This window comes from Falco rusticolus, chromosome 1, assembly GCF_015220075.1.
Source record: "Falco rusticolus isolate bFalRus1 chromosome 1, bFalRus1.pri, whole genome shotgun sequence".
NCBI classification, from domain to species: domain Eukaryota; kingdom Metazoa; phylum Chordata; class Aves; order Falconiformes; family Falconidae; genus Falco; species Falco rusticolus.
In genome coordinates, this window is record NC_051187.1 from 14,009,348 (window position 1) to 14,072,037 (window position 62,690).

Sequence of the window (62,690 nt, forward strand, 5' to 3'; positions counted from 1 at the left end):
CATGTATTCTGCCCACTGCATGGGAAACTTAGCTGGCAGCTCCTGCTCACAGCCACAGTTCTCAGTACCTCTAAGGACAAGACCAAAAAAGTCCCATCAGTGGTTCTGTGGAGTCACTGTTATGTTCCTCTGGCTGACCAGCTTAGAAACACGAATTCTTTTTTTCCCCGGGCAGATCACAGCCTTGTGCAAACCCACAGCACCTCTGGCAAGCAGGGAGATGAAGCACAAGGAGGAAGGAATGGGTGCACAGGGTACTTAAACGACCGTGTTACACAACCAATCACTGCAGCAGTCAGCACAAAGCCACCAACTTGAAAGACAAATGCAAGAGAAAAAGAACAAGTCTATAGGTGGTTCACAGATGAAGGAGAGTGAAATACTCATGTTTGGTCATGACCTCTGCTGTGAACTCAGCAAGGCAAGTCACCTGCAGCAGGATTTCTTCAACAGTAGCTACTGCTGATACATAGCTGATCAGACAGACAGACTGTGGCTCAAGCCTGTGATCTGGTTTCCCCAAATTGAAACACAGGTGCTACAGCCACATGACTTTGGTCTAGTGTAACTCCATAATACAAGTTCCCATCTGTCAAAAACATTCTGGACGGTTAACTTTGGTACCAGACAGCTTCACGACAAATCAAGCATTCCCTGCCTGCAATCAGAACAGAAACATAAAGCTAGCATAAGCACTGTGTCATGTGCTTCAGCTGTTTTGATGGAAATGTGATGGTGTACCCCCACCTGATCTGAACAGATGCTATGCTGCAGGGTGACAACACAGAAATTCATAATGTCCATGACTGGACAGCAGATGCAGCACTTCTGAAAACTGGTTATCTTTGCGGTCCTCAGCAATGAGACAAGGAAAAGGCTTGCTCATGTCTCCACTTGTCATTATTACTGGTCTTTCCCCCTGAAGACTCAACATGGTCTAGTGGGTGCCCAGATCTATCAGAATTGGATCCCAATCTCCTTTGCAACCTCTGCAGAGTACACTAGTATCAGTACACTAGAAAAAATGTACTGCAATTTACTAACAGAGCCCTTGTTTGTTTGGTTTTTTTTAAAATATGGAATTTAGCTGCAGTAAAATTGTTATTTTAAAATTAAAATATAAATCTAATAGTGTATTTCTGTTCAAGGAGAAGTTATATGCTTACTTTTTTTTTTTCCAGTTCCACTTACGTTAAGACTCAGTTTCTGGTGTTTACTCCCTCCAACTTGAAGGTTCGTATCTGCATCCTGAAATACCTAGGTTACCAGTCTGCAAGGAATTCATACTTGGTAAGGCCTCTCCTTAAGGACAATGTGTCAAGACTACCAGGCCTACTACAAAGACACTTGGAAGTAGTGCATTAAAGCAAATTAAACAAATTAAAGTAGTGCATTAAAGAACATCCTTTCCTGGCTACAGGATTGGACTTCAACCTCACAATCACCACTGATCCACTGGATGACATTGGGCATATTTTTGCTTTCCCCTGTCCTTTACCTGTCCCATTCACTAAGTTCTGACTGAAGGGTTTCCTACAGAGTTGAGTCCAGTAGCCCCAAGGGTTAGTTGAATCCTGTCAATGTTGGAGTTAAAAAAAAAAAAAAAAAAAGTTACTTAGTCTTGTGCAGAATGACTGCTACCCACAGCCACCCCATTACTGCATTCCCATTCTTGGTTCAGCTTGGAAGGGTTGAGAAGGTGCATCACAGGGAGGCCCTGGTAACACTGAGACAAGAGAAATATGGTGATCTACTGACCCCACCTGGCATCAAAGTCATACATTTCAGTGGGAGGTAACAAAACTACTTTCTCAATGTTCACAAAGATAATGTGTCACCTGCAGGCTGCTCCTTTTAATGGAATTCACTCTCTCAGTAGCTGTGATGCTATAACCTTGGCAGAGGAGGAAAGGAATTAGCTGAGGAAGCTCACCAGCTATATGCAGAAAAGGCAACATGCAGAAGAGCTAGAGAAGCTGACTACAGACAGCTGGGCAATAGCAAGCTTGCCACCCACTGTCACAAAACAAGCCTGCAATTCTTCGAGCAGGCCTGCTGGTCTTAGAAAACTTCTGTGCCAGCAGCAATCACAGAACAGTTAGGCAAAAGCACGGCTGGGCAATGTTAACTCCCTTGACATGCCATTCCCCAAACTGATTTGAGTCAAGTTGGCCTTTGCCTTAATGATACACAAGGTAGAAAACAGAGCAAAACCTCACCAACAGATATTCTCCATTGTGCAGGTGAAGAAGGTCAAGAAGCAAGCTAAAACCCTCATAACCTTCTGGGAAGAGCCAACTGTACAAGCTGGTCCCATCAGACAGCTCTTGGAAAAGGTCTTTTTCCTATCTCAAAGCAAAATCTCATTTTCATGCCCTTCTACTGTCAAGGGATGTCAAGTATCATGCATGTGCCAGAAAAGGCAAAATGCCTTCCTTTTAATGAGTCATGCTGAGAGAAGTTTCCAAAGTCATCACCACATGCCTGAAAAAGCACGAAAGGAAGATAAAATACTTTGAACTCTTGTTTCTTACTCATTAGAATGGCAATGAAAAGAAAAATCAAACAGAAAACCAAACAATCAACCTCAACACATTCATAGTCATTGGCCAGTACAGTTTCTAACACAATGCTTATAAAAATGCTGTCTCCATAAAATGGAAAAGAATTACCTTGAAACAGCATGAAAACAAAAACATGAGCACCAGGAAATTAAAAGGGAAGACGTTCCAGGGAGCGTTTTTTTTCCTGTAACACTAACAGCAGCTTACAGCAGACTATTCCCCAGAAAATAAAACTGCTTTCCATGTTTTAAAACATGCAAAAAAGCACAAAGTATGGAGCAACTCCAGTTTTACTGTAACATCAAAGGCCTAATTCTCACAGAGAAAACGCCTCACTGCACCAAGAGTCATGAAATGAGTATAAAGATGTATCTGCAACAATCCTAAAGCCTTTTTTTTTTTTTTTTTTTTTGAGTAGCTTAATGTTCTCACTCTTGGTAACACAAGCATCCTGCCAGCTTCTGCTCTATAAAAAAGTGTGCTTATGCAGAGTAATTCGAGTGACAAATTTATTCCCGTATCTCTAGACAAGCAGATATCACTTCACATATGACAATGCTTTCTGCCTGTATAGTCCCTCTGGTTCATTAGTACTGTTACCAGGGCTCCTGGGCCAGGGTTTGCGTTAAGCCGACATTTTCATATCCAAGTTAAAGAAGCTTAAGCACTTGACCTATCTCGGTAATTAGGTCTAAGTTACCTTGACAAGACCATAAGATCTGAGCTGGAAGGCTCTCCTCAGCTTCCCTCAGTTCAGGTTGCCATCACACAGACATCAAAAGCAGGACTAGAACTTTGAAAGACAAAATCAAACTCAGGTAAAAACTGGAACTCAAAACACACACTGAACCTACTGTTCTGCTGCAACTAATTAATTCTTGATTCTCCACTCAGCTGGCACTGCTCAGCAAACGGGCTCTGGGGAGGAAAGAGGAGCAAATGAACTACAAAACTTACTGATTCTTTAAAAGGGAGCTCATGTTCCTGTCTTTTAGGGAAGGAAAAAGAATCCTAAAGAATTTAATTCCCTCTGAAGAGCATTTCCATAAGAGGTATTTGCCTAATATGTTTGTGACGTACTTTGGAGGCAGTCATCCAGCACACAAGATGTAATAAATACAAAAACGCATGAAAACAAGAAAACAAGAGCTAGGTGTTCTTGTTATCCTTTTCTTTCTTCGATACACAAAATTATTGGAAAATCTTGAGTGACAGCTGAGAACTCAAGGTGCAAGCAAAGCGGACTCTGTCAAGTCAATACATACACAATCAGCTACAGTGCCACCCAGAAAAGCCCACTGATATGGCACAAATTCACTGCCTTGGCTTAAAATTGATCCATACCTACAAATGATAAGCAATGTATGATGCCTGTGCAGCACCTGCTCATATTAATAACTGTTCTTTCCCATACATTTTTTACCACAACCTATCCAATTTACTTCAATTTTGCTCTCTTCTCCTGACCCCCAAGTTCTTTTTTTTCCTCTTTTGTTTTTCTCTTTTCCTTATGCTTTGGCAGTAGGGGAGAATATATTCCAATGTGTTCATTTTTATGCTTTTAGAGAGGTGGCTTTAGTTTTTCAAGGCAGGGAGAGACAACGAACAACTGCCTCCAAGCATGGCAATGTAAATTTTTTTTCTACAAAACAGTCTTGTTTCTTAGTAATAACCTTAAAATAAACCCAGCCAGCCAGCAAGAATGTGAATCTGAGGTACAGCAATGCACTGCAGCAACAAGCACATGCAGATTTCACATAATCTGTACAAGCCCCAAGTATAAAGACAAGTGAAAAAATGTACCTCAGTCCCTAATCAAAGCCCTTATAAAGATGCCTAAGCACTTAAGTACCCTTGAAGTCCTAACAAAGATCACTACTTAGATCATCAGCAGAGTCGCACAGCTCAGCCAGATTTCATGGTTAGCAACATGATGGGATGCAGAAGATAGCACAGTTATGCAGAGTTTGTCAGAATCAAAAGCTGTTCTCTACAGTTTTTTCTACTCTGCTGACGGTAGTAACTGTGCTAGGGACTCCTGCCCTTTATGCTCAACTGTCTAAGCTCTGATCCCAATGTCAAAGAGTTTATCTACATTTACACTAGAGAAAGCTATGAACTTGTATTGGGTTTATGTGCCAAGGTTTTGGTAGCTGAGGGTCTACTGGGGTGGCTTCTGTAAGAAGGGGCTGGAAGCTTCCTCAGTATCCAACAGAGCCAGCTCTAGCCCACTCCAAGGTGGACACAACGCTCCAAAATGCAATGTGCTAGGCAGAATATTCTCTTCAGCACTCTTCATTCTTATTCCTTCATTAAAGAACAACAAAAAAGGCAGACTTTGTTCAACTATCAGCTGGGACAGTTTCTACCTTTAGGCCCACTGACAGAGTGGGTGGGGACGGGAAAAAAAAAAAAAAAAAAAGTAATTTCCCCTGCTTGATGTACTGGAGATGAACTGTTATACCATCAGCCAAGGTGTGCTGAACACAACAGTTGTAGGAACATAAGGCTGAAATGCACCTTCTATCAAGCATGCTCACATGGTACCACAATAGAAAATTTGTTTAACTTGCACAAGTTCTCTCATAAAAAGACACGAGGGACAGGATTGCCTCATCATTCTGATTGGAAGGCTCTTACAGCATGTTGTTACTCTGCCAATCCAGAACGTTTTCCTTATTTTCTGTCTTGATGCATTCCTGGCTGCTCTACAAACACTTGGTTTACAGTCAACATCAGTTTCAGTACCTTTTCTTTAGCACCCTGGCCACTCACCAACCTAATCCACAGCAATGAAATCAGGCTTTGATTTTGCTAGACAAAGCAAGCCATCTTCTTCCAATTTCCTCACAAAGGAGGACTCTTCCATGCCCTGTTCTACTGTGCCATCCCTTCCTGCACCCTTTCATGCTTTCTTTTAGGCCAGCAACTATCAGAGAATGGTCAAGCACCAGGCTAGAAAGGAGGACTATGCAGAGCTGAAAAAACAAAAGATGATGATGTCACAGTTCCCCATCTCGGATGCAGAAGCTGGAAGCTGAATGGAGAAGCTGCTCTGAAACTGTAGAAACCCTTGTAAGAGAACCTGATGTTTTTTTGGAAAGAACTCTGGATTGTTACAAGACTAAAAGAACTTACCTGAGGGACTGCTGGAAAACAATGCTTGACAGATGCAACTACTGTGGTAAGTATCTCACTGTACCTACTGTCAAGCCATATGCAAAAAATCAGCATCTGCAACTCAAGGAAAGCGACTGAAGATACTTTAGGAAAAAGAAGAAAATGCTCTGCTGGGAAGAGCACAGCAACAGTTTGCACCGACCATTATTAAAGATGCAGTAGATGCAATGCTGCCAATCCACATCCTGTTGGTCACACACTATCAAGCTCCCAAGTTTTAAGGGAACTAGCGTCTGCATGGCAAAGGCATCGAAGTCTTGACACCTGCCTACCGAGATTTTCATTAAAGACACAGTACAGATTTGAAAAAAAAAAAAAAAAGTTAAAAAGTTGTAGAATTCTAAAATCACTAAAACATGGGAAGAAACAAAGGTAGCAGTATTGAATCTCAGTGCCAGCACCACAGTGCTGCAAGGCACACGACCCACAGGTAAACAGCTATAAGGAGTTTCAGGACATTTGCTGCACCTATTGATTGTTCCCATTCTGGGCCGTTACAATATTCAAAGCTTCTCTTCAAATCTGTTAACTTTTAAATTTCACTAGTAATTTATGCTTACAAGCAGTAGTAAAACATGGAAAGCTGTTCACTTCCCAGATTTGCTCTTCCCTGGTGTTGGATGCAGTGGCTTCCAGGAACATTTCATACATCTAAGTAGGCCTCTGTCCAGAAGCAGAAATTGCCTTTTCTCTCAGCCATGGAGCCAATGCTGGCATGACAGCTTTAAGGCGTTCGCCTCAACCACAGCATGTTGCCCATGGAGAATGGAAGTAAATGCAAATGCATCTCTGACCAGGGAAAAGAATGCCAGTGGTTGCACTACCACTTCCAGTTGAAAACTCAAAAAACCATGAGTACTTCCCTAACCAATACCATCCAGTGTTACTTAATCTGGCCTGGCTGGAAATCAGAAAAGCACTGGCCCCACAAAGAAAGCTCATGCTTCCAGTGGCATTGGAGTTTGATGCACAATGCAAAGGGAGGGCAGGAAGAAGTGTCACAAATCTCCAGGCATAAATTCTGGCTGTAAGAAAAGCCCTTAGGAGCATCAGTTTTATTACATTGCACTAGAAATACTTCTAGATTTAGAAGAAGCTTAAACAAAGCCACAGTTAGCAGCACAAGTCTGCATAAACCCACTGCAGCAGTTCTTCACATCTACATCTATCTGCTGGTTGGACTGCACTGCATTGCCCTAATACATTATAATGTCTTACCGAGTCTGCTTCCTCCTGTGCCAACAGATTAGCATTAGCCACCTTAATAGGACTCTATTAACATTTCTTGATTGCATTAGACACTGGCATTGCCTGGCCTCACTGATTTGATTTACAGTGTAAACTGCTGTGTATTTTCATTTACTATTTTGTTTCAGAGAATGAAAGGACCAGCCCTACTTCAAAATACAGGCTAACTCTTTGGTAATGACACTTGATGCTTCTGTGTCAGCAAACTTTATTGTATTTGTTGACCGGTTCTTAGCCGGATTTCAGCATTTTTTTGCAAGCAGGGCAGTAACTTACATTTCATTTCAGTTATTCAGCATCACAATCTCTGAGGACAGAAAGGGAAACCAAGCAGAAATGCAACGCCTTTAACAGAAACCCACTACATCACTAATTTGCCAGTCACAATAGTTGAACTAGAAGCAAATGTAGTAGTTTCCATGGGCTGCTGAGGCAGCACGACAGACTGACAGTGGGATACAAGGGGAACAACTCCAAGTGGCAGGAGAGTTAACAGAAATGCATGGGTGCTTTTCTTCCAGAAGCAGAAGCAAGTTTTCCTACCTAAACTGTTCTCTTTTGTGTAGTACTGCAGGTTGCAACACTCACTTGTAACAGAGCAGGTGACTCAGGGCTTACCCTGAGCACACAGCCACAGCAACATCAAGGGGGAAGGCAAAAGCAGAGCCATCTTGCAGCACCATGCACAGAAGATGAATTCTCTAGTTAGGCTAGTACTAACTGTAATCAATTGTAATTAAGATCAATCATACAATCAGTGACTTTCTTCTGTAAAAAAGTCTTGCTTTTTTTGTTCAACAAAGAACAGCTAGAATTCCATTAGTACTTTGCTGCATCTGTGACCTGGTGACATGAGATGAGGTGATGTGATGCATGAGTAAAATGCAACATTGAAAAGCACTCTCTTGATTTTCCCTGCATTAAATCATTCCGCATTTCAATTTTCCTGTGGCTGATGCTATCACTTACCTGCATGAACACAAATCTCGCAAGACCTACAGAAAACCATTTTCCACATCATGGATATACTAGACCTGGGTTTGTGATTCACCATATTTCACAATACACATCAATGTCACAGTAGCTCTCACTATATAAATTGCTAATTAAAAGCAAAGTTACTTCTGAATGTTGTTGAAAAAGATTCAGTTGAAGAAAGATTTTTAGATGTATAATATGCTCATTAGCCAATTTACCCATGTAAGATATTAATTTCATTAGCACTAAGACATATAAATAAGAACGAAAAATGAAACTATATTCTGTACAGCAGTAGTTTCCATAAGGGTGAGAGAAGCAGATACCATCAGTTGCATCCTCTTGTGATATACAGTAAAATAGCTAACTGACCCCCCCTACTTAAATAAGTGCCTAAACTCATCCCTGAAGAACATTCAGCCACTCAGACCCCCATTTGCAAATTAAAAGGAAAAAAAAGAAAATCCTTTTCCCAAGAACATACAGGTTCTTGAATAAGAACAGCTACACAAATAGTTTCATGCCCTATTATGTGACACTATTACTTCTGTGTGAGGGCAAGTCAGACTGTACCTCTGCAGATGTCATCCAAATTTAGATGTGAGGCAAATTTCATCCTTGTTGTTTAGTGACTGTACATAGTTCCAGCAAACTGCAGAAGAAATGGTTCCCACTCTATCAGCAGCTTCTAATGCTATCCATTCAAAGAAGAAAAAAACTAGTATGATCATGCAGTCTCTGATATGATCCACATACAGACCAAAGATGCAGAACAGCCACGGGAAAGGCCAATTCCGCTTTCACCCACAAACACCAGTAAAGTGTATATAAGAGACAGACCGGGTCTAGTTTCTCCTGGTCAGGAGGCATAAACCCAAATTCTTTCCAAAGGTGCCTTTTTTTTTTTTTTTTTTTTTTTTAAGAAATGTGACAAACTGGCAGCGATATAACAATTAAGCAATGCATGGGTACACTTCATTCCATGTGACCTGAGGGGTGTTTCTAATGGGGGGAAGACAGAAAACACAAGACAAATTGAAGTGACCTTGCTGGTCTGTAGCCAACATTCTCAGAACTAAGGAAACGGAAGCAGAAAAGCAGACAAGTGAAGGAAGGCCTAAGAGGCTCTGAAAAGCACTTGAAAAAACAAAGGTCTTCCTCTGAAAATTGAATAGCTGATGCTGATTTCTGACTTAAATTTAACCACTTCCCTATACAATTTTAAAAAGGTCTGGCATCCAAAACCCACTCATCCTGTAAATCTCAAGCATCGCAAGACAGAAGAAGGGGTCACCACTGTCACTCAGTAATTCCGCATGCTCTGCTACCAGTACCAAAAACGCTATTTCAGTATTACTTATTATGCAAAGCTCCTATTTAAAATGCCCATCAAGTCAGGAGAAAGAAAAGGCATCTAACTGTTCCACTGCAGTAACTGGCGTTACCTCTACTTAGAATAAACCAACACCACACACAGTAGGCCCCCGATCTTCAGGTGCAATCCATGTGGAGATGAGATGTGTGCAGAGCACAGTAACACCTTCTGTAAAATAGAAGGAACTTTTTGCCTGCGGAAATTATGTCCTCTGGTGGACAGCACTTTTGCCAAGACACCATTGGATCTAATGAGTTGAAAAATAATTTTACAAATGCACCAACAAGAAAACCCAGCCCTGCTGTGAAACCACAGCCATGCTACCTTTCTTCACTGGTTCTGCCTTCTCCTCAGCTTGAATTAGCTTTTACAAACACTGACTGCAGCTGAAAAAGAAAACCACAACTCAAGTCATCACTGTTTACAGCGGAACTTCACCAGCAGGATCAGCGCAAATGCTCTGGGAATGAAACAGCAATTATTTTTATACCTGAAACATATTTGTGAGAGGGCAGAGTAGCAGAACGGTAGGCACAGAAGCATCAGTTTAAGAACCACTCCAGCATCTCATAAAGGCCCTCTTCTCCTTAACAATGCACAAATCAATGGTTACACACTCAGGCAAACAGGACAGACGGAAAGAATGCAGGTTGATCTGAACACCTGTCAACACCAGCCCCTTGTGCACTGGCAGTATCACTCATGCAACAGGCTAGTCCAACAGACCATCCAGACTATGCTTGTGCCCGACCCTCCAGGAAGATGCAGTCAAGCAGCCTGGGATAAGAACAGTGGTTTTCATTGGATGTGATTACAGCAGTGGGCTTTCCTGCAAAACTAATTCAGTAAGGTTCATGTCACTGTCATAGTATTAGAGATCTCAAGCTTTGCAGCAGGCCCAGCAGTTCACTACATCTTCTACTTGGTTAATAAACGTTCGCCAATCAAGCCTAGACACGAGCACATGCCACAGACAAGCAACCACATAAAAAGCACTCCTGAATACTACTACCACACCAACCTAGTTTGCAGAGACAAAATAGCACCCACTGTCCTCACAGCTACTGAAAACCCAAGTCTTTTACACAGCAAAGTATCGAAGATTGAATTAATCTCAATTAAAAAAATAATAAAAAAATACTCTGTTGCACAGATTAGAACAATTCCACTTGTCAAAACTTGTTTTAGAACTGTGACCATTTTGAATTCAGGGGTGATTTTCCTAATAAAATTAAACAGCACAAGTCATTTTTCCATTTGGAAAGAGATGCTGCGTAGAAGGAATGACCTTTGCTGTTGCCATTGACTGCTGCTGCATAATACTACTTCGTTCTGTTCTGCTGGTTTCAGATGCTTCCTGCCTACCCATTAAGTGATTGAACTGAGCTACCCACACAGTGTTACCTAGTGACTCCACAGTTAAGACTTAGTGGAGGCCAAAATTACCCACCATTATTTTCCAGTTATGTTTTAGTTCTTCTTTGGCACATGTAAAACTGAAGATGTACTTTAAAAAGATGTTAATTTAACTACTGGAGGCACTCCTTCAGACTCAGGAGCTCAGGCAAGACAGAGACAGATGCTGATCCTCCACTCGGTTATTCCAGAGCAAAACCTGAAGTACATTCAAAGTACGCCCTCACCTGTGCACAGGCCACCAGAAAAAAACAACCATATATGCCATCATTGCCAGCAGGGCCACACAGAACCCATCCAAAGTCACACAATGAATTTGTAGAAGTGACTGGAACAGAAATCAGCTGAAATCAAAACAAAACCCGCTGCAACGGAGTGGAAGGCCTACACAAGTGTGAAACCAAAGGGGCAGAGAGAGAAAAAATAAAGAGGGAGGCAAGAGGGAAGTCACAGAGAGAGAGAGAGCGCACAAGGCCAAGGGGGATAGGGAAGAAAAGGGGAAAGGGTCAAGAGTTCTCTTTATTCTCATTGTGGCTGCATCAGCCACTAAAGAAATATCAAAAGGAGAGCAAAGACATAGTTAAATGCGGAAGAAAGTCCACACAAAATGCAGGTTCCCTTGTCAAGAAGCCAAGTAAAAAAAGCTAACCCAAGGAACAGTCCAGACACCACTCTGGTCAGAAGTACCCAATATTACCAACTCCTCTCTCCCATTCCTTACTCAGTCTTTCATCTCATAGCAATTCAGCAGTGACATGACCCTGGTTACCTACTTCATACATCCTTCAGCTGGCAGTTCTGCAGCAGATGTTAAGGAGAGGCATATATTTACTTAAAGTACAGGAAACAAATCAAGAAACTAAGCCATGCAGACATTTAAGCCCCTGTTTTAAGGTCCAGTGACATTTCCAGTCTTGCACTTTATGGGATTACCGGTGAGTTGGAGGAAGAGAGAGAGGAGATTCAACAAGGCTGTTCAGGCTCCAAATCCTAGATCAAGCTTTCCTGTAAATGTGGTGTATCTCTGAAGAGCTGTTTCTTGATGCCTCAGATGCCATTGTAATCAGATGCCAGCTTTCCCACACAGAAACTAACTTAACCCTCCCTCTTAGCAGTATCATCACCTCCTCCAAACTCACTCCCCAAAACCAGAGAAGATATGAATATTCTCTAACCTTTTCCCGCAACGACTGTAGGTGGACTGCCTGCATCACATCTGAAAGAGTCTACTTTCACAGCGCAGAAATCTTGGCTTTCTGAGGAGGATCTGGCATTTTTAAGTCACTGCTGTCTGTTAAAAAATGAAGTAGGAGATGAAGAACAGATCCCACACCACCGCCACAGGGACGTGTCGGGCAGTGATTTGCAGTTGCTGCTATGTGGGTTTGCAACCTACAATCCTGCAAACATCCAAGCATTTCTGTGCAGGGACTGTTCCAAGTGCTTAAGATCTGGACTCCACTAGGTGAGATCTGGCTCAAAGGAGTGGAGTCGACCACCTCTAAAGGCCCTTTGAAAGCACGTGCCATTGTATTTCCCTTTGTATTTGTGATAAGGCTACAGTGCTGACAGGGGCTGCAAGGCAGGGTACACACAAGCAAAAGAGCCACAACATTTCCATATTTGTGCCTATTCCAGCTCACACGGATAAACTCAGTAGGCTCAATTTACAAAAGCAGCACATTTCCCCGGCTCCTAACCCAGCTGTGTTCTGCCAGAGCTCCTTTGTGAACAGTCAATTCTTGCTTTTCTTTACAATAAAGAGTAGTGACAGCATCACAAAGCTCACATCAAGCCATATTTTGTCTACCAAAGTGAGTGGAATCACATCCAAGAGAAGCACCATCCTTCAAAATTCCTGTGCAAAGCTGTGTTTGAACCAGCAAGCTATACATGCAGGCTACATTACTCACATATTACTGAAAGTGAAAGAGACGCTCCCCTATTTTCCTATCAAAGTTAAAAGAACTGCACACCAACACCAATGAAAAATCAGTAAGACTTTTTGCCCATTTGATTATGTCTTCATCTTCCAAAGATGGAAAACAACCATTTAGTTCAGTGCTATATTTGCATCTACTGAAATTATTGATGCTCTGGCGTTCCTGAGTGCTACGCCTCTGGGCTGCCTATTTTGGGGGAATAATGAAAAAAATAAACACTGCTGGGCAAAATCTTTACGTTTAGCTTTAACATTACCATGCTGTTATAAAGCTGTGCCAAGAACTGGCACCAGACACCAGGCAAGTTTCATGTACAGACCAGCAGCCATCCAGCCACAGCAGAGTTAGGCCTTTCACCTTCAAAAGCAATAGGCTCTGCATGCAACCTAGAAGAAAACCACTTCTGCAACAGCAAGAGATTTCTCGTGTTCTGCCAGCTGGCACTGGCCATTTATGCACCAAGTACGTGCCACCTGGTGCAGGGCTGCTGCTGCCACCTGGCACCGGGGCACCAGGGCTTTGCTGCCGAGCTCCCCAAGCCCTCCGGCCCCAGTCCCAGCCCACCCCTCCAAATTGCTCCGACCTCAGAGGAAGCATGAGTGAAAACGCATGAGCCCTCAGGAGAGACCACGTATCTGCCTTTTCCTTTCAGCAAGTCCTTCCCCGCCCGCACATCCTTATGATTTCAGCGGAGCCCTGGGCCGCTGCGTCCCAGCCTGCTTCTTCCGAGCAGGCGGCAGCGAGCACCGGCTCCGCAAGGCGGCAGCCACAGAGACCCTTCCCGGCCCAGCACCGAGGAGCAGAGCAGGGAGGCGGACGCCCGCGATGCCCCTGCGGCCCCGCACGGCACTCCCGCCACCACCGGAGGCAGAGCAGACCCCGTTCAGAAAAGATGAGGAGGGCAAACGCACCTATGCCTCACTCGCAGAAGTTTGCCCTCGCTGCCCGGTGGGACGACGGCGGGCACCCAGCCGGCGCTCCCCTCACGGCCGCCCCGCGGCGCAGGCTCGGCTCTCACCTGGGCGCGGAGCTTTCGCCATGTCAGGGCTGCCCGCTCGCAGCCGAGCCGTCGCCAGCCGTGTCAGGTGCTCGTCCGCGGGGTCCTCCCGGCGCGACGGCACCCCGCACTCCGCCACCCCATCTGCTCCCGGCAGAGGCCCCGCACCGCCCACTCGCCTGCGGCGCGGAAAGACGCGGCCGGGAGACGACGCCGCCGCGCCGCTCGGTGCCGCCGCGCAGCCCGCCCGCCGCGGCGCAGCCGCCGTCGTTACAAGCGCAGCGAGCGGCTCCGCAGGCAGCGGGGGCCGGCCCGGGCCAACGCGGGGCCGTGGCTGCTCATAAACGACCTGGAGAGAGCGGCTGCCGGCGCTCGAGCGGCCCCCCCCCCTTCTTTCACCGCTGCCGGCAGCGACCCGCGCCAGGCCGAGACCGCCCGCGCCCGCCCGCGCTGCCCCCGCCGGGGCGGTGCTCCTCAGAGCCGCGGGCGCGGGGTGCTCAGGGGGGACCAGGGAAGGGGGCTGCTGCCCCCTCCTGCCCTGCCCCGGGGCGCCAGGGGGCACCCGGTTCTGTCACTGCTGCAGCGCCACCCGCGCCAGCCGCTCCTGCAAGTGGCTGCTCTGGATTTCAACAGCAAAAATCCTTTGGCCCTTGCTACGTCCCGTGTCAATGCAGTGGTTGAACTGCTGCAATGCACTGCCTTTTAAGTCAGCCGTAGGCAAGCAGCTCACAGTCTGCTGAAAGCACTGAAGCAGGGAACTTTGAGGGGAAGACTTGGTTTCTCCCACCTCAAGAGCCTCGCTAGCAGCATTTCTCTAACACGATCAAGGAAAAATGTAGTCAGCTGGCCTGGATCTCCCAAGAATTGGGAGAAACTCACCTCAAGAAAGGCTTTAAGTGGCAGCCCACCTTGCGGGCTCAATGCGAGGAGGCAGAGAGCCTATGAGGGCATGTATTTTATTTACAGCATGTCAGAGCACCACCAAGCGCAGTAAACAAAAGGTTTGCCCAAAGCGGCATACAATTAAAGAGCCCGGCAAACACAATGCAACCAAGTCCTAAAGCAACTTACAGGCTCTGTGCCAACACCAACTTGGTACGTATAAAAATAAATACGCGATTTGCTCTGGGTGTTGCTAAGCAGTTCGTTCAAGGAGCCACAACAAACACCCCTGAGAAGAGAGTGAATTAAGTGGTTTTGTTTGAGGCTTAAGTGGAGTAGCCACAATTCCCAGCAATTCTCACCCCCAGAGCCAGCTGCAAGTGAACCAACTCCAGTTCACCATCCCCCGGCTACAGGTGACAGTGCTAGATGATGGAAGGTTTGGCCTTAAGCCACACTGCTTCTGCTGTTTCACTTGCAAGTTCCATATAAAAACTTCGACCACATGACTGTTTTCCCAAAGATGCCACAGTGTCACCAAGCCACCAAACAAAGTAATCCTAGAGAAAGGCTGTGGATATCGTCACAGGCTTGGTGGCACGGGAAAATATCTGAAAGGCAGAGATACATTCCGGCAAGAGCAGTGAGTTCCATACTCTGCTGCTTCCTACTATGAAAGCTGTAATACTTTCCAAACAGCTTCTGTCTTGGAGAGATGTGACCTGCCACCATCACTTCTGGGAAGGAGCAGGTCAGTATCTATGCAATAAACCCACCTATTTTCATTGGATGTTAACTCAATTGGAGTAGGAAACAGAACAAAAGGCAGAGCAGACTGAAACATACTTTTAAACAGGTAGTTGGAAATGCATGACTACCCACAGCTATCAAATGCACAATAAACCCATTTGCAGTTTATCATAAAGGCTATCATGACAACAGCATGCAAGGAAGTGATGGACAAACAGCAGTTGTCTTCTCCCTGCTATTCACCAAGGGCAAATGTGCATTACATGTTGCTTTCTGTTATGTGAGTGCAGTATCTCTGAAATCTACAAAGTTGGCATAAACAAAGGTGTAATTTAATCTATTTCCAAAGCTGATGCTATCACCTATGCAGAAGCCCAACATAAGACTTATGCCTCACAGCAGCATTACTGTAAGAAATCTACCTCTACTGAAGGCACATGCTAGCATGAGTCTGTCACTGATGTACATCCAAGAAAATAACCATTACAGACCAGACAATGATCTACTTGCACTGTAGCTTTTTGAAAAGTCTTTGTCCTTCCCATATTTGCATTCAGTCTGGGCATACAAAAGCGTAAGCAGCGAGAAGCTGTTCCTAGGCAGAATTCACCCAATCCTCACGACTGCTAAGCAGTTTCATAAAGGCAACTGAGGTGAAACACAGTAACTTTTGAAAGTGTCAGGCTAACAGTCTCCATGTCAACTACCATGTAGAAGACACACCAAAAAGAGATTCTTATAATCATCTGAACAGAACTTTGAATGAGAACAGAAGTTGTTCTAGGCCTTGGAAGAACTTTGTTTCCAGGTAGGAAACAACCAGGGAGACTCCCATGAGACATTTACCTGTCTTATTATCTCTGTTCTTCATTAACTGCACTAAATTTCACAGCCAGACCAAGATTAAAATGAAAGTGATTTTTCCATGCTCCCCAAACCTTCATTGGGAGAGAAAGAGAGGAGAGAATTTGCCCATTTTGAGATGGGAAGCAGTTCACATGGACACAGAACAATGCAGCCATTTCCATAAAACATCTGCACAATGCCACAGGTGCAACATCCATTGTTCAACAATGTTTTGTGGAAATCATACCAGGAAATTGTACTTTTTCCATTTTCCCTGCCCCAGGTTCTATCATCTACGAGTCACTGCAGATGTGCTGCCTCCCCACCCACTATCCTCCCCCAAGGAGATAGAAAGAAATTAGACCTTTGCACAATAGCTCTGGATGTAAGAAAGCATAAGCTTTGTTGTTGTTCACATAAAACACTGCAATTACTCCAACACATATTCATCCTCAACAGCTCTTCCGCACTGCGCTAGATGCAGTGACTGAAAAAAACCCAAAAGGCTTTCCATTGGAGTGGCTGCCTGTGCAGGCAGTTAGCTGCAGCCTTTGAAGGCAGTAAGAACCACAATGCCTCCCTCGAGGGGAAAGGATTAATTTACATTGTCCTGAATACTGAAAGGAGACAACTGCCAGCCCCTGACAACATAAACCTCCAGAAATCTTTTCTTTCTCCTGAAGACTTGCAAAAGCTTCAGAGATTCCAACTAAATCCTTTTGGTACATAAAGGCACACAGTTTTTTTCATGTGTTACAGAGGACACATAGAACCTCTACAAGAGTCCTAGCCAAATAATAATGTAAGAAAAATATACTAAGCCAGGCAATGGCCTGAGCTGGAATGCCTTTAAAGGTACTGATACATTCAAGTGCCTGTTGAGAAAAGAATCTAATTCCAAATGCATTTACTCTTAATTACAAACACATTCTGTTTTACTGGTGACCCAAGTTCTTTTCCTTACAATACAGCAGAGAAGCTCCTCTCAAGACAAAGCCTCTGTCAGAGGATGCTGCCCACCATTACTAGGTTTTCCAGTGTTGCAAGGTGTCTAATTATAGAAATCAAACCTTGTACAAAACATGGTTTGCTGCTAATTCATGCAGAAAAAGACCAACACAATAAGCAGTGCCATGTGTTAGAGGCAATGCAGAGCCACTTGAGGATAGGAGCACAGAGAAGAATGCTACCAACTGATGCTATTGCCCCCTTGAAAATATCTGCCCACCCAACGACCCAAACGGCTCAAACTGGGCAGGGAAGGTTGCTCTAGCTGTACATGTAAGGATCTAGGCAGCAAAGCTGAAGGTTGATTGGTTGGTTAATATCTCCATTACTGAATTCAAGCCTGGCTTCTATAGAGTTGTGCCTGCTGACACTAGGTTCATCCTGACTTAAGCAGCCTTCAGAGACAAAAAAGCAGACTGCTGAGCAAGTAAGGGAAATGTCCCCTAGAGCCCACACTGTTTGTCCAAGGAGGAGCAATGCTGAGTGCAGTTTCATCAGCAGTTGGGGGACTTCAGCGATACAGAAGTGTGGGACTCAAAGAAAGCAGCTGATGAGGAGGGTGCAATGAAGGTCAGGAGAAGCCTTTAAGCTCAGTTCCTGTATCCTCCTTGAAGTCATCATAGAATTTGAGAGGCAGCCCTAAGGAGCAGACACCACACTGAGTCAGAAAAAACAGCAGGCATTAGAGCAGCTCACAGCCAACTGTTGCATGTCAGCCACCCACTAGCAATGGGTTGCACTGCGTTGTTTTACTTGGAAGGACTACGAAATTCTCTGGCAGCCGATATACCTGCTTTGTGGCTGCTCATGCCAGTGAAACAGCCAAAGAAGCTGTCCAGGATCCAAGAACAAGCCTTGAGATGGCAACTCTTGGCCACATAACTTCAAATAGTTTGAGAAGCCTCTCTGCACTGTTTACATGTCACCCACAGCCAAAATAAAAAAGAGACAAGATACATCAGAGTCCAGCACTTTAGAGGAGAGCAGCATTCTGCTGAAAACCAAAGGGAACACAATCATAAACCAGAGAGGCATTACAGACGACTGCAATGGATGGGCAGCTGGTCCCAACAAAGACGTTATGGTACAAACAGGTACAGGGAATTGTCTAGCAGGAAGGTACATGGCTTGGTGAGAAAGCTGTGATGTTTCCAGGCTGCTAGCTGTAGCTATTCCCAGATACCAGAAAGGCCTCATGCAGCCCTTATTACTAAGGTTGCACTGACTGACACCAGGATTACTCAGCTTTGCAGCTGAAGCTGGATGCATGGCTGTAAGAAGTCCACAACAGACGTGAGGCAGACAGACAAGTACCTGGCCGTAGCAATGAGAATTTTCCCAACAATATCCCAGGTCTTGCTCTGCAGAGAAGCAGGGTCTAAATAATGGCCAAGACAGCTGTCAACAGCTGCAGAAGCAAGAGCTGAGGGGGGCTCAGTCCTGAACCAGTCTGCCCCCTCATCTGTTACTTCTGCATTGGCTCTGAACTGGAAGATGCTTTCTCCTGCCTCAAGCCTTGTCAACAGCCAGAGCCTATCCAATTAAAGGTCTACCAAGAGCAGGAGCATACTTGTACTAATCAATAATGTCAGGGCCGAGGCCTTCTTAAATGCAGGCAAGGAAAAATGGTACTTGCTGTTATGACTCCAGTAGTCTCCAGTATTGGTAGCTACATGAGGAAAAAAGCACAAGGGATAAAAACAGATGGAAAGGTGATAAGAGTTAAGATCACAAGATTTAAGCAAAATTTCACAAGTAATTTGTATCTAGTATTTGTTACCACACTGCAGGATCACTACTTTCACCAAGATTATCTACTTTCTCTGCACTGTTTACAATTCTTTAATAAAAAAGGGAGAGATTTGCCGAGCACAAGGCAAACAGCTTATAGTTCAGATGGGAGACAGAAACACCGCTCACAAAAACTCCTTGGGTACAAATGAAAGCACATGGAAGATGTGCTACAAGACCCTACAGGAAAGCTCCCACATTCAAATATGCCCATACAGTCATGACTTTTCATACCTGATAGTGCTGCAGAAAGAATTACTTAGAAGAAGCAATCCTCCCTGTCCACTCTAAATAGCATACCAAGGAAAGCCATCTTAGCAATTTTCAGAAGACCAGTTCCACAGATTAAAAAACCCCAAGTGTTCAGAAACTCATGAATCAAAACTTAAAGGAACAGTATGAAATTGCAGCAGCTGTAGATTTTTATGCTGTTACTTTAGGGCAATTTGGGTAGCTTTTTTGTCAGGTTTTGACATGGGGAGAGGAGGAAGCTGGAGAAGGGGGGCAATGTCTTAATTTTCAAAATGTTAGAATACAAGTTGCATTTGTCAGCCTTTCCACTCTCAAAAATCAGGACAGGGCAGTGACAGAACACCACATCAAGCAGGAAAGGAGGAAGAAGCAAGCAAACCTAAAAATACAATTTTTATCTAGATTGCTACAGACACATATAAAAAGCCTAAGTTAATCAATACCTACTAATTAAAAACAAAAGCTAAAGCCTGCCAAGCCTACACACTGGTTTGCTCACACTATAATCTTTCTGGTTAGATATTTCATTCTTTCAATATGGCATAGCTCAGATTTTGTCCTCTCTTGCCTCCCCAGTCTAACCAATCATTAAAGAATAAGGCAGACTCTCCAATCCCCAACATTACTAATATTTGTTCTGCTTCATTAAGCTCTTTCTGATTTTTCCATTTAAAAACAAAACAAAACAAAAAAAGGAACAGTGATAAAATTGGAGTATCTCCCCATTTCAGTGGGTAAGCACGGGGCATCTGTTCTTTCCATGTGGAAAAGTCTATCAGTTTCCCAATGCTGTTTTCCATAAAGGCAGCCTGGTTTTTGTAAAACATTGTTATAGTGGCTTAATGCGTTGCTAGGAAGCCTTCTTCCCAGAGCCTGACTGCTGGTCCATAGCAGAGCAAAATGTTAGGAAAGATCAGCAGGAGGAAGCACTATGATAAATGCAAGATGTTGATGAGTATCAGTTTGATCCTAAATCTGTATTTTTTTATAAATGAGGGACTGGGTATTTGAAATAAATCCTGGATACATTCAGGAGAACAAACATTAAATGCTAAAGGTGTAATCAGACAGCATAGCTCCCTGGGTGCTTTAGACAGTAGACTATTTTTAGTCATCTGTTTCCTAACTGAAATGCTGAGGGGAGAGACCGTGATGCCAGGATTTTTAGAAGCATCTGTGGAGCATTCCTATTCTGCAGTGCAGCAGCTGTTTGCACAGACATACCCAACCTCAATTTCCCCTGGCTTTCTCAGGCACAGACCAATCTCAGCTAAGGCAAGCCGTCCATTCTGCTTCTGGGAGTGACACTGCAAAGTGGCTGAACTCTGCCACAGGTCCACAGCTCATGGCACCCAGCCAGGCTTATGGATAGCTACATGAGATAATTATGTGACTGTCACAGCTGAGAAACTCACAGCTAGACTGGCATTAAATTGTCACTGTCAGATACCAATAGCCATACAGCGGTGGTATCAAACAGTTCATCTGAAGCTCCAAAGCATCTGCAGGAAGCAAGAGAGTTACTTGTATAATTAACCCCTCTGAGTTCTCCACTACTATAGGCATATTGCAGTCAATAACCAAGTAAAACTGTCAGCTATAAAAAAAAAATTCTAGCTTGACAATAGCATACATGTTTCTTTATATGATGTTTAGAGAGTTAACAGTTTGGAAAACCCCATCGTAGATGAACTGGAAATGCACAATGCTCCTAAAAAAAAGCATTCCCCTCCTGATTTGCACCTTGGCTTCTGCTGGTACACAAGTTATTCAGAACCAGCTCTCACAAACATTTGCAGGTGAAGACACGCAGATTTTTTTTATTATTTGCTGTGTATTCAGAAAGTGCAAATATTCCTAGTTCACTCAGGGCTGGTTCCTCCCCCAAATTCAGCTAATAATTTGGTAAAAAGATGTCGGGGGGGGGGGGAGGGGGGCAGGGGGAAGCCCCCCATCTGGTATTTTTCTATTCATCAACCCCCCAAAGGCCCAGACTGAGTCAAGAGACTGACTCCACAGCCTGCTGTGCATATGCTTGGTGCGTCCATTGCACATCACTTTGTATCCCTGAGCCCCATTTCCTTCTGTCTGTAAAGAGAGGCAGGTGATGCATCTCCTTACCTGTAATACAATTCTAGTTCTATTAAGGTATCTAGTAATGGTTTCTCTTGAAGCAAGCAAGACTAACCTACCTTAACTCCTGAACTCTAGCCTCTTCTGTCTTTAGAAGGTATCCAATCTTCACATTACATTGTGAGGAAACAGCCTGCTAAGGTAGTCACACCTTCCCACCAACAGACAATTATCACTGGCCTGCTGATACACATAGAGCGAGACCGCATACTAGGAACTGGCTATTTCAAGACCCACTTTCTCTCTAGTAAAGAGGACTACAAAAAAAGAAGAAAAGTCTCTACCTGTAGGCAAAGTCACAGAATGCTGTGCAAAGGAGAAGGAAAAATCTCAACATTAATTAGATACTTCCCTAGAGGTTGCAGACTGGGGGGGGATTGGGCAAAGCTCCAGTGACAGAACTCTGGCTAAGGGTGCTCTAATTTGTAAAATAGATTGTCTCAAGGGTCTATTTAAACAAATTTATGCAATAATGCAGCTGAGATACACAATGACTCAACTTCCTCTGGAGATACTACTAGCAATAGCTCTACTAAGTAGCAGCAGTGATATGATTTAGCTTCTTCAACACTGTAAGGAGGTGTGGATTGAAGAAGTGATGTGCACCCTTCACTCCTGCTAAGATGGATCAGATCCAGTTAAGTTACTGTCTCAGCAAAAGCTACTATAGTGCTATTAAGAAGATTTAAAAAAACATTTTCCATTGTTAGAATGATTCCAAATAAAGCAAGAAGGCACGCACCTTGGGCATTCCAACCTATCCACTTTCCTAAATATCTGTCAAAATGGAAAAGTAAAAACATTTATTATCCAAATCAAAACACATGGACACAGTGCACTGGAAAGACAATGCTAGTTGGTGCTCTGGAGACCTGAAACTGATCAGTGGGCATCTGGCAGACTTCAGCAAGCTCTCCTCCGATGCACGTATGTGCAGCTCTGTTCAGCTCACACAATTTTTACTCAACAGATAAATCTTCCCCTGGCTCAGCTTTGCTAAGACACTGCCTAGAACCACAAATGCAGCTGATGCAGCTGGATTGCTCAGCTGCAAAATCAGGCCTCCATATAAGCCAAGGCAATGCCATCAGTGAAATGCAAAAGAGCAAATTAGTAATCCACGAGTGAAGACACTCCGAAGAGGCCAGTGCATTCAAGAGTGAAATTCTGGACACACACACACACTGCTATTAATAGCCTCTCATTAGGGAAGTCTTTGTGCTGATGTTAAATGCCACTCTACACACCCTCTGCCTCAAACTAATGATTTACTTACAGAACATCTTTTCTTGATAGCACCCACAGTCCCCTCTTATTTACCAGTACCATGTAAGAGAAGGCTGTGGAACCACCTGTGTAATGCATAGGGAGAAATGTCAAGCATGTAGAATCTATGCTTCCAAGGCTGATACTTTCAAACTCCTTCACGATACTTCAAGCTCAGCTACTGCAGGCTACAGTCAGCCTTTCCCTTGCTCTGACAAGGGGATTTTGCTAAATTTTTGATATTGAGTCTTCATCCTGGAGCCACAATACCTGGTGAAATACACAAGGTGAAATAAATCACCATTTTACATGGTGCTGACACTCACTGATCCAGAGCCCTGCCCTACCCTGGGACAGAGTGGCAGACTTCTCCTGGTCTTACACTGGTAATGATGCTGGACCACTTCTTCATAAGGCCCACAAGGCAGAACAGGCCACTTTCACCCCAGCCCCAGCAATTTCTGGCTGTACCTGCAGGTAAAATCCAAGCCTGCATATATTTCCAGGCTGTTCTTCAGTTTCTGGGAACGGACTGAAATCTGGATTAGGAGAGTAGTTTATTGGGTCTTAGATTCAGAGACAAAATTGCCATCAACTGCTTTGTCACAAAGCAGAAGGGCAAAGTTCCTGGACCTCAAGAGTATATAGCACCGCCCACCCCAAAATCCAAGGTTAATGAGGGCTGCTGTGGAAGCAAAGGGTGGTGTTTCAGAAAGGGAACAAATGTGTTAGTTGCTGACTTTTCTTTGATGGGCTGTATTATTCTCAGGCCAGCCTTCATCTTACAAAGTTGATTCTATTTTGGACAGATTTCAGGACACTAGAAAAGCCAGCTTAAGGAGCCGCCTGTATGAAATAGCCCAGCTCGATCTGCCTTGAGCATCTCAGTTTGGGTCCATCTGAACAATGCTATTTATGTTTCATTAATACTGTGGACTTTTTGTTCTGTGCCAGCTCAAAAAGGGACAGAAATTGCTACAGTGAGTTAAAGAAAGGAAGAGGAAGAAAAAATAAAAGAAGAGAGTCAGGATGTGCACTTTAAGAGGTTTATTAATAACTGACACCGATGGTGCCACCTCCTGCTGATATAATCATTGTTAAGCATGTGCTCCAAGGTGGTCAGAAATCCACACTGGAAGTCTTGACAACAGAAGAAACCACTCTTTCTTTCTTCCCCTTTTAAAGAAGTTTACTTGTTCTCTGTCTCCTTCCTGCTCACCCACTTCTGTTTGGCTGTTTTTTACTCAGCCTAAATATTCAGACTGCAGAAGCAGGAGAGAAGACAGAGGGATGGGGGCTAGGACTGGGAGGGAAGGCAGCAGCAGCAGCTTTACCTTTACTTTAATTGATGCTGCATATTTTCATATTCAGAGCAAGCTCCTTTTCCCAACTGAAAGACAACAGACAATTATAGAGCATAACCATTCGAGTATCAGCCACATTTACAAACCTCAGAGACTAATGAAAGCTCCAGTGAAAACACCTTGACAGTTTACTAGCTTTCATTCAGGTGCCTGCACTGGCATAGCCTGCAGAATTTACAATATGAAAAACAGGTTCTTTGCAGATTGCCCCAAACTGAAGGCCAAATCCTGACAATTGCTGAGCACTAAATTCCAACTGAAATTGCAGGAGCTTGTCCCTATCAAGAATTCACTGAAACAACAATTCAATGAACCATCTCCCCAGACATGAACCTTCATAACATTGCTATTCTCATGTTTGACTCTCACATGGAAAGGAATAGCCAAACATAAAAAACTAAATCAGTGCATTAAATAAATGAGACTCAGATTCCCAAGAGGTTAAAGCCTGCAGAAATTTGGGATTACTTAATTTCTGTCAGGCAGATGCAAGTAACATGTCTCAAGCTTTCGTTCTGCTCATTAGAAGGCTGAGCAAAACTTCCCTGAAGATAAAAAGGGGTGGCAGCAGAAAAAGAATTACAATTTAATTTCAAAAAAACCAGCATTTTCTGCCCATGACTTCATCAGCACTGATTGTTTTCTTGCTCTGCATTTGGTTTGATCAACATAATTTCACTGACTACCACTTGCTCAGAGACAAGTGCATTACAGAATAAGAATTAAGACTGCTATAACTAAGTGATAACTGATTAGCCCTGCTTTCATTTCACTGAGGGACTAAACTTCAAAGGCATCTTGAATAGCTTAAGGTAAATCTTTTCTACCAATATAAATCAAGATCTAATGAACAACAATATGAGAAAGAAATCAGTCTAACAGAGTTAGGACATGTTACCAGAAACAACTAGTTTTCCTTTCAGCCGTCAGCAGGCAGGACAGACTAATGAGACACTGGTTTTCCTTGTCAAGCTCACTACAATTTCCAACCCGCATCCTTTTTCATTGCCCTTCATCTATTTTAAAATAATTTGCCCACATAGAGAAGAAACATGACATGGTACATCTAGTATAGACAGCCAAGACAACATCTGCCCTGAGAGTGAACTGAGCAGAACACAAGACCGCAGTCCGTTCTAGGCACCCTTCACAGGGTTTACTGTACAAAGGGTAGCTGGTGCCAGACTGGCAGTGCCAAGTTGTTGATGGCCTCACAGCAGTTTTCATTTTGCTACGTTAGCCCACAGACCTGCTAAGTCCAGAGCTGTGGCTGCTGAGGCACAGAGGGCAGGGGACGCAGCAGGCAGCTTTACTCCCAGCCACCACACCTGGGAGCAAAACAGCAGTGCTCTGTTGCTGTGGCTTGATTTCCAGTTCAAACACAGCCTGCAGACAGACTCTGTAAAGTCACTAATCCACACAGGCCCCTGCTGAAGGACTTTTACAACTACAGGGATAATGATGGGCTGTTAGACTGGTAGAATCGGGAACCAAGAGCATATACTTTTAGAGCCAGCACCCCCCCACCCCAAAACCCAAAGCTAATGAGAACTGTTGGAGAAGAAAAGGGAACAAATGTGCTAGTTGCTGACTTTTCTGTGATGCGCTGTATTATACATGATGGGCTGTGTAACAAACAACCATTTCACTCATAAAATGATTTAAGTTATAATTTCCTTGCCTCCAAGCCTATTCAATCTTATTGTTTCCTAACCTTTGACACATGAACAAACAGGAAGCCAAAACCTCTAAAAAGAGGCAACAACAAAGGAATTCTAGGCAGTTAACACAGACCAGAGTAAGTCTTTCTACAGAGAATCTTCTTTATAGAACACCCACTCTTTCCCCCTCTTCCAGCTCATCTAAATCTTCCACAAGTAATAAGCCAAATTTACACTATACAATGACCAGGCTGAGCTAAACCAAAGGGCTTAGCAGGCTAGAGCATCCCTCAGCTTTCAGTCCTGCAGGTTTACTACTTTACGACAGGGTGCTGTTAGACACCAATCCAGCCTTTTTGGATCAGGACTGCATCCACTCCCAACCATCTAGGTTGGCTCAAGGTCAGGTTTAAGTAATGAGGTTACAAGAAAAAACACTGCATTGACACAGGTCATTAAGGGAACTAGATCAAGACACCAGTGACATTCAGTCTCTACTGATTTTAGTGGGAGTCCAAAGGACTAGCAAGCAGCTTCAAAAATCACCACAGTGAGCCAGGTTCTGGCTCCACAGAGCTTTCAGGTACCAGAGGATGAAGGATGGGTGCTTAATGCATAAGGAAAGGTTACAATTCTCAGTATATACAAAGTACCATTAAAAATAAACCTGTATTATCTAAGTCCTGAGACCTCCCTATATGAAACTGCTGAGCATGCCTGAGAGCTACTCAGAAATAATTCCTTCTTTGTTCCTCCCCCAGTCCTCACACTAATCTAACAGTCTGATGCACCATGTATTCCCCATAGCGAGCCTACCTACATTAACCTCCAGAGAGCTGGCCTGCTCCAGAAACCTGAGCTCAGAGCACAGACCAGTCTTGCCCCTCTAGCTGGGACTCAGGCAGCTGTCACAGCCCCAGAAGGAAACACAAAGTATTCCAGCGACGCCTTCTACAGAGCGAGGTGATAGCAGCAAGCACATAGTCCCACAGAGTCCAAATTACTTTCACCTGATTACCTTCTCATGCAGGCTAAGACCAGTAACACCAGAGCCATTTCGGCTGTGGCCAGTCTAACCCACCTGGCTCCTGTGCTCCTGCACAGAACCATGGGCTCTGGCCACCTTGTTGCCGCTACAAGATTTCCCTTGGCCCCTTGAGACAGTAGCCACAGCAACAGCACGCTCGCAGGTATCGCCAGTGGCATGTATCCCGGTTTGTCAGGGTGACCTCATCTTTTCTGTGTGCGTGCCTTTGCCACAGCTAGACTGAAAATACAAATCTCAGCTGAGGCAAAATGGGGCGAAAGGAAAGCACTGACTACAACATTGATGCTGTGGGACCATATTCTGTGTTTTGTTAAAGCTAGATGTGGTACAGCAGGAATCTGATTGAAGGAAAAAATGTAGCTCGTGCATTAGCTCTGATTTCAGCAATTTTTAAACCCATGCCTATATAATTGCTTTAAAAGTTATGCACGTCCAAAGCATCTTGGCAAATTAGAAGACTGCTTAAAAGAACATTTAAAACCAAGAAGTACATATGATAAAAATCAGTCCCTGAAAATAGACATCTTCCTACAGCAAAAAGCATACAGAAAACAACCCGTAAGGAAAGATGCTGTCTCCACAAAACAAGTGGAAGGAGTGAACTCTGAACACTGGGTTACATTTCCTTCTGTGCAGGGTAATACTTGCAATTTAAAATGAAATCCTGTTTTGCCTTTATCTGCGTAGTTCTCAATGAGGAATTTCAGAAGGCAGGTTCTGCCAGCCAGATCTCTGTTCCACTTTGATATTGTCATAGCGGTTAGGAGCTCCAGTGGTCTGGCACTTCCCACCATGTGCTGGGAGCTGCATGAACCAAGGCAGCCCTTTTACCGACACATTGCAGCCTCTGTTATACAAGGAACAACAGGCAGACACACACACACAGGTGAAGCACAAGAAAACAGGTATCTGACAAATGGCCAGTTGGGCCCACTGTCCTTTAAGCTTTCTTTTCCCTCAGACCAGACTACCATCCTAAAAGGAAAGTGCAACCTAGTACTTCAAGCACGCTGCAAGAGAGAATGTGGGGTCTTCTAAGGAAAAATACACCTGAAAACGATTATGTTCTTCCAGGACATACCTTGAGCAGATATACTGAAGCAGATCTTCTATTTGGCTGATAACTGACTGACATGTACATCATGATCAGAGCTCCTTTTCCTATTGCTGGTGAACCACTTGCCAAAAAAGACCCAAACAAAAAACACCCCACCTCTTTTTCCTGGAAGGAAAGTAGTCCACAGAGAAGAGCAGGATGTGAAGAAAGTCACCTCCAGGAGCAACTCAGAGAAAAGACAAGCCAAAGAGAAGAAAGGAGTTCATTTATGTTCTCACACTGACATTAATAGAAGTTGAATCAGGTCCAGCACTAGTAGAAAAAAAAAAAAGTACCTCTCTAAGGCGCTGGTAAAGCAAACACTGTTTCCCTAACTACCTCACTCCCAGAAGCATGCAGATTTAATTTCTGCAGCTAAATATTTACCGATTAGATTGCATGTTTTCAGGAGTTGCAGGAGCTGCTTGTAGAATGCAAATGTGCAGTCCTGTCATCAAGGTCCCCACAGAGGATTTCCAGACTCACCCCTTGCTTCATTGCTCCCTACACACCTAGTTATCTACCAGGAAGGAGGAGCACAGCTGCCCCAGGAGGGAGGGCAAGCCAGGAGCTGAGGGTACCCATGGCACAGGCTGGGAAGTGACTGCACCCCCAGAACACGGTCCCACAGCACCTAAGCAAGGCAGGATGGTGACAGTCACAGGTCCCACTGACAGCCCGGGCATCACCAGACCACACAAGGCAATGAGTCGGAGCCAGGTCAGTGAGTCTGGATGAGCAGGGGGCGGGGGGCACACGGCTGTACCTGTGGCACAGCTTTGGCGAGGACCAGGGGCTGGCCTCACTACAAGGGGGGCTCCTGGCCATGGGCACAGGTCCCAGGCAGGCTAGTCAGGGCAATTAATGCTTGTTGGTGCACGCAGGATACTGCACTGCCCTTGCACCAAACCACTCTGATATGCTTCTACCAGCCATCACCTAAATCACACTGAACCACTGTGTAAACTTTAATTCTACTTCATCTATACATGCCTTCAGCAACTGGTATTTGTTGGAGTCATCCACATGCCTACAGAACCACTGAATTCTTTCATCCTGTTTTTGCTTCAGCCCTCTCAGAGCTCTGACATTGATGAAACTTGCAGATAAAGAATCAAGAAAAAAACAGGCCTGCAAAGGTCTTACAATGAAGTCTAGTCCACATCCATGGAAGTGGATCCTCTACAACACCAAGCAGAATAGTACCGTTTGCATATCTAACATGTTCGCAAAGGCTTTCAGCCATGAGAAACAGTGCAGACTGCAAGAAAATACATTCTTTGCTATCTATAACATTAAAATGCTTTTTAAAACTGAAACTGCTTCTGGTACTCACCGATGACTTAGCTTTAAAGACGTATGTTCTCAGATGCATGACAGTGCTTTAAATAAGCACATGGCCAATTAACATGGCTCATTAGATGCATAGTTAGCAACTGCAGTGGTATTATGGTTGCACATCTCAGCCCCATATACAGCCTCTATCAACATCCTGTGACAAGAATTATGCACATGTATGTTTGTCCAGCTTGATGCCAATCTGTCCCTTAGGAACAATGACATGCAGAGTCACTTTAAGATAAAGGCCTACAATTATGAAATTTTTCAGGGTAAACCTTCAGCACTGTCTAGCTTGCACGAGTAAATAATGCATTACAAAATCTTTTCATTAAGTTCCTTAGGAAGGACTGAAGAGTGTGAAGTCAGGGATCCTACCTAAAGCCTTCACTCCCCACACATTTCTGCTCCAAGAAGGCATCCAAATGCCAGAAAATTATCATCCGGAATAGAAGTTCACTTTGGCATCATCAGTCATCACAGGATACCACCCATGGCACCATGGGATTTAAGAGAGAAAGTATGTTTACCTTGACAGATGACCATGCTACTTCAAGGCACATGGTAGTCTGACTCTTGTAATGTTACCAGGTACTCCCTCCCTTGCATCTTGGGTGCTGACTATTCCAAATGGGTTCAGATGGAAGTTATCTTAAATTAAAACTATGTTCACTCCTAAGAAACAAGTGTTTTTAAAAAATGTCTTGAAAATACTTTCACAAGCATATATAAGCATACACAGACACTATGGATTTAATCTTTTGGACTTAAAACCAGGCTTATCTGTATAATCTTGGAAATTAAAAAGATAAGTGCTTTAAATAGTGTTTTAAATTACAGAAATCACACATCAGCAAAGTCACACATCAGCAATAACACTTACATCGTTACATTTGGTGTAAATTTCAAGACAAAACAGTAAACCATCCTTCAATAAAATAATTATTTTAAAATGTATGTTTCTAATAAGAGAAAATAAAAATAATCTTAGAAGGTTAAAAATTATTCTGTTATAGGACAAACACTATTGGGAAAAAAGAAATAAGGTTAAAGGAAACAGACTGTTACATGGGATTTTGGGTTACCTCAAGGGTTGGATTTGCATTTCCCTAGAATACTACCATAATACTTCTTACTCATTGCTGGCTCCAGGCATAGCTGAAACTTAGTACACTGATTACTTGAAACAAGAAGTCAACATCGCAGAATTCCCAGTTGTTCATTTATTTTATTGTTCTTTATTTCAATGAGATTCTTAAGAGGAAGGAACGTGGGGTTGGACCACTAAATGCGGATAAAATCATAATATTTTAGAGCACTTTAAAAAGAAAGGAAATCTCCATGATGCGTTTATATTGAAAAGTCTCCTTTGTCCATGCATGATGTACTAGTGATATTCAGAATCGAACAGAAGAGGTGCTACATTCAGACTTGGGGATGTCGCTACCCAAAGGAAGGATTCTCATGGCACAGACATTGGCTGTACTCATAGGTCAACAGCCTGCTTGAACTGTTCGTGACAGTGCTCGAACCCAGTCCCCCTCCCAGTCTAGTAAGATGATCACACATAAAAATGGATGAAGTAATGCAGGTATACAAATGGATTGGTACTCCTATCAAATACATAAAACTTTACCTGTAACAGTTTATTTCATTCTATTGAAACACTGGCTAAAAAAAGTCTGGATGAATGCAGTATAATAAAGTCTGAAAAGGAAAACGTTATGATAATGGCTTTACAAAAATCTGAGATGAATCCTTGATGGACTTAATTCACTTGGTGGACAGAATCTCACAGACTTTAAAAAAAAAAACGCATGGAAAATTATATAATCAGATAAGACAGTTAAGGCTGAGGCTGACATCGCATTTGCTAATGGGGCAGATTTGAAAGCATTTATTGCACAGGCTGCAAAAACTCGGACGTGAACACAGCTTCTGCATAATCCTCACAAACATCCTGCAGCTCTGCTGCCACATCACATAGGGCTTCTTCTGTTAGTTGCTCTGCAAGACTTGAGGGAGAGGGAGGGAAGGAAAAGGAAAAGGTTCTGAAAGTCAGATTTAAAATTCCAGTCATTTGTGCCATTGATATCAATGTTCTGATTTTAAAAGGTAATGCTTGTATTTTTTCATTCTTTCTACTGCTTAGCCCAAGGAAAGATCTAGTATGTGTTGTGTAAGATACCAGAAATTATTTCCTCAGTCCGATTCATAGCAAAGGACATACTTCAGGCTTAAAAGTGTTGAGAGATCTCCGTTGCTTTCTTTTTTCAAACTCTTAGATACTAATCCTGCTTTAGGAATAAGAGTTAACAAATTATGGTGCTCACCCAAAAGCCACTGAAGCAAATGGGAAGCTTTTTACTGATTTTAGCTATCACTTAATCAGGACTTAGTGAGAAAAACAAAGTTTAAGGAAAAGCGAGATGAGAAATTTCAATTTTCAGTGATCTCTGGACCACAGCAGATGTTACAGAATGGAAAACTATTTTAATGTAAGAACACAATTGTCTACTAGCCTTTTGAAAACTTCCCTTCAGTTCTGTGTATATTCTAAAAATATCATAACGTTAGTCTTCCCAAGACCTTTGAGCATGGCATAGGAGTGGTTCTTTTGAACACTGTGGGATACGTTCTACGGAAAAGATCTGTAATGCCCTTCCGGTGGTATGACCACGCCCAGTGACGCATGCTGGGCATCGGACTGCGGCTTGTAGCTTGATTCAGTAACATCAGGCAAATGGCCGCAGTGGAACCCAGCTGTCAGGAGACATTCACTGCCATGTCATCCACCTGCCAACCCCAAGAAGGTTCCAGTCCTCGCACTACCCAGCCTCACGCTAGTTACTAAAAGGTCGAAGGCAGAATGCCAGCACTGAGAACTGACAAAGGCATATTTCATTGGTTTAGTTCAGTAGATCAAAACACAGCGGTCTAACTATAGTTATTAAAAATTTGCCTCTGCTTATTCAGTGGGCAAACCATCAATGCACGTAATTAACTTCACATGTGCAAGTCATCTCAAATATTGCAGAACCTGGTCCCGCGGAAAGGAAACACTGATGCAGATGTCAAATGTTGTTCAAATGAGCTATACCACTTATTTCCAATGCCACTACATTAAAAAATGTGTGCAGAACTTTAAAAACTGTTGGCAATTAAGCCTGATGCCCAAACTGCCAGTACAGCAAATTATGGCAAATCATTTCATCTACAACCACTGACGTTAGATTTTTTAAAAATTCTTTCTTAATACTCCAGAATTTTCTGGTTTCATTTCTCTCCTCCATTGTTAGAAGTCTTCTGATTTCCACTGTTACAGTCGTGCGCCAGATTCTTCAGTTCTGAAAGAACAGGACTAGCAAGCTTTCAAGTTCAGCCTATATTTCCGTGCATTTTTTGGGCTGGGACTTTACAAGACCAATAGGGATTCAGAAATGTATCATACATACTGAAAACGATTTGTAGGCAGTTGTAGGCTATCACTCATATGATATCGTAACCAGTGATATAATGTAGCTGCTCTACCTGTTACTGAGCACTTATTGAAGCTTCAGTGCAAGGGTGGGTATTTCAGCTTACATTGTACCCTGCCTGCTTTAGCAGACATTCAGTGTAACAAGTTTTCCTTGCCAGGATGTGAACAGCAGAGAGACTGTTAACTGCTTCTTCACCTCTTCTATTTGTACTAAGGGTTAGTAAGCCACCTATGTCACACTTCCCACAGTGAACTCCATGAAACATGAAGACTTGTGGAAGAGAAAGCAGTGAAATCTGTGCTAAATCCAGTTGACTCCTTTTAAAGAATATCTACTGTTGTTCCATGAAACATCAACTTCAAAATCCCTCAGCACAAAGATTAAAATTTGCTCAGTTATTTACAGCACTTTATTTCTTTTCCACTCAGAAAAAAAAGTTAATGTTGTTTTCCTTTCCTTCAATTTACCTGTTGATGACAGCCTTCTGAAAATAACGTTACCCTAAATTTCACAGTTGTTTTTGTGGTAACACCATAGAAAACCGTGAAAAATAATCACTCCTCCAGGACATTCTGCTCACATATCTTGTTTTATCCAACTACCTTAAAAATGAACACCAAGTACCAGTAGAGAAACAGTGCAATAGCCTACTGCTTCTGGCTTTCAATTTGGAATTTAAAGGGTCCCCTCCCCAGTCCTTACCTGAATAGGGACAGAAAAACCTTTTCATCAGCCCATACATTCACTTCAAAAACACAAAAGATAGTTCACATACCTCTCAGCAATCTGCCATGGATTGAAACTGCCTACTGCCTCATGGGAAATAAGCTTTAAGTGATGCTTGTATCTGCTGTTATAATCCAAGACGCTCTGGAGCATATGCTTTGGCACAGAGAGAGATACATAGCACTCTTTCTGTAGAGAATTCCGAGTCAATTGCTGCAGAATGTAATTTCTAGTCTGCAGCTTCTCCTCTGCTTCTTTGTTTTCATCAATATCACTGGAAATACACAATAGCCATTAAGCCAGAACTGGATTTTCAAGTACCTTTTTGATGGATCAGAAAACCTCTTCAAATAGTGACCATAATTTTCTATTATGAAAACACTATAATTAAGACACACAGCTCATATGCATCATAGTTTAGTGTAGGGATGAACAGTTCACTTACTTGCCATCAAAACGTTTTTCAAATAAAAAGTCCATTTCCGGCTCTGCGTGTCCAATTAATTTGGTTATCTGAATTGGATGAGGAGATGTAGGTATTGTAGCTACTGATGCAATTTGTTGTTCTAGAAGGAAGAAAATAACATTTAAAATTGTTCTTTAGAAGAGAAAAATTACATTTACTGCAGGTAAATCTTCACAAAGATTTTTGCTTCTTTTAAGTGTAAGTCCTTCAGATAAGTAGAGTATTGATGGTGACAAGCCCCTAAAATCTAAATTCAATACAAGATTTCCAAGACCTCAGAGTGTGTTAAAAGCTGAGCATTTTAGAAATCCTACCTTTATGATAAATAGTTTGTTGTGTCAGCGGATACTTCTAGAGGAGAGATAGAAAACACTACTCTAAAACTAGTGTAGTCTATTAAGCTTGGTAGTAAATCCAAGATGGGAAAAAAATCCAACAAGATTTGGGATAAGTCTTCACAAGTCTTATTTTGAGATTTTCCAACTAGTGTAAAACAGTACATTAAAGTGATCAGATACTCAGCTTGGAAAAATCAATGCAGCTTCACTGTTGTACTCATTCAAATAGTAGGATAAAGAAGAGAGCAGGGGGATGGGAAAAACAAGACGCTTAAGTCACCCTTATTAGCATGCCACCATGGCAAGCAGCATTAAGGTATCTATGCTTATGTATGGGAAACATCAAACTATTGTTTGGAATGTTACCTTTCATTAATGAACAGTTTCATACAGGTATTATTTAGGTCCCTCAATTAAAAATTTAGTCTGATGTGAAAAGTTAGTTACATCTTTCATCTGAAGGACTTTACATGCTTTCTTTTATTTTCTATTCAATAAAAACAGGCAGGAAAAATGTGATTAAGATGAATGGAAGCAACCAAACTGTGTTTTTTTTTTCAAGGATTGAATACTTTTTGCTGAGGCACACTGGACAATGAATTCTGTACACAAAAATCCAGATTTTCTGAGGCTATAAAAATTAAACTTGAGTGTATGCTGCAAGATCTAAAAACAATTATCACCACCACTTGAAAGGAACAAAGTAAATTACTCAGAAGATTTTTCTCTTTCCATCATCTCCTGTGTACTGCCAGAAAAACCCTAAACTGCAATGGATTCACTGCTACAGCAGTACTTATGTAACATTTACTCTTAAACTCTAAGCCATATAAACTGAAAGTTTATTAAAATAAAGGAAAGAAAATGGGAGAAGCAAACTAGAAGATACCTATCTGTTTGCTCCTGCCTAAAGTAAATCAACAGCAGGAACAAACAAGGCTGTCTCACTGTACCTTACCTCAGCCTGTGCACTTTTAAGAATAGTTTTGAATTCATCAGCATGAAAATTATTACTGCTAGGTGTTTCAAAGCAATCCAAGTCAAATGAGAACACACTACTGTTTTCAAGATTTAAGATTACAGAATTTACCCAGTTCTTTTCCTCAAAACTGAAGACAGGCAAGTCATGAAGAGCTTAACATGAAACCGATGTTAAGTGGACATGGCTTTTGGATTACCTCCGAAAGTAAATAGCTGTCTTCTGCAGTAAATCCAAGTAGCTTACGTGTGAAGTGGAGTGTATGTACTTATGGAATATCATCTTCACCTGCCTAAAAATCATTACTCACATTTGGCAGAAAACTATTTAAGCTAAGGAATGACAAAATGCCTAGAAAAGGACCATATTCAAACTTAACATTTGATGATTGGAAGTATGTATAATGATTCCTATCCTCAGCTAAGTTGCATAGCAGTGATTTCCATCCAAATGCAGCACCCAACAAAGGCAAGGTAAAAATGCCCAGCCTGTTTCAGGAAGAAATCCTTCCACTTTAAAATACTGACTTTTAAACTCTATTTCAGAAAACTGTCCTCTGGAAGAAAGACCTGTAGTATAAAGTGTGTCTGGTTAGTGCTATTTGATCAACACCTATTCGAATGATTTTATCTCAAACCCATGTGGATTTAAAGATACAAATTACAGGAAAAAAACCAAGTTGCATTAAAAGACACTTACCCAGTTTTGTCTTCTGGGTTCCAGAACTCTGAATCACTGTATGCATATAAGTTGTGAATCTCCTGCGTACAGCCTCCTGGTATCTATGGTTTTGAACACACAAAATTAATCAATCAACACTAGTAGCAGTCTCAGCTGTGATAGTTATCACCCAATAGGAAAGCAGGGATGATCCTCCTTGGTCAAAGTAGGCTTATCTTGCCCTATTTAAGTAACACAGAAAAAGGGTTGTTTTTTGAAATCACAGATAATCGTCTTGTTCAAAATGCCATACATTGGTGACTCAACTACGTTGCCAGTACCATGGCAGCTCCTCCATTTCACATCAACAGCAGTAAGCCAAACGACTAAGGGTCCTCAAGCTGTTCCTCTCTTACCAATAGAGAATTCAAATGTATGCTTAAGTGCCTCATATAGATAAGGACACTCCACAATGTATAAACTTCATGCTTCCCACTTATGAATGGATCTCTAGAAGTAAATGGTACTGAAGTCAGTAATTCTAAGTTATGATAAATTTCACTGAACAGAAAGGTTGAAATGTGATGTGAACCAAAAAATGGAAAAGCTGACCAAAGCAAATTTTTTAAGAAAGCCATATATGAGAAAATTCAAGGCAAGTAAATGATAACTTCGTGAATATTTACATAGAAAGATGTATACATAAGGGCATAAACAACCATATACATCTGATTTCCCCATGTCACCCTGTAAAATATTGTGGATTGACAGAGTGTATTTCCTTGAGATGCTCATGCTACTAAATACTAGGATCTATTATCACAAAAATATGGGGGGTGGGGGGGTGGGGTGTAAAAAAAAAATCATAAATATTCAAATACTTGCCAATTTGTGAGACAATCAACATAATTGTCATACTGATTTTCCCATTCACATATGATGATCTAAGTCACAAAGTCTTCAGGTGGGAAGCAAACTCAGATCTACCAACTCTAAAGCTAGCGATAAAACCATTAGAGCAAATATTAATCTATTCTTACACAACGTTTTGCTGGAAGCTCAAACTCCTTCCAAGTGTTTCATTTCATACACTGATCCAGTCAGACCTTCCTTCATTTAAGAATGTAGATACTGACAGATACTGCAACTTATGGACAGTAAACAAGAAACTGGCACCAATGAGGACCAACCAAGAGAGAAAATCTTACTTCAATTTCTTCCATTCTTTGTAACATTGACTCCAGACTATGAGTGTCAGCCACAGGCAGAGCCTCAGTCTGGAGCCTGCCACGCTGCTCCATACCCCACAGCTCCTGAGCAGTATCTTCCAAAAGATCATCCAATAGCTTATCACTCAGAATATCTGCATTTTCTGCAACCTGCTATTTAAAAAAAAAAAAAAAAAAAAGCAACACAAAAAAATCACACAGCCAGTGCAAGAAATAAACAAAAAAACCCAAAACAACTGTAAGAAAGAATGCTTACAAATCAAACATTCCTTACAGCAGCTTATGGAAATAATACAGTTGCCATTTCAACTTTTCCCTTCAATGAAAATCCAAATAAATTCTTGCTTTCCTTCCACTCATACAGTAAGCCAAATATATAAAAACAGGTTAGCATGTTCCTACCAATAAAATCAATGGATATGGAACAAGGTTGCTACGCAACTATGTTCCCAAATGGGAAGACAATACTGTCACAGGTTCAGAGATCACCCAGGAATTCAAGAAAGTCAAGTGAAGGCCTCACTCTTCCCAAAACACTACACACACATTTAGCTTACCATATAGGAACAGTCTCACAGCAGCTCCAGGTGGTAATGAGTAAATATATAGGATACAGGCCACAGCCATAGGTTTCAGTTTTAGCAATTAGCCAAGGTATGACATCGCTATTCGTTTACTTGTATTATTTTATATGAAAATATTTTTCCTCCCAAACAACTTTACGCATTCAAGGCTGCATCAAGCAAAACATGTACAAGAGATGATGTTAGAAAGAGCTTTCTCATTGTTTCATATTGGACATGGCTACAAACCAATACTTTATAAGGCACACATGCCCACACAATGACAGTTTTAAAGATGTGGCTTCCGTGAGTTGAAATTGCTAAGTTTGGGAAATCAGTACTATTTTTCCAGATGCATTCTGCTATACAGCAAAGTTAAAAATTCATCTCAAATGTCAAACGACTTTAATCTAAGACAGATAGAATATACCTTCTCAGTTGCATGAGTTGAAAGGTGGGTTAAAAATGAAGAATCCTTCACATGACAGTTCGTTTCCAAGGAAAGATTGACCTTCTAAATAAAACACAAATCCTCTCATGATAATCAAGCTTTTTGTATTATTAGTCATTAGTACTACTAGTACAAATTTATTTAAGTCATTAAATACAATATTTTAAGAATTATTAAAATAATCTTATCAAGTCTAGTCATGTTCAGCGTGGAACTGTTATGACCGTTCAAAAACAACTTAAAAATGCATCTACTTGACAAGAAGCTAACCAAAAAAGATTAATGCAGCTTTGCCGAACTTCATCACAATAATTCAAGACCCACATACTGAAATGGAGATATACTTGCCAAACGTCCAAAACTGTGTTACTACATAAATATGACTTGAACTAAGTTGAAAAGAAACTGTGTTGCCCCTCTGTAAATGTTTAGCAAGTATAAACATCCTTCAAACAGAGCCATGAGTTTGACTGTACTACCTGTGTCCTGTCTAACAGAGGTTCTGAACACTCCCATACTGCCTTCTCATCTTTGTCTGCGTACTGGGTTGGAGAAGTACTTTGTGACCTACACAAAAAAGAACAAATGACAATGCCATTCTGAAACTTGGTATGACAACAATAATTTAAACCCCCAAACACATAAATGTACTTTTTGGGGGACTGGTGGGAGTGGGGAGAAGACCATATCAGGTTTGACACCATTTAATAGCTCTTCAAAGTAACTCATTACCTTAATTTTTGTATTTCTTTAATTTCTCCTCTGCTAAGGTCAGCTAAAACCTTCACTCTTTTTGAAGTTTCTGCTTCAAGCCATGGAAGTCTTCAAAATAAAACAGTAACATAGAGGGTTAAAAAATGCACATCCTAACATCTGAATTTCCGAAATAATGTGATTCTGAGTATTACTTCAGAAAACTTGCAAAAAACTTTAGAGGGAAAACGAATACTGACTTCAAGATCATATAGAGCCAGGAAATTTTCTTGAGAACCAGGGATCTTCAATTATGTTTCTGCTACTGGCAAACAGGCAACACCATGGCTATCTACAAATACTACACAGCGAGACAAGCTTCTTATCTTACCATGCATGCTGCCTAGTACAGATCTAGCAGCTGGATCTCCTGCTTCAACTGCCATAAGCAGCAGTCCCAAAGTAAACTAAATTTGGGGAGCCCTGGTCTACAGGATGCTCAGCATAGTTTAAAATAAATAAACCCATGCTCCATTAGTGGCTAGGACAAAGACATACATATTGTTCTTCTGGAACAGGGAGTTAATACTTACATTCTTAATGCAGTGCCGAATGGCCATTCTGCATACTGTGTGTTTTGTCAAAGCCATGCCTAGCATTTTTTGGCCTGTGAGTCACAGACAATACTTGGACCTGATCCAGGAAAAAGCATAAAGCAATGGCTCTTCCCAGGCTGTATGGATGAGGCCACTTCGTGCCAAGTAAAAGAATACAACTATCTGGAAGTAAGCTGTGCTGTGCCACTTGCCTTCGCAATCTGACAGCCAGGCCAAATCCACCCTATTTACTAGCACAAGTACAGCAGCATTTCCACAGGAAAGCAGGGCTAAAAGAGGTTCCACTAGATTGTGAACATACCGCCTAGGTGAAACATGTGGAGAGGTAGTGTTTGGAGGCACGCAGGGTATTCTGCTCTCCTTAACAGGTTGTTTGTTCTCCTTTAGCTGGAAAGCTATAGTTGTCTCTTGAAATCGGGCATGCTTTCCTTGAGGCTGTACCCGTCTTGATTTTAAAGATTTTGGCATTCCCTTAAAATGAACACAATCACATTTATAACATACATTCCAGTTGCTGAGTTTTTAAAGTATTTTGCATGCTGCTTCAGAATTTGTCTTGAAGACATGCCTACTGGCTTTGTTGCACAGTTAATGTACGTGGAGGTTTTACAACTGATTCAAAGGGAAGTACAACTGTGCCTGAACAGAACGTATGCATAATCCTGCAACTATTTTTTTTGTAAACAGTCCCAATTTTTCCAGTGATGTTCTTCATGGGGAAAAGATTCCTTTGAAATTACCAGAATCAGACTCTACATTAACTCTTAACAAATCCAAATAGAAGGTTTCCACGGTAACATTTTATTCAGCCCTGAGACTATACTATTGCCATATTTGTATTTTCTACAAGGACACTTAGACTAGTCCCCTCAGTATGAATTTCTGAAATGCTTAACTTTCCTGCTCACAGCCCTCACTTTTAAGATAGATAGGGGAAGCAATGAAAGTTACATCTATGTTACTGTATCAGATCTGCCTTTTCAAGCTTAAAGTGATACTCTGAGGAAGGGGGGGAAAAAAAGTGTTTTATAAGAACCCCCAACTATTTGCAAAATGTAGCACTTTGAAATATTCTTTAAAGAACTCATTTGTTTGCATTACAGAAGCCTTTTGATGGTTGCAAGGAGGACTCACCAGGAACCAGAATTTGTATTGTGAAGTTTTTATCATTTCTGTAACCAACAAAGTCAATCTGCCTAACTTATATCCTCCTACCAGCATTAGCACAACATTACTGCTGAGCGCATTTTTCATAACAGGATGACCAATAAGAGAAAAATATTTCAGCTTTAATTTCAAGTTGAAAAATAACCATGCTAATTTCAAACATGAAATGAGTTTCAGCAAAAGTTTTCCTTGCTAATTCTGTTATTAGTTCTAGTTGCACAGTGTGTTTCCAAGGAACAGCAACACTACTTTCAAAAAACATTTAATAAAATTGTCATAACCACTAAAAATAATGTGGGTAGATAACGTACTTTATGCCTCCTAGCTCAGAATAAAAAAATTGTGAGGAAGTGCAAAGTGTGACAGTGTCTTACAACATGGAACAAAACTCAGAGAACAACTAGAAGAAAGCATAAATTTTTTTATCACTTCCATACCTGTGATTTTGCAGGTAATAACATGCTTTTCTTCTTCAAAGGGCCACTTTCAAGGATGGGATCTTTTTTTACAGCTCTAGGTTGCACCAATGCATCTACGCTTTCTTGTAAAGTGGCATTTCTCTCTGGAGTAGGTGGGTCATTTTCTTCTCCGAATTTATTGTGCTGTGTATAAGTACAACTGTTTGCCTTCTGAACTGCTGAAACATTTGCAACATGTCAATGTTTATCTGTACCAAAAATAAAACTTTCAACTGTAAGTTGAAAGGGGCAAGAATCATCTTTATTTCTACACTTGATACTTCTGTTATGCTAGGTATACCTAATCATGAACTTTTAAGCTCTACCATAATTTTAAAAAAGTCAAATAAAAAACGAAAAAACCCAAACTCTTTTACTTCCATCAAGTATTAAATAAATTGTCTTTCTTACACTGTTTCAATGGACAGGAGATTTTGGGGTTTTGTGTGCATACACATATTTACACATATATAGGTATTTGAATACACATAAGTATGAAAACCATGGGAAAGCCATATGAAGTCTAGGCAATGGTAACAAAACATGCTTTTTTAAGCAGCAAGACACATGGAAATAATTAGATGCTTGTCAATATACTGTCTCTCTGGACTGCCAAAGATTAATACATCTCATGGAATTCTTCTCACCCTTACCTAGGCATAGAAAGGAATACTTACCTTATCTAGGGGTAAAAAGGAATACTTACCACTCTAGTAAAAAACAGTAGGAGATATGAGAAAGACACCCCCAAGAAGAAAAACAATTAATACAGATTATGTAATAATGTAATAAGCTATAATGGCTTTCATGAGGTGTCAAAATACTTCAGGTGGTAAACAGTAAATTACATCACATCAACCTGAGAAAGAATAAAGCCCATTTCTTCCATATATCAAGTAAAAGAATAATAAACTAAACCAACTCCCAATAGTTGCATGGCAAACCAGTAGTGAAAAAAACAAGCCTTCAAAAAAACCAGCTTAACTATCAGTTAATGTGTCTCTAAGTACTGCAACTCTGATTACTGTGCAGAAGACATTAACATTAACGAGCTGGCAAGAACAAAACATAGCCAGCCCCCTTAAAAGCTGAGAAATTGCATAAACCAAGGAAATTCTGAGCCAAGGCTTCAGTGTATCTTTTCACTGTAAACCGTTCATCAATAGCTTTGTTGGAAATTTGCAAAATGTCAGCAACTTTGCATTCCAAAATAGTACATTTATGCAGTATTATCTACATAGATACTTGGAAATATTCCGTATGCACCATTAATGTCAACTCATAAACTGCCATTTAGCTGTACACTGCAGAAAAACAATCCAAATATAGCCCACAGTACAAGAAATGGACAAAAATAGGAAGAACATGATCATAATAATATGAACAGGCATATAAACCTGCAGCAGGTCTATCATCTCAGGGAAACAGTTGAAAAAAATGCACGGCAAGGCTATGTGAATCTGACAACTACATATGGGCTGTTACACACTTCTGACCAACAATACGTAACATACTGCAAAACTGAACTGCAGATGATAAGTTAACTGTTAAAAATGTATTTAATAAATTAAAATACAAACCAGTCAGGAGACTCCTGGCAGCTGGAGGTTTTCTAGGTTCTTGCCCATGCTGTCCCTTTAAAATGAGAAGTTTGTTTTCTCCTTTTGGAGATATAATCTGTTTTCTGGCTGGAAACATCTTAGTGTTCCTTGGAGATTTGCTGTCAGATGCTGTAATACATTTCTTCACTTTTTGGGGTGTTCGTTTCTTTTCCAGCAGTGCATCCAGATCCTGCACCATATATTTACAATTTTAATTACTCTCTCAATAAACCTGATGTAGTAATAAGCAGCAAATTCAAGCTTCTAAGTAGCTGGAACTTTTTTGGTGTGGGTTTTTTTTTGTTTGTTTTGTTTTTTGTAGTAGTGATTATTCCTGATAGCTTATTCATGCAGAAGCTTCTTCATATTATCAACTTAAATCTTAAAGAGAAAAAACTTGCATTTTTGTATTTACAATTGAATCTAGCAAATTAATTGCTTACAGCATGTTCAAAAAGAAACAGACACAAAGGCCACAGACAAAAAAAAATAAAATGCTCACATGACTATGGTAAGACAGACAGGCACTTCTTCCAATGCTAAGCCCAAATTTAAACAACTCTACCTCTTTTCCAGTTCCCAGGCAATTAGCACTGTTACTGTTCTCATAAGTACTTCAGAAGAGTAAAAATAAAACCACAGCTCTTAAAACTAGAACAATATTTTAAGGAAAATAAAACACCTTACAGCTGTTTTATCAGTTGCTTTTATTCAAATTAATTAAATACTATTTTTGTAATAGTTCAGGTTTACACAGGTTCTTACTTAAAAAAATAATCTTGTAGGTAGGAAATGCAGCAGGAAACGTGAATCAGAACTTTTCTATTATACCAACAACACATTTTAAGATAACAGATATCACTAACAAAAGCCATTTGAAGGACACAGAGCTTAAGTAACTCTTGTAGCTACAACTTTATCTTCTGCCTGGACAATTCTGAACCCACCACCATGTGTGAGGCTCAGATGCTCACCACTAATCCTGATGACTAAAGCATGCATCGCAAAAGAATAAACACATGACTTACACCAATGTATAAAATCCAATTCTTTCAGTGCTGAAAATGGCAAATTAATCAGAGCAACCAGTGCTTTGTTGTCACTGTCACTACCAGTCCTTATTCTACCAGGAGAGCCAATAAAGACAGGGAACAGCATCAACAAGAACCGCAGCAGGTGGCTCCCATGTTTAGGACGCAACTCTATTTTACACCACCATTATTTAGGAACATAAGAAACACATTTATACATTAGAAATGTGGCCTTTAAAAAAAACAACAACAAACCCAAAACAAACAAAAAAAACCCAACAGGAAGATATTCTGGCATTTTGTGAACACACAATATAGTTTGCAGTCTCATATTTCACAACATCTTTTCTGCTTTGGCAAAAACAAAATTATTTTTCCTACCTCAACTTGCAATAAAACATCTATGATAATGTCAGAAATGGAAGAATCCACTTCTAGCTTGGCAGAACAGAGAGACAGTTGTCGAATGAGACTGCCCAGTTCCTTGTAGTGGGTAGGAATCTGCTGCTCTGTTTGATCTGTAAACTGATTGGCAAATGCCTGCAAGGCTCGTACAGCTCCTCTGTGTGCTGCTGCCAATCTGGATACAGCTCGAGACTGGAAGTATGGAAAATAAATGCTTTAATAGCTATAGTTTCTACAAATACTGATAGTATTCAAAGAATTGTTGTCAAGATTTCAGGGAGAAACACGCAGGCTTGGGATAATTCTGATGGGTATGAGGCCACTTGTGAGACACAACAAAACTGGCATTTAAGTAATCTACTAAAGGTGCTACGCAACAGTACTCATATCAAGTATCATGCTAGCCTCAGATAAAATAGCCTGGTTATAACATATTCTGATGTTTCTACTACCTATGCCAACAGAGTACTGTAGTCATGGGCTTGACCCTAACATACAAGAACTGCACAAACATAAAGCATTCTCCATCCTCCAGTTTTTGTTACAAAAGAAAATACTAGTGATGGAAAAGTACAAGAGAACACAAGGACAGTATCAGCCAAACAGTAGGCACAATCTCAGTACTGCCTTTCTGAAAGATGCTGGGCCAAGAAGAAAACCAGGAAGGGGGCTGGTAAGACTGAGTGGCATCAACAGGAAATCAAAAAAAGGAGTCAAATGTAGCACACAGTGTTAATCAGAAAAGGAAGTGGAATGAAGAAGGAATTAAAAGTCACATAAGAGCAGAAGACCAACAGCCTTCCTCTCCAATTTACTGCAGACAGGTAAGATCTGAGAAGAGGGAAGCAGCAAAGGCAGTATCAGACCAAGCAAGACATACTTCTTGTGAAAATGAGTTGAAAGGTCAAGATACAAAGAAAATCTCCCTTCTGGAGAGGGCTCAGGTGTACCCTATGCAGTCAAACTCAATTAGCTAGAAAACTTTATATCAATATAAGTTACTCACAGCCTGAAGGATAATTACATCTTACCTTTTTAGTATGTTTGATTTTATGAGGACTCAGTTTCTCTAAATCATCCTGAATTTCTTTTACCTGTTTATCAAGGAAGGAGGGGGAGGAGAGGTGAGTCAGTCAGAATTAGCTCCATGCCTATAAACAAATAATTAATGCCCGAGTGAAAGTCCAAATTTTCCAATGGTGACGCTCCCCTCTCCAATCACACCATTCAAATCTAAATCAAGTTCAGAGATAACCTGATTGAATTTCTCTCGTTTCAGTTCATTTCTGTCAAATTCATCACAGTCAACTAGCTACTATACACACCAATTTAAAACACTGGTTCCTACCTGTTGCTGGAGTGCATACAGCATCCGAGCTGACCGTGCAGCTTGCTTCTGTCTCCTAATACAAACTCGTTGCTCTTCATCAGGATCTAAAATTTTTCTCTCTTTCCCTAAAAAACATGAGGTTTAAAGTTTCATGTCTTAATTTAACCTGTGAAAATCCTGATTAAGCCACGATAAATAATTCAGCAGCAAGACTCTTTTGTGCAGAACTAATACACAATGCATCACGTATTTTGCAGGGATCCCTTGAGCAGTAATGCAAGCTAGTAATTTCAATTCTACATCATGTCTCTATGTAGAATTTGACTAAAAATGCTTATCAATACAGCTTATTAGTTATAGTTTACAAAATCACGTGACCCCTTAGTTTTATTATAAAGTTATAGGTAAAGCACTCAAAGTGAGGAATGGTTAAACTCTGGCTAATTATTACAAAAGAACCAACATAGTGTATACTGGGGTTGGCTGGGATGGAGTTAGTTGTCTTCAGAGTCACCAATATGGTGCTGTTTTGGATTTATGACTGCAACAGTGCTCATGACGCACCAGTATTTTGGCTATTGCTGAGCAGTGCTTTGCACAGCACTAAGGATTCTCATTTTTCAACTATGCCTTGCCAACACATAGGCTGACCCCAACTGATCAAATGGATACTCCATGCCATGCACAGCAATAAAAACTGGAAGGTTCTTTGGGGAAGGTTGCCATGGCCCACAGATTGGCTGGGCATTGGATCTGCTTGTGGGAGGTAGTGAGCGATTACCTTTGCATCACTTGTTTTGGGTTTTTCTTTCTTCTTCATCTTTCCTTCCCTCACTAAACTATCCTTATCTCAACCCCTAAGTTTTCTTGCTTTTAATCTTCCTATTCTCTCCCCCATCCCACTGAGGGGGATATAAGCACAAGCATGTGGTACTTCACTGCAGACCGGGATTAGCCCACAACACTGTGACAGAAAGCACATTAATCATGCTACTTACTGTACATCCATAAATTAGGTGAGTCAGACTTGTGAAATTAAATCTTACCAGCTGTTGCCCCCTTTCTTGTCACCGATAAGAATGTGGTTAATTATGATACTGTTTTTTCCAGCCTGAATATCTAGCCAATAGGTCTACAGACACCAGTATTTTTTCACCCACATTATTAAATAGCCTACCACTAATTTACTATCATTGCAGGTTGGACTGGAACTCACCATACTCAAGAGATATTAAACCCTACTATTGCTTAAACTGGTTAGCCATTCTAGTTTTCATCCCCATTTGAAAAAAGTTAATGGTTCTCAAAAATCCAGAACTAAATATGGGTTTTAATCCAAGCCAAAAAAAAAAAGAAAGAAAAACAAATCAACAAACTACTGTATATTTATATAACATAATTATTGTTCAGTCTTACACCTTTTTTAGTCAGTTCTTCAATTTTCTGGACATAGTTCCTCAATTCTTTTTGCAGCCGCCGGACTTCCTGCATAGTTTTACCTTCTTTTTTGTTCACATTTGGCTTGGGGTCTGGTCCTGTGTCATGGGTGGGTGGAGAGTCCAAAACAGCTGGTATTACCTTTCCCTCATTTGCTGTGTAAAGAAAAACTTTAGCGCCAGAGGCGGTAGTTTCCAGTTTAGAAGGCTGACTGAGTTTCTGCTGATATTTCGAAAGAGTTTGAGACTTCAGTGCATTTTTATTTTCTGGACTTGTGAATACTTTAGTCATGTGCTGGTGTGACTTCTGGACCAGCAATGGTTTATTGACAGCATCTCCAAACACTTGCTCTTCAAGATGTCTTCGTTTTATGTCCCTTTTGGCTAGTTGAATAGCCAATTTTAGTCTCTCCTCAGATACCACTGAAAACATGCCAGAGCTTCTTATGCTGGGGTCCTCACTTACAGCTAGATTTCTCTTATCATTGCATGCCTTCAGTTTTTCTATTACAATTGGACGGGGATTAGATAATCTGAGAGCCAAGTTCTCTGGAAGTGCAGGAACATTTCTATTAAACTGGAGCTGTACCAAAGTGTAAAAAAAAGCTGATGTTACACAGAACACTTTACACAGGTAATGTACCTCTAGCATATAATAGTAAGGAAGATAGATCTTCTTTCGTATTAGAATGCATTCTGTCATGATGGTGCTTCTTCAGTGTATGCAAGGCATTTTGTCCACTCAAACAAATGCCAGTAATCAGAATTATTTTGAATTAAACATTTAGATAATCTTGTAAATAACATTAGGCACTTATCTGCAACTTCGGATGGGCACCTTAGGAAGGGTACACACACTGAAAAATCTGCACCAAAGTGACTAGGCAATGGACAATAAATGCCCTTATAAAGATTTTTTTAATAGTTCTTCCAATGAAATTAATGAGTTATAACAACAATTAACATTAGTAATATAAATGGGTATGATTATATCATAATGATTTAGTAAGGCATTACTAAATTTACAAGAGAGAAAAAGATGGAGATGCATGACGAAGGAGAAATGGAAAGCTGAAACATGGTAACAGAATAAAGTTTCCAGGTTCTTTTTTCCATGTAGTAAAGTAAGAGGTTAAAATAGTATATTGGTTTAGACTAGATAGTGTTAAATTTCTTCATAGTATTTTGTACAGTGCTGTTTTGGATTTGTGATGAAAAGAGCATTGACAGCACACCAATGTTTTAGTTACTGCCGAGCGGTGCTTACAGAGTGTCAAGGCTTTTTCTGCTTCTCACACCACCCCACCAGCAAGTAGACGAGGGGTGGGCAAGAAGTTGGCAGAGGAGACAGTCAGGACAGCTGACCCCAACTGACCCAAGGGATATTCCATACCATATGACATCATGCTCAGCAATAAAAGCTGTGGGGAAGAAGGGGAGATCATTTACAGTTACAGTGCTTGTCTTCCCCAGTCACTATTACACGATGAAGCTGCAGAAATGGATGAACGCCTGCCTGCTGATGGGATGTAGTGAAAGAATTTCTTATTTTGCTTTGCTTACACGCACAGCTTTTGCTTTAACTATTAAATTGTCTTTATCTCAGCCCATGAGTTTTCATGCATTTACCCTTCCGATTCCCCTCCCCATCCAGCTGAGGGAGAGTGAGCAAACAGCTGTACGCTGAGCTGCCTACTGGGATTAAACCACAACAGACAGGTAAATATTTACAGATTTGGTTTCCGATCTATACCCGTACAAAAGAACCGTGTCAAGATTATGTATGACAGTATCATGAAAGCAAATATGCACGTTTAACAACGACTAGCAGGCTATCTGAGGAAGTGGGTCGTAATCTTCTTGATGATCACAAATGAAAACCAATTGAGCATCGCTGCAGAAATCAACTAATACCTGTGTTTGTAAAGCCTCTGTCTCATTCCTGTGTAGCTGGGCAGTGAATGCAAACGTAGCATCAGACATAGCTGTCTGGCTTGGCCCCATCACATCGGCTCAATGCTGAAAACCCCGTTATTTTTCCTTTGTTTACAATTACAACTGTGAACACAAAAAGAATCATAAGTTATTTCTGCCTCTCAAAAGCAATCCCTGGTGTCAATATGATGTCAATAACGGATAGTGAACCAACCTGGGGAGGCATGTAGAAACAGAAAGCGTAACGCGTGTGCTCATACAGGTGGTACACAAAACAAAGAGTACAATCCTGCCATTTAAGGTAAAATGTACAGTTTATAGCCTTCTTTTACATACCCCCATGGAGAGCTGAGGAGCACCACAACGGGGGGCGGCACACGCCACGAACCCTACGACGGCTGCAGAACTTTCATAGCTATGGCTCCCCCGGCAGGGGAAAGGCACCAGGTCGCAGGCAGAGCCCGGGGCAGCCGGGCCTGTGCAAAATCCGCCAGTGTCCACGGAGCACAGGCCGAGGGCACGCTCGTACCTGAACTGCTTCACAGAGAAGGATTTAAAACAGAAGCGAAGTGCCTCCTTCCTCTAGGAATTAAATAGCGCTGCTAAAACTCGATCGCGACTGAAGTACGGGCGTTGTCCCTACTCCTTAGCTCAGCCACAGGGACTCCCGTCCGGCCTGACATTGCCGGGGCGGCCCTGCCCGCCCGCTTCTGCGGGTCGCGACGCGAGGGGCGCCCCCGCAGCCCAGCCCTGTCGGCGACAGCCCGCGGCGGCCGCTTCTCCCCCGCATCGCCCTCAGGGCACGGCGGGCGAGACCGAGACCGGCCCCAGGGTGAAGGAGGGAGAGGTACGCCCCGCGCCCGCGCCGGGACCTACCGTTCAAACCCGACCATGGCAACCGCCGCCGCAGAGGCCACCGGGAAGTGGCACGGAGCTACGGGGCGCGACGGGGGCGCAGGCGGGGCGGGGCGGCCCCGCCCTTCCCGTCCCCGCTGCCGCCATGGGCTGGGAGGAGAAGCAGGTCCGCGGGTACCCCGAGTTCGCGCAGACGGCGCAGCGCTATCACGGCCGGCCCATCTTCGCGCTCTTCTGCGGCGACAAGGATGCCGAGGGCAGGAGCTGGTGCCCGGACTGCGTGAGGGGTGAGGGGCGCGCCGGGGCGGCTCAGCGGGCACAGAGGCAGCGCGGCCGGCGGCGGGGAGCGCCTTGCGCCCTTGGCCCTCGCGGGGCCTCCCGGCAGCGGCTGCACCACCCGGGGTCCGCGCTGCCCACCTGCCGCTCGGGCCGGAGGCCGCGGGTGCCCTTCCCCTCCCACGGCTGGCGCAGGGCGGCCGCCCGCCGTGCCCCTCCCTACCCGGCCCCCATCGGCGGGGACCGCGGGCCGCGCGGCGCGGAACAGCGCGCATCGCACCGGCTTGTTAGCGGAGTCTGGCGCAAAGGCCCAGCCGACAGCCCGGCGCGGACCTTAGGATCGGTTAGTTCTCGCGCGGGTGGCGTGTCGAGAGGCAGAAGCGACCTAGCAGTCACTGCCTGGCCGGAAAAGGTGAAGGTAGCTCCTCAGAAAACACAGAACTTTCTGGATGATACCCGCCAGAGTGCATACGGCAGCCGCTTACTGCTGTTCCGATAGGCTTTCAGACAGGAGACTGGTTGTTTTTCTTGTTAAAGCAGAAATTGGCCTTTACTCAAAGACAAGTCCCTTCAGTGTTGAGCATGCAGTAAATTCTGCAAAGCTTGTGGCTGACCAGATGAAACAAAATACACATCTCTACCTGAAGCAGACAGAACGTTCATTAGCAGCCTTGCTGCTCAGAGTAGGTCTGTGGTGTGATTCTGTAGCGCTGTAAAAGTACTGACTACTAACAGATTTTAAAATTACTCTCTAGCTGAACCAGTTGTGAGGAAGGAACTTCATAACATGCCTGATGAGTCTGTATTCATCTACTGCCTAGTAGGAGACAGAGCCTAGTAAGTAACTGTTTTAATGCCAACAACTGATAGAACTTTGCTATTCCTGGACAGGACTTTAGTTACCATGTTGGAACAACTGACTGAACTGTCCTTTTCTGCAAGGAATGAAGCAGTTTGTTTATTTATTTGAGTTTTGAGGTATATACCATCCCCAATATGAACCATCTGCATGCTTGTTCCGACAAGTGGGTTGGGGAGGTGCTAGGCAAAGACCACTGAATCATCCTTTTGAAGGAATTTTAACAGGCTAACTTCAAGCTGCACCACTACAAGCTGTGCTTAACTGCTTCTTCCCAAACAGCTGGAAAGATCCCAACAATGAATTCAGGAAGAACTTGAAACTAACAGGAGTACCTACACTACTTAAATATGGAACAGTAAGTCATTTATTATATGTTCTAGATATACATTCAGGTGGGAAACAGGCAGGAGCTTATGGCTATGAATGAATGCAACCCATGTGTTCTGATACCCTCTTGTTTAAAAACAGCAGACAATTAGCAACAGCTCTTCTGCTCCTACCCATGTACTCTTCCTGCCATGAATGGCTCCTGAAGGGTGAACCACTCTGCTTCCTGTGTAATTTTATCTATAATATGTACACTCAGCATGGTGTGGTTGAGGAGTAGAGAAAATTCTTAGCAACATACTGTTAAGCTTCCTGAATTGCAGCTCCTCAAATGTAAAATAAAAATCCAAATGTTTAATTATGGGAGTGAAACAAGTTATATGCAGTGTATTCTTCAAACAGACTACAGCTCAAGCTTTAACTTGTGCATGTTATTTAAATTAGCAGTTACTTAGAAATGCTTCTTCCAAGGCCAGAAAATCCTCAGGCCTTTTTTAATGATTCTTACCCTTGCTTGCTCCGCACACTGCTCCTCCCCTTCCCAGAAAAAAAAATGCTGCAGTATGACTAATGTTAGTATGTTCAAACGGCTCTAGTCTAAAACACGTTTTTGAATTGCCCCTAAACCATCTTTTCTTTCAGCCTCAGAAGCTGGTTGAAGAAGAATGTTTTAAAGCAGAGCTTGTGCGTATGTTGTTTACTGAAGACTAAGTCCTCCAGTAGTTAATCATTTACGAAGATGTTAATCTCAAGTTATTTGCAGTATCCTTGCGAGGAATCTTTAACCTTTTTTAAAAACTTTCATGGTTAATTACTTCTGACTTGTCAAGATGAATGTAATTAAATTCTAGGTCCAAACCTTACACTAAAATCTTGCAACAAAAAAATGTATCTTTCACATTCAAATAAACTTGAGTTTGCAAAGTCTCTTTTCAAAGTAACTGAGCTCATGTTATAACCTGAGAAAGCAGCCTGCAATTACTGGAGACTTAACTGCAAAGTTATACCTTTAATAGTGGGGGGTGGGTGCATATAAGAGAAATGGGAAAAACCTCCTTAATCTTCCTAAATCTGACTTCACATAACTGCTGAAGCTGTTAAGATAAATCTTCGATGCCAAAGATGTTTAACGGCTTACCTGTTCAGTCTATGATAAGTTGAGGGCTGACAGTGTCAGCGATTACATGTTGAATGTGAACAGCTGTGGTACCTGCTCCTACCGGGATATGAAACACACCATGAATGCAGCATGAATACAATCTAAAATGTGAAAATTACATCCCTGACAGCTGCCAAGATCTGTGTTCTTAACATTAAAGCTATACAGGAATAAAGGGCAAATGCTTCTCCTATAATGCAAGCATTTACACCTTTTTTTTTTGTAACACAAATTGTTTTCAGTACATGTACTGCAGAGAAGCTTAAGAGCAGCCGCTATTTCACTGGCAGAAAACCAAGATTAAAGTAAGCTGACTTTAATGGACTAGATACTGCTACAGCCTGTTTCCTTCTGTTGAGTATTTGCAAAGGTTATTATTATTTGTCACCTGCAGTCCTTGTCTCATCACTTTGATTTCTTTCTGTAAAACACGCTGTAAGGAAAACTCTGTAAGACTCCCAGCAACGACTACCACGTAAACAGAAATGACAAGTAATAGCTCAGCTTGGTTTCAAGGCAAAAATCCACAATTTAGATTTTGTACGGTATCACCACTTCAACTTTGCTCATCCTGCAGCTGTAAAAAGGAGTACATGAGGGAGTTCTTGGCCGTACTTTGAAACACATCATTATTCTCCAGGGAAAATGCCTCCTGAGAACAGACTTCTGAGCTACGCTTTCTGTTAAAGACTTAAATGTCACTAAGTAACATGTTTTCAAAATCAAGAGGCATCAATAACTGCTGTAAGTAATGCTCTTACAAAATTGTCCATGCCACAAAATAAATTGCAGATGTAGTTATCAGTCTTGTATCTCTAAAAAAGTTGATGAAAGAAAAAAAACCCACCAAACAGTCCCGTCACTTGATAAATCAAAAATTAAAGCATACACACACCCAGAGCCAAACCTACAAAAGGGTTTGTTCCTCTCTTGTAAATACTTCAGCTGACACAAAGTACACCTTATGATCACTCTTCCATGTGTTTTTCATTTTACAGAGGTGTTGTTTTGTTGCTGCTGCTCTGCCAGTGCTTGCTGGAGACGCATTCTTTTCCGTGAATAGTGCTGCCAGTGAAGAATCTGTTGCTCATCAATAAATTTAGCACACTGAGCATTTACCAGTTCTTTGCGGAAATGTTCATATTGGAGCAGCTCTAACATATGCAAACACTGAGGATACCTGGATTAAAAATAAACATTGCTTTAATAGAAGTTTTTATAAGGTACACTAAAACTTGAGCATCCAATAATTCTGCAGTTCGCTTTTTTGTTTTTATCATGTATGTGCTTTACTCAAGCATCAAACCGCTTAAGACTGTACATATTCCACCACGCTGTAACTTAGTAACTTCAGTATTAGGCTAGGAAACAAGGAGTCCAGTAACAGTTTATAAAGGCATAGGCATGCTTGCTTGGAGTAGCTTTTCTAATGGCTAGATTTTACTAACGCAAATACCTAACAACTACAATATCTGTTTCCAGAGCTCTTGTAAAGAACATAACAAAGAACTGTTTTCCCAAAATTTGAAGTAGTTTGTGCTCTCACAAAAATGCAAAGTCATCCTTTGTTTCGTGTAACCATCAACAATGCAAAATTACACTTAAAATCTACTTACTGGGCCTAACTGAAGTAGTTCTGTACCATAATCTTCAGTAGTTTTATTTTAAACAAAAAGTAGAGTGCAGATAAAGGCTGCAAAAGGAAGATTCCATGTACAACTCATGAAAGACCAGTTTTATAATTTTGTCTATTGCTACATCTGGACTGTTGGAAACAGGAAAATAAAGCTGCATATAAATACAGTGGGGAGGACAAAGGTAAGATTACAGGCAGAAATCAAACAGTGACATGCTGCTGTACAGTAAATAACAGAAAATAAAACATCAAATCATTAAAATGCAGAAGCCTAAGTGATTTTAACACTTACTTTAGGTATTTTGCATATTCAGGTTCTTTCCAATAAAGTAAATATTTAAGATAATTTACGAAAGCTTTGTCTTTGAAGTAGCCTCTTTGTGCAAGAACTGAAATAAAACGACCAACAAGGAATTGTCAGTTACAGATGTGTGAAAAAAATCTGCCAAAGGAAGAAAACTATACAAAATACATACATATCTATTTTTTATAAAACTATACAAAAAAGGGGCACTTTAGTCAAAACTTTACCATTACAATCAAGTTTAGATAATTCAAAACTAAAAAACCACAAGGAAAAAAATATATTTTTATGTCAACGTACTAGACATAATAAATTAGCCCCACCTCCCTTACAGTGTGTACGTATCCTTCATACAACAGCAAGGAAGAGAACAGCTTTTTGAAAGCGGAAACTTTGACTGTAGTATTAAAATTGACAGGGAATTAAGTACACTACTTGAAACTATTATTAACATTAGTAAAATTCTGTTTTCAGATAAAGGAGTGGTGTTAACTTGACATTACTTTTTAACTACAGACTTGAACTTCTCTGCTAGACATGCTTTTTTTTTTTTTCATTTGAAACAATAAAACACGAGCAATTAGAAATCTAGACAAATTATTTACAGACTACCTTCATTCTGTGAAAGACCCATTGCCTTTTCTTTGTTTGGCCCTCTCCCTGTAACATGACCAGTAATAATAAACACCATTAAACTGTATTAATTTCTCAGGATCCTGATATTTCCTTTCAAGTACTCACAGTTGAGGTAATTTGGATTTGCCAGGCATTGAACAAACTCTAACTCCAGCTGGAACCGAAGTCGATTTCCTGTATCATCTGATACACGAGAAAAACAGTAAGAATCAGACTGACACAATAGATTTGAAAGTAATTTTCTTAGTTTGAGCCATACATATAGAGGTAATGTGTTTAAAACAGAAGGAAAAGCAGTAACTACCCATAATACACATGGACTGATTTAGCAAAGCCTTCATTATGTGAATCACTGTTGGGCCTGCATTAATAAACATGCTGGGGTTTGGGTTTTTTTTTTTTTTGTTTGGTTGGTTTGTGTTTGGGTTTTTTACTGTCAAGCAAGTGCAAAGAATGGAGGAAAGCCCACTGACACTTTGTTTAGAGTAAAGGAAAAGGGAAGAGCAAGAAGCCTGGAATATTTGCACAGGGAAAATTAAGGTGGTAAGAATATGGGAATTGTGAACAGCCCACTGAAATAGTTGTGCCTATCTTTAAAAGTAGTACAAGGTAGCACAGTTATTTTCTTCAGAAACTTATTCTTCATATAGTACACCAGTAGGAATACTGCAGTGTTCCCACAGTACAATGTCCACTAATCACTAATGGTGTGCCACTGGGGCTGATACGGGATACAGTGCTGTTTGACATCTGTATGACCTAGATGATGTGACTGCCTGCACACACAGCAAGTCCATAGCTCACATGTAACTGTGAGGAGTGGCTAAAGCACAGGAAGGCTGTGCAGCCAATTCAGAGGGACCTCAAAAGGCTGGAGGAGTGGGCCAACAGGAATCTCATTCAGTTCAACAAATTGAAATGTCAAGTCCAACACCTGGGGTGGCGTAACCTTATCAATGTCTATAAATATGTGCTGTGAAGGAATGAAGACAGAATCAAACTCTTCTCAGTGGTGCCCAGAGAAAAGACAAAAGGCAATGGGCACAAACTGAAATCCAGGAAATTCCTTTTAGACATGTTTGGGGGTTTATCGGGCATGGGGGCGGTGGTTTGGTTTGGTTGGCTTTTTTTTTTTTACTGTGAAGGTGATCATAGGAACATGTTGCCCGGAGAGGCTGTGGAATCCCCATCCTTGGAAGATAACGATGGCCTTACTAGACAAGGTCCTGAGTAATCCGATCCAGTCTGAGCAGGGCATTGGGCTAGATGACCTCCAAAGATTCCTTTGAGTATGAGCTATTCTGAAATTCTGCCCAACAGTCCCATCTTGAACACTGAAATGCAGAACAGCCTACTTCCTAGAACCTAATACCAAATCAGAGCTGGGTACTGACAGTTTTTGCCTGATTAGCAGTGGTCATGAGAAATTCATTTCTGCATTTATGCCTGTGATTATACAAGCTGGGGGCTACTGTACCAAAAGCAAGGAATAAAGAATCAACTGACTTTCTAATTTTTAGAATCATACCATCAAGGTATCTTCATTTTAATTTTTTTTTTCTTTTTCATAACCATAATGAGCACATAGCAAACCCTTACTGACAGGAGCCAGGGTTGCAGGTCTCAGAGGCCTGTCGCTGCCACTGGGGACCACTAAGCCACAGGACTGCCCGGCCAACCTTCGGTTCCCAGCTGGGGCCCCAGCGCTAGGAGACACCTGCTTCAGAGAGGGCTCCATCTAAACACACCTTCCTTTTCCTACAAAGCAACTACGTGGAGAACCGAGAAAACCAATGCTTTCCACAGGAATAAAGATGAAGGACAGACCGGGACTGACTGGAAGCCCTTGCGCCCCCGAATTTGCAACTCCGATTCCTGAATCACAGCAAGTATTAAACATGAGATCGGGGCATCACCCGTGGCCAAAGCTCCCTAACAGTTCTGGGAAAGCAGGATTTAGCGGTAGAGCACCATGCGCCCTCCGATGCCCTCCCGCCACCTCCCACGGCCCGCGGGAGGCTGAGGGTCGTGGGCACCGGCAACGGAGCAAACGCGGTGCCAGAGCGGGCCCGAGCAGCCGAGGAGGAGGAGGCGGGCTCAGAGTTCGCCGAGCACCGGCCGGCCCCGGCTCCCGTGCGGCCTTTCCCCGGGCCGCAGGCACTCGGCCTGCCCGCCCCTCGCCGCGCGGTCCCGCCGGACTCCGAGTGCCCGGGAGCCAGCGGCAACCGGCACCCCTCACCTGACTCCATAGCGACCCGCCGCGCTGCGCGACTCGCCCAAGCACAAGATGGCGCCGCGGACGGGCGCTGCCGGCGGGCGGAAGCCCGGCGGACCCCAGCACTGAAGCACTCTGGGAAGGCGGCGCCGGGTGCCTGGCAGCGGGCCGGGCCGCGCCTCCTCGCTCGGCGCCACCACCCGCGGGGCGGGGTGCGCGCGCGGGGCGGGGCGGGGCGGGGCGGGGCGGGGCGGGGCGGGGCGGGGCGGGGCGGGGCGGGGCGGGGCGGGCGGCCCGCCCGGGGTTCTCCCGCGGCGGAGGGTTTCGGTGGGGGTTGCGTTCCGCCGCTGGCAGCAGGGCGCGGGCAGGCTGCCTAGTTCTGCGGCCGCTGTTCGGTGCTGGTGTGACATGCCCGGCGCTGGTCGTGCCACATGTTCAGTTTCCTAAACGGTGGTCCCACCGGGTCCAGGAGGGGAGCAGCCACCGCTGCCGGGGGGGCACGTTCCCCATTACGGCACCGCACAGAGACCTGCGGGGAAGATACATGGGGATCCACGTTGCTGCGTGTAACGGGCACCATCCATTTGCTGCTGGAGACGCGGGAACGGCTCCTGATGGTTTGAAAGTGGCAGGGCATGTAATAGCAGTAGTTGGAAAGAACATCCGGAGATTTCACTATCCAAATAAAAACTCCAACTGAACATTGTATGGGAAAAATTCCTCCCTTTTCAAGGCGCTCTGCTGTCCTGTGGGCTGCTGCAGCTCGCTTCAAACTTTATAAGCAGCAGGAACCAAATTCAAAGTGCTCAAAAACCAAAGTACAAACTCTGGTGTATTTTTAATCGACCAAAGTTCAGTGTTACATCCAGCACTTCACTATGAAAACTTCGCAAGCAAAACAAACGAACCTCTGGAAATGTTCCTTGGCACCTCTGCATAGCAGGCTCCAAAAGTGCCAGCTGCTGCCACCGGGGCAAGGCGGCCTGCGCCATGCGGTCCCGCCGGGCAGCTGCCCGTGGCCTGTGCCACGCGGTCCTGCCGAGCAGTCCGTCAGGCAGCCTGTGCCACGCGGTCCCACCAGGCCGGCGCGGCAGGCAGGGCACTGCACCACCCTCGCAGCTGCGTTTGAGAGGCCTGTTTCCTAACCAGGAAAAGAACACTCCTCCTGACGGTAACATGGCCAGAAAGGTTAGAGTTTGGTCAGTGTTATCCAGGTATTATTAACGAGCCATGTGATCAATCCTCTGGCAGATGAGTAAGGAGGACATTTTAAGGATGCATTTGTCAAGAGTTCTGTACTGCCCTGAAGCGTCAGCAATGGAATTTCTGGAGGAGACTGGTAGATTAACATGATGGACTTATAAAATGGGTGCAGAAGTCTCTTCCAAAGGTGGAATCGGTTTGGCCTGAGACACTGCAAACTCGCTTGGAGGAAAAGCCTTAAGAACTACTTATTTCAGTAAGCAATTTGGTGATTATGATATAAAACAAATCAAGCAGAAATGATTATTTGACATTTCTTTACTGCTTTTCCAACTCTACAAACCAGTTTAAGTTAGAATTCTATGTAAGTGGTTTTTAAAATCACTTTATTAGAGCTAGGATGCACCAACAGAACTGAGAATAAGCCACGTAAATCCATGAACAGCAGAACATACGAAAATGGTTTCCTGCAATTTCTTTCTGTGGAGGTTTTATAATGTCTAAAACTCTAGCTGAGGTGACGCTAAAGCCCCCTCTCAGCAGAACTGTAGGAGGGTTTGTCTCTAGACAGTCTTTACCTAGAAAGCAGTCTGCCTTAAACCCACAATGAATATCTCAGGACTGGGGTTTTCATTCTACTTACCCGGCACTGTTGCTCTTCTGGGAGGCAGCGATGTGGCCTGAAGCGCTCTTTTTTGCCATTGATCTTTGAATTTGCAATTTTATCATTGGTGCCATTAGTGAGTCATCAATTCTCCAGGTGTCTCAGGAAGACCTTCTGTTCCAGATCTGAATGGTTCATGTTCTAACGTCACAGATTTAATGACGTCCTATGTGAGTAAACAACCTGTTGAAGAAAATTAGTGTTGGACTAATAATTTGTTCTGTCATGTAAGGCAGCTTTTACCACATAGGCAATTTGGTTCCAATTCCATTACAAAGTAGCTTTGGGGTCAATGTTCTCATTATACTTTTTTCCCCCAGATAGACAGATAAATGCTTGAACTGGAAAGGATAAAAAGAGGATGATCATATGTTTTTATTTGCAGAACATTCATTTTAACTTTATGCTAAGACAAGCCACTGTTGATTACTTCCAGAGCTTAAGGAAATAGAAAGGAGAGACTCAACCCTGAAATACTAAACTAGGTTTTGATTTTTTTCTTTCTTTCTGCATATTGGACAGAGATCTGAGCCTGGGCTTTGTCTTGTTTTTCATAGCAACCTTACAATGAGCCAAGTAGATTTCAGTCAACCTCTGCACTTAATTATTCATTCATCAAAAAAATTGTATCAGAGTGAAACCAGTTAATAAACAAATGCTACAAGAGTGCAGAGCAGAACTGCGCTGTTGCATCAGCACAATGGAGAGGAGCCCAGCTACTGAGGCTGTAAATTTATTCCAGAGGTTGCAGTTCTGCCTGGTGTTACATACTCAGTTTTCAGAACTTGGCTGGAACAAAAGCCCGAATGGTTTAGCACTGTCAAGCTAGCTTAGGTACACTGCTAAAATTGCATTACTGGGCACTTGTTCAACAGTACGCTGTATATAGATTTACCTGAAACCTGACTGATTTTTTTCCTTTTTCTTTTTTTTTTTTAAATATTATTTTTTGAACTTGAAATTTTTTGAAATTGAAAAATTTATTTATTTTCAGTGTCTGAGTTAGCAATTTTCTATGTAATTATCTATCTTTTCCAATGCAGTATGGCTTTTTTTTCCCTGGGAATTTGGTTACAAAAAGCCATCTAAAAAGAATTCAGGCATAGTTTTTCTTAATAAAATAGGGTTGCTTTTTTTAGGCAAGGTTTTAGTGGTTGTGGAATACTACCATTACTATATCAAAACATAACAAGTCACTCCCCAGTAAACACAGACTTTGGGCTAAAAGCAGAGATCAAACAGATCCCACGTGTCTGCATTGCTATTCTGGAATGTGATTTCTCTCCCAAGACTGACTTCAGAGGAGAGAATCCCAAGAAAGGATTGGTCACAGGAATAAATTACTATGTAGGCTTGCCAGAGTTAAGTCGAACATTTCAGTTCTTGGCCATCAAAACTAGGAACAAAATTGAAAGTCAGGATCATAGTATAATAACTAAGAACGTTCTCTAGGAAAAATCGGAATCTTTTTTTCTGCTTTTAAGTACCAATTGAGTCAAACTTTCAGGGTATAAGTGTTAACATATATGACAATGAGCCAGGAACTCTCCATATTGTTGTGAAACCAGAACAACATTGCTGCCTCAGTTTCTCCTTTTATAGGGACTAGGTTACCATAGCTGCTGTTGTAGGTCTAGAAGCTGTTTCTGGGACTTTATTTTTTTCTGAGACATTTTGGCAGAGTATGCTAAAATTATAGTGGATTTATATATAAAACACAGATGTATTATCTAACAAACAGAAACAGATGAGATAATGTTTTCTACCTTAACTAAATTAAGCTGTTGCAAGTTGAAAACTGCATTCAAAAAATGACACTTGGCTGCAGTAGTAATTACAGATAGTAGCTAAGTATCAATAAAATCAGGTTTGTGACATTTCTTTGTAAATGCTGTATTTAGGAAAACCACAGACACCAGGATACTGAAAGGTCTTTCCAGGTCCAGAAAATAACATGTTTCTACTGTCATCAATTGTTTAATCTCAGTGACTGGATTTCAAGCTCTTTTTCCAACTGCCACACAGATCTTCAGCCTTTTTTAAAATATTAAATAATATATCCTCTATCTTGCCAAAAAGAGGTCTCTCCTTTAACGTTTGAGATGTTATAGAGACACTTAATTCTTTGGAGTTTCCATTTCAGATTGATAACAAAATACCTCATGTAGATGAAGATCTCACCTGTTCACATCTACATCTTAATTCAGAGTTGCTTCTGAGGGCTTAAGGGTAGAAACCATTATCTTGGAATTAAAGTTGTCTATCTCAGTCACCTGTAGCGTTTTCCACACTGGATACTTGTAACTGACAAACACACCCCCCCCCCCAATTTTTAGCTGGATATGCTTTCCACTTATTTAAGCTTAAAATTTACAGTCATGGATTTCAAAGAATATTCAAAGCTATAGGCTAGGTTCCAGCATTTTTAGTCATGTTGATTAGTACCGCACTGGCAAGAATGCTTTTTAGAAAATGGAATGGTTTATGGCGACAAGTACAGTATAACATCATTAGAACTGGCATAGAGACACAGCCATTAAATGGAGCCACTTCTGGGACATGAAGGTACGAAGTCTCCACAAGACAGCAGAAAATAAAGTGGTCTGAAGTGCTATTAGATCTTGAAGGTGGAGACTGAGGAATTGAGATATTGCAAAGGGTTTATTTACGACACCACATTTACATAGTATATAGTATAGTGCATTTGCATCAGAAAGAAAAGGAGATCCAGCAATGCTTCATGATTGAAAACTGATGAAGTGGAACAGTAAGTATTTTATACCCAGTGCTTGGGGCCCAAGACATCCCCTTTTGTTCATAAATTTACCCATCTGCCTTAGAATAGAGTGCGAGCTTGTATCAACATGGATAATGACATCTTAAAGGATTTTACCCATAGAATGCAAGACAGAATTCTGCAGACTGGAGAGTATCCTGCTTCAAACGTGGTTAAATAACAGAGAACAGAGTATGCATTATGTTTATATTTATAACAAGCCAGTACAAAGTCTGCAATTTTTTTACTCCCATGTTATAATTGTAATTCAATAGAAACAAGATCATAGTTATCAGTGACAGAAACAATTGTCAGAACATATTTAATTAAAGGCTTAACTGTTCACTGAGTTCTATTTTTTGAGGCTAAGAAACTGGCAGGTAACGTACATTTCAAAAGCCAGCCTATGACAGTCATGGCAGAACAATCTTCATCTGAAGGCTGTTAAACACCATTCAACGGAGCTCTACATTTGGTGAAATGGTGTAAAAAGACTTAAAAGATTGTGGCTGATTGCAGGCACTGCAATGTATACTTATGTGACCATGTTACTCCTCTAGCTTCAGACAACCATTGGAAAGCAAAGATAACTTCAAGATTAAGTGTCAAATGTCAGAAAGCATTTTATGTTTTCCTTTAATACATTGGTTAAAAATCTGTCAGTCTTCTGTTCTTAGGGCATCTAAACAGCAGATGGATTTGAGGTCTCATTGAACCTGAGAACAATGGTCTACCTTCACAAGGTATTCCTTGCCATTTGAAGCCCTTTCTAAGGTGCTCCAAAGAAAGAATTTTGCAGTGAGCCGGGATATATGGGGCCTGATCTGAAGGAGCTCTTAGCCTGTTGGATGCCAAACAGGCCAGAGACACTCATTCCCAGTAATGAGTGAATGTAAAACTACGCAAGTTTGAGATCCACAGACAAGTTTGCAGAACAATAAACTGAATGTTATCTATTTTATAAAGGTCACATACATGTATAATTTCACTTTTTTTCCATTATATTTTGGATTATCATTACAGTTATTTAATTTTGCAAATATAATACTCCAATGATGGTGTAGTTTGATCTAG

The 62,690-nt window shown here is 42.0% G+C and overlaps 4 protein-coding genes across 4 annotated transcripts in view; 1 reads left to right on the top strand and 3 right to left on the bottom strand.

Annotated features, from left to right (window-relative positions):
• PITPNM3 (PITPNM family member 3) overlaps positions 1-14,193 on the bottom strand; it is a 119,021-nt gene extending 104,828 nt beyond the window's left edge. Inside the window, exon 1 of the mRNA XM_037411017.1 lies at positions 13,723-14,193. Coding sequence (XP_037266914.1) covers positions 13,723-13,744 — 22 coding nt within the window. The 5' untranslated portion in view covers positions 13,745-14,193. The remainder of the gene's footprint in view (positions 1-13,722) is intronic.
• Positions 14,194-30,344: 16,151 nt separating this feature from the next.
• On the bottom strand, positions 30,345-48,777 carry KIAA0753 (KIAA0753 ortholog). The gene is made up of 16 exons (XM_037411084.1): positions 48,683-48,777; positions 46,751-47,351; positions 45,351-45,457; positions 45,034-45,096; positions 43,979-44,194; positions 42,546-42,756; positions 40,945-41,144; positions 39,642-39,811; positions 38,763-38,852; positions 38,510-38,597; positions 38,010-38,093; positions 36,996-37,169; positions 35,827-35,911; positions 33,790-33,910; positions 33,394-33,618; positions 30,345-31,151 (listed from the first exon to the last, which is right to left on the bottom strand). Exons 1-16 carry the CDS (start codon positions 48,770-48,772, stop codon positions 31,034-31,036), a joined length of 2,643 nt encoding a protein of 880 aa, XP_037266981.1. The 5' UTR covers positions 48,773-48,777; the 3' UTR covers positions 30,345-31,033.
• Positions 48,778-49,661: 884 nt separating this feature from the next.
• TXNDC17 (thioredoxin domain containing 17) lies at positions 49,662-51,960 on the top strand. The gene is made up of 4 exons (XM_037411072.1): positions 49,662-49,845; positions 50,590-50,671; positions 50,976-51,051; positions 51,666-51,960. Exons 1-4 carry the CDS (start codon positions 49,704-49,706, stop codon positions 51,732-51,734), a joined length of 369 nt encoding a protein of 122 aa, XP_037266969.1. The 5' UTR covers positions 49,662-49,703; the 3' UTR covers positions 51,735-51,960.
• Positions 51,961-52,482: 522 nt separating this feature from the next.
• Positions 52,483-57,965, bottom strand: MED31 (mediator complex subunit 31). Its single transcript, XM_037400897.1, has 5 exons — positions 57,800-57,965; positions 56,998-57,159; positions 54,864-54,941; positions 54,111-54,207; positions 52,483-53,362 (listed from the first exon to the last, which is right to left on the bottom strand). Exons 1-5 carry the CDS (start codon positions 57,963-57,965, stop codon positions 53,170-53,172), a joined length of 696 nt encoding a protein of 231 aa, XP_037256794.1. The 3' UTR covers positions 52,483-53,169.
• Between the last annotated feature and the right edge of the window lie 4,725 nt (positions 57,966-62,690).

Coding starts and splice junctions, on each gene's coding strand:
- KIAA0753 (XM_037411084.1), bottom strand. CDS start 48,772: ATGGGGCCAAGCCAGACAGCTATGTCTGATGCTACGTTTGCATTCACT. Junction 38,853..39,641: donor CCACATGTTTCACCTAGGCG/GTATGTTCACAA, acceptor TTTATTTTGAAG/ACTTCCATGGCTTGAAGCAG. Junction 33,619..33,789: donor GAAAAACGTTTTGATGGCAA/GTAAGTGAACTG, acceptor GTGTATTTCCAG/TGATATTGATGAAAACAAAG.
- TXNDC17 (XM_037411072.1), top strand. CDS start 49,704: ATGGGCTGGGAGGAGAAGCAGGTCCGCGGGTACCCCGAGTTCGCGCAG. Junction 50,672..50,975: donor CTAGTAGGAGACAGAGCCTA/GTAAGTAACTGT, acceptor CTTCCCAAACAG/CTGGAAAGATCCCAACAATG. Junction 51,052..51,665: donor CACTACTTAAATATGGAACA/GTAAGTCATTTA, acceptor CTTTTCTTTCAG/CCTCAGAAGCTGGTTGAAGA.
- MED31 (XM_037400897.1), bottom strand. CDS start 57,965: ATGGCGCAGGCCGCCTTGCCCCGGTGGCAGCAGCTGGCACTTTTGGAG. Junction 54,942..56,997: donor GCGGGTCGCTATGGAGTCAG/GTGAGGGGTGCC, acceptor CTCGTGTATCAG/ATGATACAGGAAATCGACTT. Junction 53,363..54,110: donor GAATATGCAAAATACCTAAA/GTAAGTGTTAAA, acceptor TTTTTAATCCAG/GTATCCTCAGTGTTTGCATA.